This window comes from Psittacula echo, assembly GCF_963264785.1.
Source record: "Psittacula echo genome assembly, chromosome: Z".
Lineage (NCBI taxonomy): Eukaryota > Metazoa > Chordata > Aves > Psittaciformes > Psittacidae > Psittacula > Psittacula echo.
This window is the reverse complement of record NC_137742.1, coordinates 90,809,623-90,881,711: the sequence shown is the minus strand read 5'-3', so window position 1 is coordinate 90,881,711 and position 72,089 is coordinate 90,809,623. Positions and strand designations below refer to the sequence as shown.

The following is a 72,089-nucleotide window of genomic DNA, read 5'->3' as shown; positions in this document are numbered from 1 at the left end:
TAGATTTGTGTGTTTAATACTCTGGTTTTACACATTTGATATGTATGTATCATTGTATATGTGTATATCATTGCTGGACTTTTTTCTAAGCAAGAGCTTGAAAATAATAATGCTTCCTTGTCTATGAAGAACACGCTCACAGAAGACAGAGGCAGATAAAACCCTAGGGATGCTGCATTCTAATTTGGACAACATAATTTCAGATGGACGTTTGATAAAGTGCTACATTTTCACAAAATCAGACATTTGCAGCTACCACATACACATAGGAAACTGGTTTTAGATCAATCTGTAGGTTCAAAAAGATAGGCTATTAAAATGACAGATTAAGTGCCATCACTTCTTCTTACCCAGGAGAGAACCTTACACTTGGGCAGTCGCATTGAGCATGGCTTCCAGCAATGTCGGAGCTCTCCAGCAAGGGGTAGTAGCATCTGCGTTGTGAAAAACAGCCCTGACTCTACTTCAGCTGCACGGCAGTCGAGACAAAAATTAGCACCAGAAAAACAAAAGGGGAAGTCTATACATAGCATGTGCCAATTAAATGGATCTCCACATTTTGCTTTTTTCTTTTTATATCCATTTTCCTAAAACTGTCATAATAATTACCAGTAGTTTAAGAGTAATCTGCACAACAGTGTACATAGAGCACTTGGAGTGTTTTGGAACTGCTGCCATTAAAAATCCCTACAATGTCAGTTTCATTGAATCATGCAGGAATTTTAGATCTTACTCTGGGATAGCAAATATTTGTGGGTATACAGAAATGATGTTAAGCAATCTGTGTACTCAGAAGGTCCACAAAATTTTGATGAAGTAGTAAATGGAGTCCATCTGTTCTGAAATGACTCCATTTATGATCTCAGCAGAACAATGCATTTTCCATTTCCTGCAGTTATTAAATCTTGTTATCTAATCCAACTTTCAGTGAAGACAAGGAATTCTTTTAACAATCATTTTACTGAACAATCCTTTTTCTCTTCTTCTCTAAGAAATAGTCTGAATATCCTATGCACTGCTTCCATCTGAATGCTCCAATAATTTCCTAGTTCTTTTCAGATACACAATGTGCAAAACAGGCATGGCAAGACCCAGGTAACATTAAGTAACATGCTCAGGACTGTGCATGAAATGTGTCACAGGACAAGGAACAGAGGAGCAGAGTCCAGATCACTTGCTGCCCCGTCCCGTACCTCAGGTATGTAACTGCTTCTTCTTTGTTTTCCTCATATACTTGTCCCAAAGTGCTGAGACTGGACTGAAATTCCTTTTCAAGATTCCTATTCCTAACAGCCCAAGAGCATTCTAGTGGCTGGGCAGTCTCAGTATGTTTCCTATTTGCCCACTGTATTTAAACAGGAGCTTAGAGTCAAAGCTGTTGTGCTTGTGGTGCGTGCACTGAAGTGCAGCTCCCTCCAAGAGGGTCAATTCAAGCACATAGCTCTGCCTTAGAGTGTGGAAAACACCAGCTGGCTAGCAGTGCACAGATAAAAATGGTTGTATTTAGTTACTAACCTGTGATTGCAGCCATGGTAGAGCCATGGATGACAAACACGTGGTTGTAGCTGCAGGAAGCCAGCACACGCCTGCCTGCCACGGGCTGTGTATGGTCACTAGTGACTAACACCCCCCAGATAAACTTGATCCAAAACGCCACAGAAACCAGCGCTTCTACTGCCTACAGTGAGCTTTGTGTAGGACTTAAATGTGGTGGAGCTGGGCTTGGTCTGCATTAGTGGCCAGATGTTCAAGGCTCAATACACTGAGGAATCATTGCTGCATCTGGGAAACTTACCCAAAGCATACCGAGAGGGTGAAAAAGCACTAAGTAAATGGAGGGATGGGAAGCTGGTGCCATGGGATGGCCTGTGAGGGTCGGGTCCCTCCTCAGCAGGTGCAACTTTCCTGAGGGAAGGTCGGAGCCATGCCAAAAGCACCACAACAGTGGCTGGGTTTTTGATAGCTGGCTGTAAACCTTTGTATTTCTTAATAAACCCTTTATTTCTTAAACTTATTCCTAAATTTTCAGTAAGAAGTTTGTTTCCGCAGCTTTACAGCGTGGATGCCGATGGTTAGCTATTCTACTCGTATGAACTGGATGGGGAGACGGGGACACTCTCATAAGCTGTGAGGGACCGGGTGCTGCAGACACTGCCCGGGGGCTCTCCAGCAGCAGGGGGAGCACAGCAGAGAGGTTCCCGTTCACGTGTTGCTGCTAAAATCCATCGTCGGAGGCGAGGCTGAGGCGATACCGGCAGCTTGTGTGCGCGGCGGTGTCCCCCGTCCCTCATGGCCGCCTCTGAGGGGGGCCGGCGGCCGTCCCGCCACCCGCCAGGGGGCAGGAGGGGCGGTGCCGCCTCGCGCGCGTCCCGCCCTCACTGCGCCGGGGAGGCTCGGCGGGCCCCAGAGACACCTCAAGAGGAGGCGGGATTAGGCGGAGCGGCCGGCCCCGGCCCTCGGCCGCTGCCCCTCCGATGCCGCTGTTTTTCGCGGGCTGCAGGTGAGAGATGGCGGCGGAAGGGGTTCCGGGGATGGTGAGGCTTGGGGATCGGAGTTCGCTGTCGCGGAGGGGGACCGTCGGGGAGTCCGCGGGTACCGAACAGCCGAACGGCCCCGAACGGCCATCCGCGGACTCCCCTCCCAACGGGCCCACTCCGCGAAGCACTGAGTACTTCTTTTGTGATATAACGCTTAAAATTGTTCGAAGAAGTGATTAACTATCAGGGGAAAACTTTAAATACTTGTAGTTTGTGTCTTTTTGAGTGCTGAATGGGTAGGTCGCTCCTCGGCAGGACGTGTTACGGCATTTCTGGAACACGTGAGTGCACTGTGTTAATGAAGGGATTAAAATGCTTTAATACACAGTGCAGCATTACTGCTTGCATCTTACGTTTGTTGGTGATAAGTAAAGTGTATAATAGAGTAGGGGTATATCAGCAGCAGCTGTCCAGGACCATGCTAAAGTCCATTGAACGTGAGGTTTCTTTTATGGCCATTAAAGATGTGGTCAGCAGAAGTGCCGAAGGCCGGCAAAGACACATTCAAAGCGTTTTCTGGACATGGAAAGTATATGTGTAGTGTAAACTTTGAAACTGGTTCAGCATAGAAGTCTGCTGTGCTCCTGTCAGATATGTTACGTTTTATGTCTACTGTCGCATGCCTTGGTTGTGGCCCAGGACCACGTTGTGCAAAGGGCTGGGCAAATACAAGGTGGGGAAATCCACACGAATGCATCTGAAAACTGTGGCTTTGATTTTGAGGTGGTTGAGATTTACTATAGGAAATAAAATGTCCTGTGCTGCAAGATGCAAAGTTCTTCATCGTGTGTATTTTGATGTAACAGTACTTGTGTTAATGACTGTACGTGGGGGTCTTTTTTTTATTTAAAGTAAAAAGACATCCAGGATTAAAAAAAAAAAAAAAAAAGAAGAAGAGAGAGATAGGAATTTGTCTGTGTCTAATAAGGAAAAGTACCACAAAGAAACTCCAAAGCTACTATGTATTTTGAGGGTAAATAAGATTTTTTTTTTTTTTTTTTTTAAATACAGTTGTTAAGCAAAAAGCATGATTCCAGGAGAGAAAGAGAACGTGCCTAGGAGGGTTTAATGATTGTGTCTAGGTCAGTAATAAACAAACAGCAGGTGGTGTGGTTTTGTGCTTGTTGGGGGGTTTGTTCGTTTGGGTATCCTGACCTTGCCAATGTTGAAGTCCTGATCTGGAAGCTTTTAAACACTCCCCTCTAGGTGGAAGAGGAATGTGTTGCAGGTTTGTGTTAAGACCTGTGATAGAGTGCACTCATGGAAAGTTTATGTGTATAGTGAATTAAGTACTTTAAAAAAGAAAAAAAATCTTTGCAGTGATTGACACAAAAACCAGTATTTGCCAAAGTCACCAACACTTTGACAGTTTCCTCCTATCCAGAAGTGTAGAATGGAAAATGAGGAGTATGTGGTATAACATGCTGAGAACAATAAGACAATACTGATTTCTAATGGCCATTGTAGCTTGTTATTTATGCTTCCAGGAGTCATTACTCACAGCAATTAGGGTCACTGGAGGCTCTTGTAAGGCAGCCATTAAACTCCTTAATTTTTTTCTTAATGAAGGTAATGTCAACACCATTAAGAGTAAGCAAGGAAGATACTTCACTCCCTAGTGTATGTGGATATTTATGTTCTCATGGTTTGTGCTAAGTGACAGAGCAGCTCCTGGGTGGGAGCTAATTAGTTTAGGTGTTAGCCTGGAGATAGATGACCATTGTCTTCTGTTAATGTGGGTCATTCTGTAATTGCCAGTTGCTCTTAGATTAAAAAAAAGAAAAAGACAACATCTGCTGTGGAATTAAAAAAAGAAAACCAACAAACCCCAAAACCCACAACAGCAGCATCCCCCTCCCCCCTCCAAAAAAAAAAAAAAAACCAAACCCAAAACCAACCAAACAAAACAAAAAAAAACCTCTAATTTGAGTTGTTCGAGTTATTCTTGGGTTACTTCTTTGACTTTGATTTAACATTATAGGATTTATCAAAATGAGTCAATCTGATTTTGATTCATTCTGAAGGCTGTAAAATGTAGGCTGAAATACTTCACCCAGCGACAGCTCCCTCAACCTCCCTCAATCTTGTGTCGAAGCTACGTTTTATCTTTCTGCAACAGGACCCAGTCTACCTGGATTTGCTTGGAGTTTTAGGTTAATAAAATGTGATGGTCAACTGCACGAAGCATCTGTAGAACTTTTTGTATTGCAAGTGTCATTTAAGGCTTTGCATATGTAGAAATACTGTTTTGTGTAAATCAGAGGGGGTTTTATCATCATCTGAAATCAACCCGGGATAATTATCTGTACGAGCAGATAGCCAATGAAATTAGTGTTGTCCTCTTATGTTACAAAGAGTTGTCTGACTCGGCGCTGTTTTTGCCCTACCAAGGTGTGAGGATCCGTATTCACGAGTAGTGAGCATGCGTTGGCCGCTGTCTGAGCTACTCACTTGTTGCTGCTGTTCTTTCGGGCTGGATTTGACGCTCTGTGTGAGAACCGTCTGTGTTCATAAGCAGTTCCAAAGATTATTAAAATGGAGTTACAGACCTTATTTAAGGTCTTTTTACTTTTTACTTAAACCGAAAACGTTATTCAGATGAAAACTGGGACGTGTCTGAGCCGAAAATCGCTCTTTTCCTCTCTAATTAGAGCACAGACAGTATTCAAATTCTTAAATGCAGTCTCTTTAAAGCACCTTTTGAGGAGCTAATCGGTTCTTTCAAAGACTGAGTACTGCATAAATAGGGAGACAAGCTATTAAACTAGCATCTGCAAAGTTTCAAGATGATTATTTGCTAAGTTGACAGGATGTTACAGTGCGAAATAGTTTGTAACCACTGTGCAGTTAGATCATCTGTTATTAAAATAAGGAAGTGCAGCTTCTTCCTTTGATCATTATGGTGTACTTCATGAATAGCCAATTTCTTGAGTTTGCTGAAAATGTATTTTATATTTTACATTTTGAAAACACTAAAGACATTGATGTTTGATTTCCTCTTATTTAAAAACCACCATCATTTTCACCTGCAAAAAAATGCTGTCTTCAAAAAATTGGGAGTTTTATAACAATTTAATCTCATGATAAAAATCATTATCATTGTTATCTCCAGAGACTTGCAAATCACTTTAAATAACTATTGCTGTTTGCCTTTTCTCACTTACACCATCCTATCTTCCTGAGTCACCTCAAGTAGGATCCAGGCTCTGTCTTGCAGTGCCAAGCAGCAAGGATGCTCCATGTATGCAGGCAGAGGAGCAAGCAATACATTTGATCTTTCCTTTGGAAGTGTTTTTCTTTGCTTAATAAGCATAACATACAATAGTGTAAATATGCTGTGGTAGTATTTCCTGCACATCAGGTAGAAGTTTCTACTGCAGAGTATTACCTCTTCAGAGTTAGTAAAATTAAGATGTAAAGGGTGAAATAATTTTGTCTATGTTAGAAAAATGACAAAGATAAATGGCAAAATCTAAGTAGAACGTGGGGCTGCTGTTACTTTTTTGAGGAATCGCTTTATCTCAGTAGCTTGGAGTTATAACATGAGTTTGTGTCAAAATGCGTCCTTCAAACTTACTTGTTTGCAGTAGCATTTTTTATAATTATCAAATAAACCTTGTCTTCTGTGGCAGCCAGGCTACTGTTTTGACTTTACAGAACCCACAGTTCAGAGGCTTCAGTACTGTTGGTGCTTTAAAGACAAAACAAGGTCGAAGCTGGCTCTCATGTGACGTGGGGCCACACATACTTCTCCTAAGAGCTTCTTTCACAGCTAATGGCCAAAATGTTCTTCTCTCTAACAGCTGTTCTGTAATCCTCATCTCAGCATTAAAAGTAGCTTCTGGTCTGTAATTAGAGAGAAGGAACAAACAGGGTGTGTTTAACTTTGTTTCTGGGCATAAAACTAGGAGAATAAGTAAACCATAAATAACAAAGACTGCCAAGGGGCAAGTCGGAGAAAGGTGACAAGTTTCTTTGAATAGGGCTGTCTCTTTCTGGCAACTTCTCCCTGAAAGTCCCCGGTGCTGTGCGTATGTCTGCATTGGCCATAGTGTGTATCTGTTTGCTCTGCTCAGGGAGCTTTGAGGGACTTGCTGGTCAAGATAATTGAACAAGATAATTTTCAGACTCCTTTTCCTGTGTTCTGTATCAGTTTGCTGAAGAATAGTGACAGGGCTTTGTACCATCTTCTCTTCTGTGTGATGCAGAAACAAGTACTGTTTCACATGCGAGTGGTCACTCACCCATAACAAAAGGTGTGTGTTTCTCTGGGGTGCTCAGCAAGTATAGCAATAAATTCTTTCTTTTATTTATTTATTTTTTTTAATGCTGCCTTGTAAATGGCTGGTTATAAAGCTGCAAGCAAACTCATGTAATACAATCAATATGGAAATGTTTTAAAAGGACTTTGATTAAGTTGTGAGGTCTTAAGGGTGCATGCTTTATTTCAACAGAGGAGACAATATAAGAAGTGTTTTGTAGGTAGATAAATGTAGAAATAGTTTACGTGTGACTCTATAACTTTGTTTTTTAGTTTGTTACTTTGTGAAGTTTTGTTATAACTAATAATGATTAGTTAGCATTTCGATGAGTTGAATATTTCAGTAAGATGCTTTTCATTGCAACACAGCCTGTGCTTTAGTGTTATTTACTATTTACTTAATGTACAATCTGTGATGTTAAGTTTATTGATATAAAAATATAATACATTCATACTAGGGGGTTCTTTTAAAGAACTAGCTGATGATCAAACTAGCTAGCTGTGACTAATTCTTCCTCATATACTGTTTTCCATCCACATAACCAAAATGGTGAGGAAACAAGGATGCTAATAAAATGCCAAAGCACGTGGAAGGGCTGGGTAATGAATACAGCTGGGAAGGAGCTGTCAAAGGTGGATTCAAGCAGACTGAGCTCACTGAAGTTTATTCAAAGTCAGCTGAAATTAATGGAAAAGGGCAATAAACCCCTGATCATTTAAATGTCAAATAATCTTAACACCTGGCTCATGTCAACCCCAGTCCATCTGTTACGGTATTTAAGGCAGGAGTTGCTTGGTGAAACAAGCTCAGACTTAGGCTGTGTGTGGGGGGGAAAAACAGATTGGGTCAAGTTGAGAGAGGATGAACTTTGTACTGGGGCTTTTCTTTTCCTTTGTTATTGCTACTGAGCTTATGTGGGACTAAATCAAAAAACAAACTGCAGTAGCAGAACAGAATGTTGGTTTCAGTTTCCTCCTTTGAAAGGAAGCTGGGGTATGGCTATCAAAATTTCTCACTTCCTGATACTTTCTGCCTGATCTTCTGCTGCTCTTTTGCTGGCAGTTTCAGCCTGCAGCCATGAAGTGGCTATCCTTTCAATGCCAAGGAAACAAACATTTATATGTTTGTGACATACTCATTTATTGGGATATTGACAGAAGATGTGAGAAATATATGTAGTCATTACTAGTACATTTTAATCAGGAACCGGGTTTTGAGGTGAAAATGCTTTAAAAATTCTTACCACAGATAAGCCAATAAATCATTCTGATTTTTAGTTAATTGTGCAAGTCCTTACTTCACAATGAGAAGAGCCCAGAAGGTCTCTCCTCTGGTGTGAAGCCTCTGGCAGTGGACTTCTAGTCTTTTTTCTTCCTCTAGAATTGACATAGACTGCCAGGCATTTTGCAGTCTTGTGATCTGATTGAGGTTTGGTTTTTTGGGCCGGATTTTGCTCTGTTGTGAGGTATCCATGTAGCTCATGAAATTCACATTTTTTTTATTTTTTTTTCAGTAAGGGCTGGTATATGTACATGAGGACAAAGCTTTTGGAAATGTCCTGAGAACTTAAACTTCCTTTTGCTAACTAGTTATGTAAAAATGACTAGTGATGGTTGATAATATTTTTTTTTTTTTTCCCCTACAAATATTCTTATATGACTTAGACTATAACTGCAGGAGTAAGAGCAATGGAGGATGTGATTTTTGTGGTATCGCTGAGCTAGCTCCACTACCAGCTCTTACTAAAAGCAGGTAGTGCCTGTGCTACAACCCTCCCTGAAGTCAGCAGTGGTGCTCATCTAACCTGCTGGTGAGCTGATTCAAGGAACTAAATGGACAAAAGCTATTTTTTTTTATAGGATAAGCATTTTTTTCAATCTGACTTCTCTCCTCCACCCCCTCCCCAACTGCACCACACATCCTTCCCTCACTGTAGGAACAGAACCTCCTCCTCCCTGGCAGAGCATGAGACTCACAAAGTCCTTGGTCAGTCTAAACATCAGTGTTATCAGCTTTGTTCCCAGGCCAAAAGTCAAAAACACAGCGCTGCAACAGCTACTAAGAAGGAGAAAAACTGACAGCTACTGCTGAACCCAGGACAAGTGGCAAGAATATGTTGAACTTCTGGAGATGCAGGCAAGGACAGTTCCCTTGTTTTCTGCAGTGGCTGTACTGTAAACTATGCTACAAGTTATCTAACTACTTGTTATCCAAGTAGTAAGTTATGCTTCTACAGATACATTGGAAAAGTAATCTGGATCATGTTTTGGTTTGAGGTACTGCCACTGGAATTGTTAATTCAGTATCAGTATTTCTTAAGAAGGAACTCTGCTCCTCTGCTTTACTTGTACAGCAGGAAATGAGTGTGAAAATACTTCACTGTAGTACCTTTAAAAAATCACCTATAGTTTTTTACAAGTTCCTGAAGAGTATGCTGTTTTGGATTTAGTAGTTTTTACTTTTTATTTTCAGTTTGCTACTTGTAATACAGTAACAGTTACAAGTCCCCCATTCCCTTTTTCCTCAGGATGCTGCACTGAATAAGGCAGAAAATGCATTGCAGCACTATAGCAACAGTGCACTGTTTTTGCACCTAACATAATAATACCAAAGTCACAGCTGCTGGAAGCTAGTCAAAGCTAGGAGTTGCTCTGAGAAAGTGAGAATTTAATTTGATAAGACCATAAGCACCATGTTTAGCTTTCAAAGAAACAGGGGAAAAAAAACCAACCCTGTGTCTAGTTACTTTGTAAAAAACAATTTGACGCAGTTCTTAGTGCCAGAATAGGCAAAATTCCACACAGATACTTTTATTTTCCCTGACGAGCTGACTTGTTGATTACTTGCATGTTCAGAGCACACTTGCGGAGTTGTAAAACATGATTTAGTGACATGGGTTGTCAGTGTGAGCAGAACTGCATGTGGGTGTTAATTGGTCAGGTGCAGACCAATAAATTACAATGCTGCTAGATAAAGGAGATTAAATTGCAATTCATGAATAATATATTGGAAGAATAAAGGGGAGAAATCTGTGTTTCAAGATTCTGTTTCAAGATTTAGGCAAGAACTAAGAGTTGTTCTTATATTGGCTGTGTTCCATAACTGTTTATCAAACGTGTTCACACAAGGAATTTGGATCTAGTTGTAGCTAAACTGGTTTACCAAAGTAGCATTAAACACTTGTTTTACATGTTGAACTAATTTTTTCCTACATTTATGCAGGCTGCTGTATTTAGAAATGCATTCTGCTGTGCCTGTTTTGAACTGTGTTGAAATGTAAATCCTTAATCAGTGATGGTTAGGCTTTTCTTGGAGTTGTCTCTGCTGTGAATAGAATTATGTGTATATAAGGTACATATAAATTATATGTATAAATAAAGAAAACTAAAGTATCATTTCTGGATGCTACACAATCTTTCTGGATGGCTTCTCATAATGTGCTGTGTATTGGTATCCCAGGCATCATTCTTTGGGTTTGTATATTTACAAATGGATAACAAATGTTTTGAGAAGCACTTGCTAAAAAAAAAACCCCAAACCAGCCAAACTGATTATTTGCTTCTAAGTCTGAGGAGTGTTGGCTGTAAAAAGTATGGGAAATCTGGGAATCAGTTAATTTGCTTCTCATTCAAACTAAGGCAAGGAGTGAGGCAGCACTTCTCCAGTGCAGTGTATTCAGCATAACTTCTGGCACACTGAATAACACAGTGTTTAGTTGGAGGAATTGGAAAGAGGGTAAGGTGTTGCAGTTCTTACATGCTATAAAAACATTTTCACTAGAAATAAAAGGGCTTTCAAGAGGGAGAGAGAGAAATGAAGTGGGAAGGGGAAGGATTTCTTTAGCTGTGGCACTGCCCTCACAGAAATTGGGTAACTTGTAGATTGCAGGCAGAGGAGACCTAATTATATTGTATAATAATACTGTAGTGGACCTGGGAAAAACTTGTCCTGATCCAGAGTCAGACTGGGTTAGTGATAATGTTGAAATGCCAACTTTATAGATGCTGAAATTGGAAAGGCAGCTTATGTCTTCTGGAAACCTGGTGTGTTTTAAAACCACTCGTGCATTGCTGCTACGTAGCACATTGGAGATCATATAGTCCAGAAATATTTTTTAGTTGCTGTGACCTGAGCGCTGGTCTCAGAGCAGTGGCCTAGGAGTGGGTGGGGGAAGTGTGCAGACAATGAATGGGGAACAACTCCATCCTTCTTTTCACTGTTGTGGTCGAATTTTAGTAAGGTCTCTTGTATGCTAGTTAGTGGTGTTAGCCTGATTCATGCCTTTTCTGCGAGATACTGGCTAGCTCTATGTGTGTCTAAGCCATATGTGAGTGCTTTAAGCACCTTGGGGTTCTGGGTGCTGCCTGTCTGGACTTGCTCATTGAGCCTGTACCTTGGAACCAGCTGCTCTGGACCTTAAAATCACTGCTTCTGCATCTGTTTTGAAGTAAACTTCTCTGAAGTCCCATCTGCTAGAAACACTTAACTTCTGGAGGCATGTGAGAGCTGACAGTCACAAAGACACATAGCTAGTTGTGGGGGGAATTTTTAAAACAATTTTCCAGGTGAGGCTGGAGATTGCTGGTCAATGCAAAACAAACTAAACTGCATGCTGTTTGTTCCCTGAATCTCCCTTCTTTGAAGTGTTCCTTGGGATTTGATTGATGCTTTCCAGAGTTCCCATGTCCCCATTCCTGTACTTGACACTCCCAGCACAGGGTTTTCTTTGCTTTGTGGGAAGGTTCTGAGCAGACTTTGATTCTTTTGTCGTTCCCTCTGCTGCTGTGTGACCCTCTGGTGAGTCGCAAACCCTTGGGTGGTCTGTTGCGTGGTTACCGCACATTTTGAGTTCAGACCTGAAAAACTGGTTTTTGTAGGCACTAACTGCTTGTTCTGCTAGGGAATGGCCCAGGTAATTGTGGATGGTCTTTAATGATGTCTTGTTCAGCAGCGGAGGCTGAGCGCTGCTCCTCACTCTGTGCAGTGCCATACAACCAACCCTTCTTAACCGTGTTCCCCTTCTCGAACAAAAGAACCTTATGTTTAAAAGAACATTAGTAATGTCCAACCGAATTTCATAATATGTATTTGGGTTCTGCTACAGTCATAGGAATTTGTGATTGCAGAGCTGCTTATGCTGACATTGTTTCCTCACTCGTTCCAGAAGTGTATGCAGCCTGGCTGATACAGTTTTCTTAGCAGAAACTTGTATTCTTACATCGGGGGAGCAGATTGGTCGTTACAGCCACACAAGTTTTTAGACCGTAATTGGGCAAGTAGCTGCATTCTACCCTAAGAGGATGACTGTACAAAATGTTGCCAGGGAACAAATTAAATGCTTTAGTTATTACCTGTGTATAATGTTATCCTGCATGAGGTAAATGTGAGACAGGTTGTTCTACTTTCTTTTATAAGAGGTTATGAGTTTGTATGTTGGGAGTTACTATGGGAGACTTTACATGCAATGAATCCTCATGTATTAATCATAGAATCACAGAATGTTTGGGTTAGAAGGGACTCAAGGGATCATGTAGTTCTAGCCTCTCTGCCGTGGTGATGATGATCTAGTAATAATTTATTTGTGTAACTAGGTAGGCAGTTTTCTTTACCATGGTAGCCTTAAAAAAAAAAACCAGAAAAACCCCCAGAAAATCTTTAAAATCTGGTCAATTCGATAACTTGGACAGACCCTTTGTAGAACACAAAGTATTGTATGCCTTTTGATTGGAAAGAACACCTGCGTCAGGATGGTCCCAAGATGTAGTTTTATGTAGTTGTAAGCTGCTGGGGATGTTTGCCTGTATTCCCATAAACTATTATTGCTAAATCTTATCTATGTTGATCTGTAGCTAACAAAAGGAGAAGTCAAGCAACAGTTATTTTTACCTACCTGTGCTTTCTTTGTTTTTTAAAAATCCCCCAAAACCCCAATACTTTTCTTTCAAGATAGTAACCTAGGGGAGCCCCTTCCTTGCAATATTGACAAGCAGCTTTTGATTATGAGTCATTAAAAAGAAGAAAGGCATTTCAAAGCTGCGAGGCTGTTCTTTCATTTGCCTTATGAATTTTAATCTATTTTTGGCCTAAGTTGAGGTTTTCTTTGCTGTCAAGTGCTAAAAGCTTTGTCTGAAACACAATTTTGTGATTTAGCCTCCACTAAAAATGTCTGTTATCATTAATATTCCGATAAAGCACCAGCCTTGTGAGCCAGTGGGCTAAATCATTCTTATAACTTCCTTCCTGTCTTAATGAAGAAGTCAGCAAACTTTTAAGCACTTTCTTTGGGCCTATGACTTACATTTTTACATATATTTCTCTATAATGAAATACTAATCTTAGATTTCAGGCACACTAAATGAAGGAATATATGGCTAGGATTATATGCTATGCTTTTGGAATATGCCATAGGGTTTGGTATTGATGCAGTTACCTTGGCTTTGTACATTTTTATAGCTTGTTTGTGCAAGAGACTAATTTCTGAACAAGAACTAGACGTACAGCCTTCTCGAAGTAGGAGTGCTGACACAAACATCTAGTTTTATTGATGAGCATCCTGGCTTTTCTTGTGTTTCACTTCTGCCAGAATGAGAATATGCCTTCTTATCTGGGATTTCTTGATGCATTTACCATGCAGTCCGAGTTCCTTGATGCATGTTTCACTGTTCCTTAGGCTGACCTGATCTGTTCTGCCAGAAACCAGGGGCAAAATGAGAAAGTTGCTCAAGTGCTTGGAGGAAGAGCAGTCATAACTCCGTGTCTGTCAGGGGGGAGGATCAGACCTCTGCTCTGGTCTTTAACAGCTCTGTGGAGGTCACATCACAGGGTTGTGATCAGAGTTACTGGGGAATGGGTAGCGCTGCGCTCCAGTACTGCAACTGGCCTTCACAATATGAACTGCAGGAAGAAACATTAGAATTACACAGTATGTAGCAGTACTTTATTCAGGACTTTTTTTCTCGCACTTGCATTTTTTATGTATTGCTTTTTGTTTAAATGCTGGGTTTCTAAACATATCCTTGTGCTAGGTCCTAGGCTTCATCTCACCCAAGAGAGGAAACTTCAGGGGAAATGTTGTTATGAATATAGTTTTCTGTAAGTCTTAATATCTGTTTATTATGGGTGACTTGAATCCTTCCTTTATGTTCACAGTATTATTTCCAGCCCTGCTGCTGATAAAGCAGGGAACTAGTATTTATACGACATGTAAAATCTCTCTTGTACTTGGGATGCTTGATTTGCAGCTCTGATTTTACTTTATTTTACTTCTTTTGTTGTGTCATCCTGTGTAAGAATTCAGGGTTTCATAAATCAGTGTTTTGAATGAAGAGTTCAGTGAAAGTTGGTTTCAATTTTCATTGGCCCTAGCTATTGTCTAAATATAAAACCTTTTTCTGAACACTTTCTTAATTTGTGCTTCATATCTGCTACCAACGATGTGCAATTTGTTTCCCAATGGGGTGCTTTCCCAATGGGGTGCTTTTTTCTTTTACCTCACTGATTTGTTTGGAACATCATTTGAACTGTTCACACCTTTCTTGCAGATCTGCCTGTTCCCTCCACCCTACTCCCCTTTTTTTTAAAGTCTATCTAAAACTGAGTTTGTGCGAACAAGTCTTTTCCTACACTTGTCTCTGAGCATGTTCAAGCATTTCTGCCTTTTTGAAAAAACTGTGGAACAATTAAAATGTTTTGAAACTCAAGTTTTGACTGTTGCCTTGTATTTAATTTCAACTTATTTTCTCATCTGATTTTTGTGCTTGTATATGTTTATGTGGTTTATGTTTATGTGTATATGTAACAAAGAGATGGTGATGGAATTGTTGCTGTAGTCCAAGTTATATGTGCCTGAATGCATATATGATCAAACAGTAACTGCTTACAGCCATTTTAAGGAGTTGATTAGAATTTTTAAACAGAAGTACATACCAGACATTTTCACTTAGATTTTGTACTTTCCCTTCCTCATTTCTGACTTCTTGTAGTGTCTGTATGCCTAGGCTTAATATGGTGATGAAGTGCTAAAAGTCTGGATGTAAACCAGTGTTTCATGATTTAAATACATGTTGCAGGGTTTTTTTTGTCTGTGTGTAATACGTAGAGTAGCTAAAAATGTAGATGTGCGTGTTTTATGCATGGTTCAGGTCACTGAAGGGTTGCATATGGTTTATGTTTTTCCTTATCCTGAAACATTTGGCTGTTAGCTCCTGGATGAACCGGGCTGACTCAGTGACAGATATGAATACAGAATTTGTCATATGGTGCATTGTTGTATTTCAGTGGTTTCTGCCTCATTTGTTACATTTTTGCCTTTGAGACATTTTCTTTTTCAAGCCTTATGGTATTTCATAGTGAAAGTTTGTGAAAGTCAGTTAAATGCCTTAATTTAAAGCCAACAGAAAGGTGTAAGGGAAGTCTTAGTGTAAAAGTGGTTTTTGGATTTGTAGGTGTATTGGGAGTGTCACTTCAGAAACACTCTACACACATATGAATGTTTGTGGCTTTTTCTTATGGGAACTTGTATGTCTTTCTAGACTGATAATTAAATGCAAAAATACTTGGTTGTGAGGTTTGCTTATGGGAGGTGTGTAAGATAAAAAAAAAGGGTTTATTATGAACTGCAAAATGGTCCCAAAATGACTGGTATTTTCTCAGTGTGTGTGCTTGACTCCCTTCTGACTAGAAGCTAAGGTTTTTAATTTAAGGTTTTTAGTTCTCTTTATCTTGAAACTCCCTTGATTAATCCTCACCCATTTCCTGCATTTAAATACAGATACATTTGGTGTACACCTTGCCAAGCAACAATTCCAAGTTGGGAGTAAAGAGCACTTTTGTTTTTCGTTTACCATATGAAATTACTGGGGTATCTAAGGCAGCAATCTTGAGTGTGATTTAGTGGTGGAGGCATAAACCTAGCAGTAAAATAGTGTTCACAGGGTGATTCTAGCAAGTCAGACTTTTTTCTGGCTTTTACTTTCTGGAAAAAAGAAAGTAAGAGTACATGAGGTTTTATTTACTCATCTTGGAAGCCTCCAGACAAAAGTGGAAGCATTCTGGACATTAACAGTAATTTGGCTGCTGGAAGTTGCCCAAAGTACTGGCAGTATGTTCTTGCTGTTACTGAAAAATAAAGTAGCAGTTCTCTTTTTTTTCTTAATAAGCGTAAGTCAGCTTGGATCCTGCTCAGCAGCTGGTTGTGAAAGTCATCACTTCTAATAGCACAGTGCCTCAGGGACCATCGTAGGGCATTGACTGCCTCAGTACTGACTCACAGCCTAAATTGTTGACACTGCTCCTCTAGAAAAATGATGCAATTATGACTCTCCTCCCTAGTCTGGGAAAAGCATCTTGGATCTCCTCATTCACAGCTCCAGCTTCTAGAGCCAGTCTGACTGGGTGAGTCTTCTCTGCTTGTGTATATTTATTGATCCCTATTCTTCAAATTCTTGAATGTCTCCTTGAGTCGTGGACTGGATATAGCCAAACTGTTAATAGCTTTATCAGGTGTTAAAATAGAGAATTACAGGCCACCCTAACCATTTGTTTAGCAAAGGCTTTAAGAGATCTGTTTTCCCCCAGAGAAGTTGATCTTTTCTGTTGCTGGTGCTTGTCTAGCTTGTCTCCGGGCTGTCCCTTGCTTTGGGGCACTTGTGGGAGCACAGTTCCTTTGATGGCTGCAGCAGCCTTTTCAAGTTAAGGAACACCCTCCTGCTCTCATCTTGTCCTGCCTCTGTTCTGCAGCCCACCACTCCCAGCTGTGCTGGCCATGCTGCCCACAAAACTGTGCTGCAATCACTGACCATTGTTTGCCTTGTAGGCGAAAAGGAACAAAAACTAGGAGACACAAATGGTTATACTTGAGTTGATCTGTGTGTGGACCTAGAAAGAGTGACATCCACGTAACTAAAGAATGATGTGGTGTTGTGATGAGATAGGAGCTAGTGGTCGGAGGAAGAGGAGGAGAAACTTGTTGAGCAAATATTACTTCAGATACCCCTGTTGCAGAGCCATAGGCAAGACCTTTGAGTTTAGTTGTTGAAAACGAGCAACAAAAGTTTCCTCTCTATATTTCTGTTCATTAAACTAATTCAAACTATATGTAGGGAGGGTGCTGGTTTATGAATATTTGCTGCAGTAGATATTTGTATTTGAATACATCCCTGATAGTGATACCTCTCACTTCACATGTAGGCCCTTCTCCCATTTCGTTTGGGTTTGTTTGCTCGAACAGTGAGTTGTACTTTAGAAATAGGAAGTGATGGTAATAATGCATGTGCCGGCTTGCACTGCATGTAAAAAAAACAGTGTTCGTGTTACCACCGTGTGAAAGGAATGAAAGAAACTTCATGATTTCATCCACTGTTCTGCATTGCCATTGCTCAGAGATACTGATTGCTTTTGCCACTAAAAAATGCGGTGTTAAATGAATGATTCCCCTTACTTCTGTAACCGAATTTGCAGCACTGATTTGCTGTGTTGGTTTTGTAACTGCTGTGTCTATCAGTGGGAGCAGCAGAATGTCAGTCCTTCAGTCTTTAACATAATGCATTCTTATTTAATTATATATTTATTTTAAGCATAATAATATTACACAATAACTTAATTATTATTTTGTGTGATATTTAAAGCCCAGTATTATGCTTCCTGCCACAGCTGAACAGACATTCTCCTTCAGGGTTTGTATCAGTTTCTGGAAGTATGAGATTGAAGTCCAGCAAAAGATTTAAGTGCTAATGAATGTGTTTACTGTAATGCATTGTTATAGTCCGAATTTGTGTCTTACAAGCTTTGGGACTACCATTTTTCTAAAATGTCTTGTGAGTTATTTTGCTGGCACCTTTTGTGGGTGAATGATGGTATTAGGTCAGCTTCTCTGGGAGAGAAGAGAGAGATACCACACACTCAGACCAGTCCAGCCAGCAGGACATTTCTGGGAGAGCCAAAAGCTAGAAAATGGGGTTTGAGTTCTTTGCTTTAATCACAGTGGTCATCCTTCTCATACAGAGGTGAAGGGCTTCAGAAGGTTTTGAGAATTTGTATGTGCACAGAAAAGAAGGCTAGGATTACAGGCGAGAAAAATACCTCTGGAATTTATTATGCTTTAACCACAGGATGTGGTTTATGAAATAACGTTCTTGGGTTTTTGGCAGTGTTTGAATCTCAGGCCTGCTCTTAAACTGTGCTGAACAACTCAATGAAAGTTAAAAGTAATCAGAATTTTAAAAAACAGGGAAATGGCTATGACACTAATCAAATGGGAAATTTGTGCTTCTGCAGGACCTCCCTGATATACTGAGTAGGATTTGACTGGTATCAAGCTACCAAGCTTGGGTTCTCTTCCCAGATCTGGTCCTGAGGTGCTTCATAGCATGGGATTTGGTTAAGCGCTTTCCCCTTAGTGTAACTGCTTGCTTTTCCCTGCTGTTTCTATGTAGAATGTAAAGCTTTTGAATCATGGGTTTTCTTTTAGGAAGCCATCAGCAGGTCATATCTTAGGCATATGGTTTAAGTCCATTGTTAGCTTGTGTTTTGTTGGGGTGTAGTGTTCATGAAAACTTATTTCCTCCCTCAACATCAAAAGATAAACTCAGGTACTTTTTTGGATAGTTCTGTTACATTTTCATGAAAGGATACTACTTATTCTCTGTTTTGAATGGTTACTTCCTGGATTGTAATTTCTGAGTTTCCAGCACTTTTAATTTTGTATCTCATTGTGCCTTTTGACCTGCTTGCAGGTGAATAGTTAAAGTCCACTGTTGTCTTATTAGTTTGGCACATTTTCTGTCTCCTTTGGTCGATCCTGTAGGGTTTCAACTCTCTAGTGCTTTTCACTCAGGCTAGGTTTGATGTCAGTCCCTGTCACTATCAACCCTGTCAAGGTACATGTGTAAACCAGACGACAGTATGGATGTGCTGAAAGGGAATGCTTCAGACTGACCCATGCTGAGTTTTGCCAAATGGCTTCCACTGAAGCTGGAGAGCTGCAGCTGCAAGAACAACAATGTATTCTTTGAAAATGCTTTGTAGTAATGACATTTCTGTTGTTGCATTTATTTTGAAAAAAAGGTTGCAGGTTTAGGTGTGAAATAGTTTAAATATGAACTACTGCTTCCAGAGTTCTTAATTAACTTCTTGTACCAGGTAGAAAAGCCCTAATTACTAAAACTGAAAACCACTCTGGCAGTGCTACGTAACCTTTAGACCTGTCAGAGCAAGAAAGATTGTGCCAGAAACTCTCGGAAACCTCTTTAGCAGTACTTTCAAGATTGGCTCTGCCTGTGTGTGTTCTTACTTCAGACTTCCCACATTCAGGAAGTAGTTCCTGCATTAATGAAATATTATTCCCAAGAGACCAGGAATCAGTCTTTGTGTACAAATGCAGTTTTCTAGATATATCCAGAGGAGGATCTTATTTCGTGTAAGTTTATATGATAGTGGTAGCCACGTTCAAATGCAACAAGAGGTAAAATGAAGGGAACTGAAAGCTGTTCAGTGAGTTGCAACAGGTACAGTCAGCATGCTCCTTCGTGTTGTAGTTTAGGAATTTCAAAATCCCTTTTATGGGAGAAATCAGTGGACTGTCAACTCTTGTGGTTTTCAATATAATTTAGAAGGTGTAGGTATAGGAAAGGAAGTAGTGCTAGTTTGTCTAATTTGAAGGTATAGGTATAGGAGAGGAAGTAGTGCCAATTTATCTAAGTAGTGTTTGCTTTGTTCTGACCTTCTTTTTCATTCCTGAGCATTTATAGTATTTCTACAATAAATAGTCTTGGATGCCTCTGAATAAAGTAAACTTTATGCTAAGCATCAGTTCAATTTGTATTTCCTTACACTACCATTTAGGATAAGATGGAAGTGATCTTTAAAAGATCTGTGAGTATCAGCCAGGCACTAAAACAGGAAGAAGTATCTTGGTATTTGCAAGAGTATTTGTTTGATTCATTAATGATTGTTTATTTTTAAGAAGATAATATGAAACATATTTTAAACACTTCTGAAAAATACTGAGAGTTCTTCAAATAAGGACTATTATGTAGCAGAGGGGGAAATAACTTCAGCAGCATTATAAAATGGTGTCTAAATGATCTGCCTGTTAAGATATAGTTGAAGTAGAGCATGGTATTTTAATAATACAGTGACAGTTTTGTTTTAAACTACTTTTGTTCAGTTAAAATTATTGTAATAAAATGATTTTTTTACAGATCTGAAAAATACTTCCAAACCTCTATTGGGTACACATTATGCAACTGTATTTTGCCCTGAAAGACATAAATGAATGTCAGTACTTCACTTCAGAATATTTATTAGAGAAGTTCTTAAAATAATGATATGAGAGATTTCCTGTAGAACAGTTCACTTCTCAGTGTAAATGTGATTAATTTGAACTAAAATAAAGTATTTGCATAATTGTGGCAATTCAGGATGAGCATACATATGAAGGTTTCAGCAGTGTTGGTGTTGCTGTTTTGCCTAGTAGCAGGGTAAACTCTTGAGACTCATGGCAACTTTGTACTTTAAAGTTAATAAATAAACTAAGTAGATAACTCAAACCTTGGTGCACTGCAGTGTTTCTTGACAGAGGTTTGTGGATGTGTCCACTAAACCAGTCAGAAACTCTGAGTGAGAACAGTGGGAACACTTTTTGAAATTAGTAGTCAAAGCTGTTATCATCAGTAACTTATGCTTAAAAAATGGAGCTACTGGTCAGAATACAAAGTGCATCTCATAACTGGATCAAAAGAAGAAAGAGAAGGGGGTTGCTGTTTCAAGAAAGGGAGTCAAACAAACCCAGTATTTTTTAACTTCCATGTAATTTCCAGAACCACAGTGAAATCTGGATTTCCACAGTTTATTAAATATTCTGTTGAACGATCAGTGAACAGATGTCTTGAATAAAACTAGGAAGAATCAAACAATTTTGCAAGTCTTTGCTCTAAACAAGTGTTACATTTGATAAAGTATGCAAGTCTGGGATTTCATAATATAAAAGTAATCCGTTCTTCCATTCTGAATTTGTTATGTGAAATTTGTTGTTTCTTGAAGCTACTGAAGTCTTCCTAAAATTAATCAAGAACTGTTGTCATGTGTGTTGTCCTCTACTGTGTGTTCCAATACTCCAAACCTAACTCAAAAATAGTCATAGACAGAGGTGTTCTATGGAGCAAACTGAAGACTTTTTTTTTTTTTTTTTTTTTTTTTTTTTAATACTGTAGAGTTTTTTTCACCTTTGACCAATTCTAATAAAGTTTAGATACTTTTTAAAAAAACATGATAAGCAGATCTGTGCTGCAGGTGCAGCATTGATCCACCAGCTCAATGCTACACAAATAACAATTTGGTAGGTGTGAAAAGCAGCTGCTGTTAGAGCAGCAAGGTGCAGTGCTTATAATGTAACTGGTTAAATGTTCTTCAGTCAAAATGAAAATGACCTCCAAGCTGTTGCTAGGGAAATAGGTGTCTGTGGTTAGTGTTGAATGTGGAGGTGTTTGTCTGTATTGCAGATCAAAAAATGGCTCAAAGTACTCAGTCTGTGTATCGCTTCCGGAAGCGTTGCTGCTGATCAGCAGATGGTGCCCCTGAGGAGCTTCAGTTACAAATATAGAGTATCTTCTTTTGTTTTTTCTCTTCCCTCCCCGCTGTCCTTACATTTTGATGTAGTCTTTCTCTCACTGTCTTTGCTCATGTCTGTGTGTGAGCTCATGTCTGTGTGTGATAGGAAGTAGACTCTCCTCAGGACCTTATTCTGAGAACACTGCTGGGGGAGTAGCAGCTTGATCCCTCTGCAACAGTGATTCTTGTGTACAACTGCGTATCATGGGCTCTGGTGAAAGTTCTGCTTTTAGACACATCTTTAAAATATTGGTGAAATGTGAACTTGGCACAGTCCTGGTCGTTCAATTAGTTCTCTAAAAGCTAACTTGGTACACTGCAGGTTACACTTGTTACACTAAAGTACCTTCATAAACATTGACAACAACAATTCTAGGTCCTTTAGCTCCTCTTCTAAAAAACTCTGAAGAGTGTTGTTTCAGGGATGACTTTTAAAATCTGTCATAGTATATTTTTTTAAAAGGCATTGTGAAATTCCTAGGACACTCTAACTATTTGGGCAACCTAATTTTCCCAACTGAATACCAATAAACTGCTGCCCAGTATTGCTCTACACACAGCACTGGTCCATTTCAAAGGAAAATGATACCTCTCTCTGCTGATTACCTGGGATTCATCCTTAACACTGGATGCATAATAAGGCGAAAGCAAAGCAGCAGCTTATTTGGGCATTCCAGATTGAACATGTAACAGATTAAACAAAGTCTTCTTTTTGTCTGCTTTTACACACACACACAGAGTACATTTGTATCTGCCTTTTCAGATGAATTCTGCAAGATGTCTTTTTTTCCCCCTTATCTATATCCAAGGCTGCCGGAAGACTTTGTCAAGTTCTTGACCTTTTTCTTAAGAATCAGCTCCAGTTGCTGACTAACCTTTATAAATACTGATGCTCATTTGGGTTGGCTAGGTGGAGATAACTCCTGCCCAAAAGGTAAGGGGACTTGGTCACAACTGTCCCAGGGCTTAGGTATGAACTGGACATTTAACCCACTGCAATAGAATAGGGTACCCTATTTTGAGTGGTGATTAAAGTAATCTGTGTGTCCTAGCAAAAATTTGTCTGAAAATAAGTACGGGTTTACTTGAGTTCTTTTACAGTAAAGTACTTTGCATCCACTCTGATTTTATGCCTCATTATGGGGCAGTTTCACTTGCCTTTTGGTTTCCAAAGGAAGTCTCTATTGACGGAGCTTTGGGGTGAACAGCAAAGTAGATGCTGATATGTTCCCTTTCCAGCACAGCTATTTAACTTGTATCAGGTTTCCCACTGACATTGTAATTCTGGTTTCCTGCTCTGGGCCTCTTGTCTTTTGGGTGGTTGTTTCAACACTGCATATAACTATTTACTCCCTTGCTTGGTTCCTTTCCTTGGTGAAAGTGTACTGGACTCCAACAATGAATAGTGAGCAACCATGCCTCCTGTTGGTGCCTGGTACTTCGAGGTATTGAACTTCTCTGGCATCTTGTCACATCTAAACAGTTGTTCCTGTACTGCATGTGAAGACAATAAAGTAGGAAGAGAGGAAGGCAAAGCTGAGAGCTGCTACCTATGATACAGATTCCTCTATGGGAGGGTTGGGGTGATAAGTTAAAGGATGATAACCCAACTATGGCTTCTGATCATTCACATCAATTCATGACATCCTAGGAATGTGTCTTTCTGCCTTTCTCATACTCTAAGACAAGCAAACCAAGAGGGCAGAATCTTTCCATTTCCACGCTAGCAGTGGAAAAGTCTTTATCCAGAGCTGCAAGATGCAGGGAGGGAATATTTTATTGGTTCTTTTTTTTTTAGCTGCTTTTCCTGCCATACTGTCGTATTTGCTATGATCCAGAATACCAAACAATATTTTATGCTGTTTTGAACTATATATACATTGTTTTATTAAAATTTTACTTCTTGGGGTATTTTTTTTATTTTATATTTATTGCTGATTTATTTTATTGCTGATATTGCTGATGTGTAATAAAACTCATGGGAAAAATCTTAAGGCCTTCATTATCAAGAAGGCTGTAAAAGTTAGTAAAACATTCTTTTTAGCAGAGTATCCTTAGCTGTCACACCACCTTGGTTGAAAAGCATTGGGATCAGTTAACATAAAGGTGATATCTTTCATCAGTCTTCAGTCCTCTGCTCAGACATTTCCATCTATCATTTAGTATTTCTGTCAAGTTACATTAATGTTGCAGCTTGCCACAGTGTAGTTAAGTACTTATTCTTTTACTGATTGTCTGGTTAAGAGGTTCATAGTGTGTGGAGATGGAGATTGACTAGTTTCTAATTCCTAAGGGGGAAGATACAGAAGCATTGTTAATGTGGTCCTTGAAGTAAAGATTCTCTGTGTTGTTGGAGGTTGATGTGTGTGATATGTCAAGATATTGGTGGCAAGGATCATACCTAAGTGGGCTTCACTTGCTCAACTGCAGGAATTTCAAAATGATGGAACAGACCACAGTGGAGTGAAGAAATATGACTTTTGCCAATGAACCCTGTGGCCTGTAATGGTAAGCAAACAACAAGCAAGTGGTCTCAGTGAGATTGAGGACCATAAACTACTGGAGTACTGTGCTGTACACAGGTCAGCATTACATTACAGGGGAAACATGCTTTCTCAATGGCTGTGCACAGCCCTGGAGATTGGCTAGTACTGGTCAGTGATAACCCTCGTTAGGATAGTGGCTGTGTACTTTGCTATTTTGGAAAGTTCTTCTGTGGACTTCATGTTGCTCTGAGCAGTAATTACATAGCTTTTTAGAAAAGTGGCTTTTGCCATATTCTGAAGTTTTGCCATGACTATTCTATTATTTCAGGATTTTGATGTTAACTAATTCTGTTTTAATACTAGTTAACTGGACTTAGTATCAGCAAATTGAAAGGATAAAGCTGTTTAAGGAGAATTAATTAAATTTCAAAGTGTCTTTTTAATTTTGGCTGTTGTCAGGTGAGATACCTAGGTTTTCCTTGGCGACTCAGTGGTCACCAGGTGGTCTTTACATGGTACAGATTTCCAATATCCAGGTGGAGTTGGGAACAGTAGGACTGGCTGGCAAACAAAGCTCTGAAAGTGGTAAGATGAAAGATAGGACAAAATAAGAATGAAAGTGGTTGGATATGGACATTCCATTATCTTAGTAGACCATCAAAACTTAGTGTGGAAAAAAAAAATATCCCATGAGGCATGTTGGTTGTCTGTGTAAAGCTGTCACTGCTTCTACATGGCCTGGCTGTTTCTGTGATCGGAGAGCTTATCCAGGCACTCATGAGTGCTTGGATTGTGTGGCATATTGCCTGTACCAGTGAAAATATGTAGATGACTCCTCACAATTTTGAAGCATGTGCTACTGTCAAGTCGCACTGAAAATACAAGATTGCAGAGGCTTGCATCCCATTACTGTTGGTTTTTTTTCCAGAATGGGTTTGCAAAGGACTTTTCCTAAACCCTAAATGTTACTTTTTGGAAAACTTCTTAAAAAGAATTGTGGTTGGCTGCTGTTGCAGGGCATGACTGCAGAAACAACTTTTCTTTTAGAAGTGTAAGTATGTCTCCTTGGCGGTGTTCTGAATACTTAACCTCCAAGGGAGGGAACTTCCTCATTGCAAATGTTAGTTTTCAGTTTAGTTTTTTTGGCTGTGAAGTACGGATGTGGTGGTGTAACAAATGTTGCTTGATTGACATGTGAAGAAGTTTGGGGAACATTAAAGTTCCCCTGTAATAAATAGGATCTAGAAAGGAGATTTTAAAAACTATCTACTTGGTAAGACTTACTCTTGACGTACTAGCTGTTAAGTAAAGGGGGGATTGGATTTAATCTGTCTCCTTCCCTTCCCCCTTGCCTCATAAATAGTATGAAGGCTTTGCATTCCTAAAGAGCATTTTATACCTTAACAAAAATATTTGTACTTTAATATCATCCTGCAATTTATTGGTCCAAGAACTGATGCACAACTATGTTCTTTCAATTGTCCACCTCTTGGCCTTGGGCTGAAGTTTATTTCCAAAGCAAGGTTGCCAGTTGTCCTGGGTTCAGCAGCAGCAGTCACTTGCCGACTGGCTTAAACCACAACACCAGTGTGGCTGCTTCAGGAGGAGTACTAGTCTGAAGGACGATACAGATGAGACTGTTGAGTAAACAAATATAGAAACAACCAGTTTGGCCTTCGGCAGCAAACACAAGTGATATTGTTCTTACATTATGATTTACTCTCGCTAATTGGTCATGATGTTTGGCAAAATCACTTAAAATACTTGGTTCTGTATTAGAACTCTGTACTGATAATGGAGTATAGCAGGAATACAGTGCTGATTTGTGCTTCAACCAGCCTTAATGGTCTGTCACCTACTATTCAGTGACACATTTTCAGCGCATGTGTCCCTGTTCATGCAAAAAATTAGAGACTTGGGAGAAAAAAAAAATAGCCAAAGAAATGAAGCTGTTGTTGATGTCAGCACAGTAGTTGTATTTCAGCTGCCTTTGTATATTTCTACTCCAGCAGTGTGGAAGTGCTGTAGATAGGACAGAGGTTTTTATCTTTGAGCCTTCTTCTCTGTTTTATTGGTTTCAGTTGGACTGAACCTAAATAGCAAGTGTTTTCTTACCTTGCTCAGGTCAGGTTTTATCTTCTTTCCACTCATAGCATGGCCCTTATCCCTTGCCATGATTGCACCTGTTCTGTGCAAATACCCTGTTTACCCTACAGGTGGGAAAGATGCATTTCTGTGCTGAGCTGTAACACTCCCCCTAAATAACTGAGACAAGGAAAAAATAAGAGTAATGTGTGGTGCCCCTTACACTCCTGTTCACAGTGTGTGTGTGGTTGGATGTTTTTTAACTTCTGAATATCTGTTGGCATATCCAACCATAGTTAGAAAAGTAATGTTGCAACCTCATGCTCTGGCTCCATCACACCATTACCCTGTGCTTCTTGATTGCTTTAGTGAGCAGAAAAGCTGAGGCATATTCAGAATATTGCTATAGATATGAGATTTTTTTTTTTCTAGATGTAATTAAGTAATTATATATTGAGCTTAGAAAGTCTGTCAGCTTGAGCAGTTTTGTTTACCTTATGATTATAATTCTGTATCCTAAATGATAATGTCAAAAAAAAAAAAACCTCTTGACAGTTTAAACATACCTTTCCTGAAGTATTTTTTTGTTTCTTATCACAAATTTCAATATAGTCTTATGCAGAAACTCTGTTTTTCCTCACAGTGTTCAAGTTAAATATTCTATGTTTCAGTGTTGCTTTGTTTTTATATTTTCCTGCATCTTATATAGCTTAACGTTGCAGGGTTTATTATTACAAATAACTGCACAAGCATTCTGCTTGTGATATAATGAAATTGAAATTACACAATGAAAAGCTATCCTGACTTCTGAGGCCACAGTGTTCAAATACATGAATTTTAAATAGGTCACTGAAAACTTAAAGTGTGAGTATTGACTTTTGTAATAGTAAGTTCAGTTTTAAACCTACTAAAGTCAGAAAATCTATCTGTGAGATGTGACAGGGAGTCTGGGAATCATGAAATAATCACACACCTTGGAGTTTGAAAGATGCAAAGCACAGCTCAGTTCCTTTCTGGTGCGATGTATCTTTTTACACCCTGCAGTTCACTGCTTATGAAAACCAGTATTATAAAAAGACTACTTTCCCTCCCCTCCCTCCCCTACTGAGCTAGACCCAGCAGTTAATTATAAGGCCTAATAGATTTGTTGGTTGAACCATCATGTGTTTGCACAATAAACTACCTTAGAACAGTAGTAAACCCTCTCATATAATTAAGTTGCACCAATCTGATTATATGGATTCTTTCCTTTTCACTAAATTAGTTTGTGAGCTGGTCTTAAATTACGAATCTTCAGTGTCCTGAACCATCTTCTGCCATCATTTTTCTGTCATCTTTTCTCTGTCCTGCCTGGATCGGTAGAGATTTCTTTCTGTGACTAATCTCTCCTCAAAGTGCATCCTGTCCTAATAGAGGTATTTAAAAATGAGCAACAACCCCCCCAGGTCTAGAAGTTAAATTCTTGGTATTCTTAGGCTGTGGATCTGTGAGATATGATGACTCAATTTAACAGCTCACTGTTACCCTTGCTTTCCTACTTGGGGTTTGCCTTTCCACTCACTGGGCCAGCTCCAGAGCTCATCAGTACCTCTGCTAGCTGTTGCACCTCACCACCCTGACAGAGAAGTGACCTGCCAAAAATAGCTCTCTGTAGTTGTAGTTGGTGAACAAGCTCTGAAGAGAGCCCAGCGGGTGCAGGAGCTGAGTGCCGGGACAGGCAGGCCCTGTAGCTGTGCAGGATGGGTGGTCCCAGTGGGTGAGACCTCCTTCTTTAAGTGCTCTGAGCCAGCGTTTGTGAAACCACAGACTCTGATGTTTTACATCTTCCATTTTTACTGGTGACCAAAAACTGTTTTCAGATTACACAATTTGTGTAGGAATAACAGGTTATTTCTATTTTAAAGGCTATTCTAGAAGAAATGTCATGAGAAGAAGCAATCTACTGAAATAAGATGGCGAATAAAGTTCCGTCTTAATGCTTGCTTTTCAGTGTGTTCAGCACTGTCATTGTTGTGGCTCTCAGTGTTCAAGGGCACAGCCTAAGTAATGTAATGTCATATTTTACTCCAGTCTTTCTGACATGTGGTGGGATTTCTTATGCCTCCTGATTTATTAATTTATTTATTTCCTTCCAAAATGACAGGCTACTTTTTTGCATCGACTTGGCTTTTTTATGTAAATACAGTTTTGATTCATGGTGTGCTAACGTGGGTATGCTCACTTTTTGTAAGAAAATAGTCTGTAAATATAAGTATTGCAGAAGGAGCTCTTCAGAAATTAGATGTAATTAAGGTGAAATTTCACAGGAAAACCTTAATTTTATATATATATATATACGCACACAAAAGATTTACCTTTGTAAAGAAACTTACCTGCGCAAGTAATATTCACCACTGTTAGCAGATAGATCATTAAAACCCCATCTGTTTGCCATGTAATATTCTTGTATGAGCAGAAAAAGCTGAGGTGACTGCAGGCTAGCATTTGAAAGCAAAGTCTAAAAGGAAGAAGTGTTGTCTTTAACATGAATGGTATTTCCTGTGGTGTATGTTTGGATTGCTAATGTTCATTTCCTAGACTGAATTAGTCGTGGTGTCCACTAGACTGGAGATTATTTTTGCCTGGGATTCATAATTCATCTACTGATCTCCTTCAATTATTCTACTGGATGTTTATAGATCCTTGATTCTCTTTTAATATCTGCAAATGGGTAATTACGGTCAGCAATCATTCCTGTCATGGAAATTGCTAAAGTAATTTCAGAAATGCTGTTGTCATTTGTGTGAAACAAAAGATGTAATGGAAATCAAAACTGCACCTTCTGTCTCTGGTGTTGTAATAGTTAAAGACGGAAAAACTGGTTCAGCTTGCTTTTGTGCAGCAGTACAAGGCAATATATATCACTTGGTTCTTGCTTCATTAGGGTTTCCTTTAATATTTCATGGGTGAGACTGCTTTTTAGTAAACAGACATCTTTAGGTGAGCAAGACTTGAGTCCTTGGCAAACAAAGAGCTAAGTGAAAAAATACTTCAGAAATTGTCCAGGTAGATGTGGATGTGTTTGTGAACACATCAGTAATGTTGAAATGAAGAAGTGACCTGCAACATAACTCTGATCCCATTTGGAAAAGCATTAACTTGGTCGGTAGCTGCTGTGAATGACTATCCCAAGAGAAGGAGGGAAGGACATGATCACTAGCCATTTGTGCGTCCTGTTTGTGTGAGTGAGAAAGTGGGGAGGAGGGTGCAGGTTTACCAGATCCGCTCCCCAGCCAGCAACAGAGCTAGCACCTGAAAACTGTTCATGCTCTGCAAAAACAGAGACAAAGAGGGCCATCCCAAGAACTGTGGTGTCTGATTTTTGTATTGGGTAACACATGATTCTTCCTGTTGTTACGCTTTGCATTGCTGGAGGAAGCATGCTTTTTGTGCCACGGTTTGCGATAAGTCACTGCTCTCTTGGTGCCTTCAGTGTTCTTCTGTTTTCTCCCTCCACTGTCTGCCCTTGTATTGCTCCTTGTGGACAGTTGCTGGGAAGGAAAATGCTGAAGTTGCATCAACACTCTTGTGCTGATGTGTGACCTGCAGTGATTTGAATACGGAAAAAGAAAGTAAAAAAAGGGCCCAGCGCAGTGTGCCTGAAACAAATGCATCCACATGCTGTAGGGGGCAAACTGATTGGCCTCTGCTGCTTACTTGGGCTGTAGGTGGGATGGCTGTGTGCAGCAAAGTAACACCTACCTTTAGCTCCAAGCAGGCAGTGAGGATGGGGGACTTTCTGGAGGCAAGGCAGTTGTCCAGACAGCAGAAAAGGTCACTGGAACTGAAAAAGAGCTGTTGCACACTGGTGACTAACTACTGCTGATCAAAAGAGCTGGGGCCTAGGGGCAAGACTTTTTAGTTATTATCAGGACAAAGACTCAAGCCAAACTTTTAATCCCAATCTATTTTGAGAGGCATCTCAAGAAGCCTGGAGCTTTATGGCATTTGCCTATTTACTGTTGTTCCAGAAAAATAAAACCTTAGCAGCCAAACTTCAAGGGGCTTCTGAAATGCAAGAATTCTATGTGATTCTATTTCAAGTTGATAGAAAAATCAACTTGGATTTTCCTAGCTATGTAGTGCTGCTGTGCAGGCAGGGATGAACGAATCACTGGAAGGCAAAGATCATCTCCATTTCACAAACTTTTACATTATTTTAGAGATGGTCACCTCACCAGAGTATGAAATTTGAGGTGCTAACATATTTGTTTGCATGACAGTTTGCCATTAGAATGGAAAATACATTGTTGATGTGCCTTGGAAAGTAATAATAGCCTATTTAGAAAATAGGAGGAAGAATGATCTGTTTAGTGACTAGCCATATTATGAAAATGAATTATAAAAATGTATTATGAAAATATGCCTGCAGTGCAGATGTGTGAGTGAAGGCTTTTACCTGGAGGTACACTACATATTATTTATGACAAGACTGGAGACAGGAAATGAGGGAAGTCCTTGCTGCTTTGGAGGCACAAGGAATTGTGTTCTTACCCCATCAGCTGATTTGCCTCGTCTGCCCTGAATTTTCTTCTTTGCCTCGTAAAACGTTGGTCTGTGTGATGCATGTTCCCAGATTAGTTTTCCCTGTGAAGAGACTTGATTCTTTTCTAGCTACTTACCTTAAGCAAACTGCCAAAGAAAGAGGCTTCTCTGATTTTTGTAACATGATTGTTAGTGTAGCCCATGATACCATGTTTCAGCTAGTTTTATGTAAAACAGTTGGTCTCTGTAGGCTTTGTAGCAGCCTCTATAGGCTTTGTAGTGTGGTCATGTCTGTTCTGCAGTGGTTTAGTCCAGGCCAGTTCCTAAGAAAGCGTTGTGTATTGACGCAAAGCACTTTGGAGAGTTTTAACTAGCCCAGGAGAACAAAAGAGCTTCAGTCCAAGCCTAGTAGCCTAATGTAATATTGGCTTTCATATGTTTTGTGAAGTCTTACGGCTTTTCAGTAGGATATCAAGAGAGCTTGAAAATTCCTGTCTGTGGGGAGGACAGCACAGAGCAGTCAGAAATACCCAGGCTTGTGGAAGATTGTTGTATTTTTTGCTTGCAGATGAAAAATGGCTGTGCATGTGCACTAGGTCTTCCCCTAGTACATACCTAGTTAAGATTCTTTTGCGAAATCTGAGCACAGCCTTGTTCCCAGTGGCTTGAAACAGAGTAGATTTGGAAGGCTGTAGCTGTCCTGACTGATTTTCTGGAAGGAATCCTATTGTACAGGTTTTTTTATGCCTATCGCATGTCCCGTGTTTGTTCTCACATATTCATTAGGCAAATTTCTTCAGGTGACCAAACATTTTTCATGTTAATTGGCATGCAGATGGCTTTGGAACTTGCCCAGATCTGACTAAATGATATTTCTTTGTTTGGTGGACATTTCTGTAGGTTCTTAGTGCAGTTTCCAACCCCTGTGTTGGGGTTGTTTCTTATATATATCGATCTGGTTGACAAATTGTTCCTTCTCCTTTCTTATTCTTCATAACAAAATGAAGGCTTCTAAAGAAATTAGGTTGGTGTTTGTTTTTTTTTTGTTTTTTTTTTTTATTAAACAGATGATCAGATCTCCATGGTTTTATGGCAGCAGCCTAGATCCAGTCTCCACTTGGCTTGGTATGTTGCCACTGGTACTTCTTGGGAGTGCTTCTTGGCTTTTGTGGCTTGTTGCCATTTCAGGGTTACACCTCTCTAGTGGTGTGGGAACAGCAGACCTCCAAGAAACAATGACCAAAAAAAAAAGCAAAAATGGTGCTGTGATGCACAGGGCTCATGTGAGCCTTAAATATAGGAGCAGGAGTATATTACATTGATGATTTTAGTAGGGTGTAATGCCGTATCTGAGGTAGAAGCTTTTTTTCTCTCTCAAGGCTGTCTTCTATATTTTCAGAAGCTTGCTTGAAAAATTATCAGAGAAGAAGGGGGAAGGACACAAAAAGCGGTGACTTCCAACCTAGTCTGTGAAAGTTTCTTAAACAAAAGATTGTCTCCTACATGAATGGAAAGTTATGCCAGTAGTGTTTAAAAAAAAAAAAACAAACCCAACAACAAGCTGTTAAGTGTTTGTAGTGGTTTTGGAGCCAAAATACAATTCCTATGCTGATATACATGTATGTGTATTTCCGGTTTTGATTGTAAGGTGATGATTAAGAGATCATTATGTTTGTCACATGGAAAAATGTGTTTGTTTAACTAATGCATAATTGCATGATTCTCAACTAGCCAATTTTGTATGCTGAAAGTAATTTGCAATCTAAATAAATATTTAACTTGTACTGAAGGAGCACAAGTTGCTCTGGTACTTCTTAAGGGGTGTGGTAGCAGCAGCGGGACATGAGATACAAATCAGAACTAGTTCAGAGTTGAATTATTCATTTCAAAGTAGCATTTATGCAGTGTATTATAGATTCTTGATAAATCCGTACAGTACTGTTTGGAGCTTTCTTTACCTAACAGAGTTTTGAGAAGCAAGCCTATGACATTCATAATTACTTGCATATCCACAAAGATCAGCGGAAAAATGAACAAATTGATAAGGCAGCAATCTCTTTTTCATTAAAATGGATTAAACCATTGAAGAGACATGTCTCTTCAACTTGGTATCCTGTAAAACTGTTAAATATTGAGAGATAGTTCCAAGCTAACATTTGACACCTTTTTCATCTTTTGAACATTAAATAGCTGAATCACAGACACACAGTATAGTTCTGTAGAATAGAGATTGTTCTTGGTATTGTCTTTTTCGTTGACATAGAAGCATAAATTACAGAAAGCGGGCTGTGAAGTAATTTTTCTTGAATTTCAGTATAAAGTAGCCCAAGACAGGATTGCTTGTCTCTCATAATTGTGAATGTATTACTGCTTAGCAATGAACAGTTATTTTTAGAAAATGGATTTGGTTCTGCTAACTGAAAAAATAATGCTGCCTCTCACAATACCCATTATCATAAAAATTACCCTCAAAATCATATTTTTGCAAGTTTGAAGTATATTAAAGAACCTTTTTCATTGTTTTCAGTCTGAAAATACACTTTTAAAAGGGAACTGGGACAGCAAACCTATAATCTCTTCTGTATATAGTAGATCACATCAGGCAGAGTGCATACCTGCACTTACGCTCCCATGGTAAAGGATTCTTCAGGCTGTTCAGTGAGTTGTTGGCCTCTTCAGTGCATCACAGTCGTACCCTTCCCACTGTCTATAGTGTGTTGTCTTTGTTACTGAAAGAGACTGAGTAAAATACTTGCCACTGATAGTCTCGCCTTCAGAAAAAACTGGCCTATACTCAAGTAATTCTGCAGACACCTGTATGACTTGGAAAATGCATTAGGGCATGATCTGAATGTTTCCGTTTGTTCTTGGCATCTCCTTTACTTTACGTGTCAGTCATTTCCACGTTGCATTTGCACATCTTTGCAAGAGCATTACTATGCACAGCAGATGTATGAGTACCAGAAGAATTTTTTTTTTTTTTCAGGTGAGAAATGGGAGGCCTTTTATTATGAAGAAAAGCTCAGTAATGACCAGTATAGGTGAGATATTAGGTGTACCATTAACTATACACAGGAAAGAAGTATTGAAAGATGTCTTATTTCAGTTTTTAATACGTATGGGAGTTTACTTTGAATAAAAATAATAAAATAATCTTTTCTGGTTTTGTGATTAGTCCAAGTTTGTGATAAACTCTGGGCATTAGGTTGTAGTTACTCATTTTGCTGCAAAGTTAACTTTTTTGTCCAGTCTCACTATTGGCATATCTGATTTTATCTGCTCGGCCATTAGTAATTAGGTAGTATGCTGATGTTTGGCTCTATTTACATAGGCTAAATCACTCAGTATGGCTTGTGAAACTTTTTCCTTTACACCACTTCTGGTTGTAGAGTGAATGCAGTCTCAACACGTGTGTCTGGTTAAATGTTTTGCCTTTTGAGAGTAAGGATTTGCCTTTTCTGCAAGTCTTTTAGTGGGTTCTTTTTCCCCAAAGCAATAACCTTGGGCACCATGGTGATGGCAGTGAAGTGGCAAAAAAGCTGTTGTGCTGCTATCAAGTTTTATTAAAACTTCTTCTGAAATCCTGTTTTTCATGCTTCCCTCCATCCCATCCCCCTGCTTTCTTTTTGTTTTACATGTCTTGGCATTGAGTGAACTGTATTCGTGAATCTATTTGAAAGACATTGGTCATTAGTAATTAACAATACAGTTCATTCCTTAATGTTCATTGTTAATAGAACACACTTATTGCCTTGGAAACACTATTAATTAGAGTTGAATGAAGTATACAGAACTAGATGTTAACTATCTTTTTTCATTTAAAAAAGAGTTTAGTGAATCTTGTTGTGAACAGCTGTATTCTTTTCTCTTTTTCTATGCCTTTTAATTAAAGTGTGAAACAAAAAGTATTTCTTAATTTTTAAGATGTACTGAAGAAGAATACAATATAATGTGATTAAACTTCCATATATATACACATGTGGAGGCATGCGGATCACTTCAGAAGAGTTAGTTATACAACACGCTCATGGAAACTCAGTCATTTGCTCAAAAGGCAGCAAAACAGAGCTAGTATGGTTTTGATATGAAAATGTTTCAGCTGTTAGAGCAGGGCAAAGTTAGTGTGTGCAGGGCAGGCACTGGTGAGCACTACCTGAGCCCTGCTCCTGTATCTGCCAGGCACCATTGCCCACTGATAGGGCTGTTGGGCTCCCACCCTGCCAGCAAGAGACTGGTTGCTCACTGGCTAGAGCTTTTGAATAGGAAGTTTAAGGAATGTAGTTTGCCTTTTTTTCAGTTGATGATGCTGTGTCTCAGCAGAGTTCATCCTGGGAAGTGAGATTCAAGCTTATGGAAAGGAGTTATAGACTTGCAAAATTATAATTAAAAAAAACACACACCAAAACCTCTTTTCTTCACAAATACAGGTTGGTGATGATTTGCCTGTGGTTGTGGGGAGGCTAACTCTACTGCTTCTTCTTGCATTGGAAATCTGAAGTTAATGCTCCTGAGAAGTAGAACCAGAGAACGTGAGTTACTCAGCGTGCCTGAAAACTCCGGAGGCAGCAGCTAAAAGGCAAACCTTCTCTTTGAAGCACTGGCTTCAGCTGTGTCTTACTCTGTGCACTGGTAACTGAGAGCAATAGCAGCTAACCTGGGAAAAAATGCCAGCTAAAGGTAAATACTTCTTCAATGAAACTGATGACTGTAGGATGTCAGACCCACTCTGTGAGAAGTACCGCTATACGAGCCAGCAGCATCCACTCCTCCTACTGCTGCTTTTCATTGCAATCATCTTCTGGACTACTCTAATTATAATCTTTTTTACCACTGAGGTGAGTATACCTTTTTCTTTGTGTTTGATATTTACAAAGATGATAAGTCACTATAAAGGCACACGAAACACTTAGCTAAATAATTTTTTGAACTGCATGGTATCAAAGTTGCAGTGTTGAAAGAAATCAAGTAATTATGTATATAATGTTGTGTATGTTTTGAAGGGACAGGGAAGAGAGGAGACTGTGTTTATAGGCACATGCAGTTACTATAAGTATTGTTCTTGTCTTCCTGTATGTTATGAAAAAATCATAATCTATGCTAAATGGTAGCTATGATAGTAAATTAGTAATAAAGGGACCAAGGAAGGAACAAGAACATAAGTTAAAATGTATTTAATTTCTCATATTTTGTTTTTTAGAGTCAGCTAAGAAATGTGAAATAATATAGTGATTCATTGGTTATGAATTCTTGAGGTGATTTTTTTTTTTTTTTTGTTTTTATTTAAGCATTTGTAGATATTAATTCAAACACAACGGGGATCTCCCAGTACAATGGGTGACCCATTGAATCAATAATTAGTAAAGAATAGGGATCCTGTAGGCACAGAAAAGATGCAGCTTAAAGAATTCGTTGTGGCATAGTATAAACTTTCTGTAAAGAAATTTAGCGTCCAAGCCAGTCCATTTGACAGCTGTTGAAAAGAGGAATTGATTTAAAGATAATATTATAAAAGGTAATAAGGAAGCTGTTCTAATCCTTCACTGTCTTCTAAAACTGCTCTCCAAATACTGTGCTTCATGATAAAGTGCCTTTAAGTCTCTCTTTAGCAATGAATCTAATCTTACTGATTGCACTTGTATCCCTTTTAGCTTTTGTTATCTTAAAAAAGGAAAAAAAAAGTAGCAATACTATTTCTATGTAAGAAGTCATCTCTTGTAAAACTTTGGAAAAAAGCTGTTGAACAACTTTTTAGGAAAGCTTGAACTCCTCAAATGCTTTAATGTGGGTACACCTGCATTGTACAATATAGTATAGTTAGACGTTAGCTTAAAAGACAAACCCGCTAATTTTGGAAATAATAATGATGGAACTGGGGTAGACTGGGTATCTAATAATAGTATTTGTTATATTATCTCTGTGTGTGTGAATATGAGGAAGTGCTAATGCTGCTACAGTTAGACTACTTAGGAACTCAGGTTAGCATATTCTAAAGCTATCTAAGCTGTTTCCAGGACAGTACAGTATAGCTTTTTTTTTTTTTTTTTCTGAAGGGGACATTTAGACAAATTATAACACTTTGTTTTCCTTTTGCAGGAAGCACATAATCATCCTGCCTTCATTATTGCAGTATGTGCTGCTCTTGTCATATTTGCAGTCATGTACCTACTTTTATGTATTGAATCCCTGTTTCAGAGGTGGCTGACGCTATTTGGAGTTATGATTTGGGTTTGCTTCTTAATTGTAGGATATGTATCACTTTTTGAAAGAGAAAATGATTACCAACTGTGGGAACAGGTGTGTATATTTTGTTTACTCAGGTACTTACCTGAAACTTCCAGTCAGTATATATGAATGTGTTTTGTGGGCTTTATTTTTTCTGAATATTATAATTGCATAATAATTTTTTGTGAGATTTAGATTCATGTTCCTAAATTGGTTTTATTAGTTTATTTTAGTAAATTTTAGTTTGCATTCTTTATTATAATGAAATACAGTTCAGCTGAGAAAATTGGATCACTGCATAAATTCGTGTAGGATTTGCATCTTTAAGTTATAATTAAATTGTATTTTTATTGAAGTATTTTTCTGAATCTTAATTACTCTGAATTAATCTTTGAGAGAATTTTTTGTGAATAATACTTGTTTTGTTAATTTATAGGGTCGAAGTGGTGTTCAAGAAATGTATAAAGGAGTCTAGAGCTGGGTGTGCCCTAGGGAGCCTGTTTTCAAATCAGTGGGAGAGGTGAACAATGAGAATTAGTGACACATCCTGGCATAGCTGGGTGTGGCTAAAGGCCATTGCTCAGTATCTCTGATCAGAAGACAGGCGATATCATGATGCCAAAAATACCATAATCTGTAGGAAACTCCTCCTAAGATCGCATAATGTAAACAGAAGAGTTTTTAATGAAATAAAAATTAGTTTTTATCTTGTTTTACTGACTCTTCGCCTTTTTATTGCAAGTAGCGAAAGATATAACTTATCAGTTAAAACAACCAAAATCTGATTTGTATTATGGCCTAGAGCCAGCACTGTGTATTTACAGTTGCTGTTCAGTATTTTTTAACTTAAAGAAGAACCTATTACTTTAGGAAAAAAATAAAATTCAGTGTTCTTAACAAACACATAATGAAGCAAGATTTGGTTTTGCTGCTTTCAGTACTGCAAGCCAATGTCTTGTGTTGTTGTCATGTGGTAATAATCCATTAGTATTGATGTAAAGTTTAAAATATAAGGAGACGTTAGATTAGAAAGTAGAACTAAGCAGGGGCACTTCAGACTTTTATCTTAAGTTATGAATTTATCACTAATTAAAGCTATTACTTAAAAGCAGGTATGACCTTTGCTTGTCCATGCTTATAAAACTGTTACACAGTGTTTAGAACATTGTGTGATAGGGCTTGTACATATGGCAGAAAAGGTATTTTTCAGTCCAGCTAAAATAGTAAAGATCATAGAATCATGGAATGGTTTGGATTGGAATGAACATGAAAAGATAACTTTGGTTGAATGAAAACTCTTACTTTCTTGTTTGCCTGTTTATTGTTGTCCCAATAAAGCTATAAATTCTGGCAAAACTTTTAAATGCAAACTGGGCCTTGAAACTTCCTTAAAAAAAGCTCATGTCTGGAATGACACAAGTTGAGTCACAGTGATGAGATGGAGCTGAGCCAGGAAGGCTGCAATATTCTGATTGGGGTTGTTAATTTCAGTATATATGGGCTAAACACTATAGCAAAGCTCTAAGTATGGATTTAAGTTTTATAGAACCTTCCATCTGTTCCCTACCAGTTTAGCAGACCTTTGTGCATTTTGTAAAATCTGTGCAGCTAAATATGTAGTTAGTGGCAATAGCGATTATTGTGTCAGCAATGGGAAGTATTGGTTGGATTTTTTGATTTTTATCAAATACGGAGTAAATATATATGTGTGATTGGGTGGTATTAACATTAGAATAATAACTTGGAGAAGGTAAGAAGTCTGATTCTATTCAATATTGCTATCCTTGCAACACACTGTTCCTGGTATGGGATGTACAAAATGCATCTTCAGCTGTAATGAATAAATTAAGGATGGAAGGGCAAGGACAACTGAAAAACTTAAAGGTGATATGTCATGTTAAACTGTCTTACCTATGAATCTATAGCTGCTAATTCTCTCCAAGCTTTTAGGACTACCACTGTACTTACGGTTTTAATTGTGCTTTTGGAAATGTCAATATTTAATTGTTCATTAATTGTTTCATTTAATGAGCAAGAATCCTGCTACTTTCCTCCTTGTTCTGTAGTGATTTTTGTCAGGCTCCTCATATCATGTATGTGTGATTATTTTCCTTTTTGTTTCTTTTTTTTCTTTCTTTCTGTCTTTCTTTCCAAAGGTGCCATTTTTTCTATTCATAATCTTCACAGTTTATACCATGCTACCCTTTGGGATGCGAGGTGCTGTCATAATTAGCGTTCTTTCTGCTCTTTCCCATATTATTGTTCTGAGCATTATGGTAAGCATGACTTCTCAAGAAAATAAGGAATCCATTCTATTTCAGGTAAGGAAATATTCCTTGTTAAGTAATTAAAAACCCTAGTCTTATTACTATTTGATATTGGCATAACTATCCTGTTTAAATAAGTTCCAAGCTTCCACATGGATCTTTCAGATTCATGCATTTGGAGGTTGGGCCCAATATGGTTTTCAAGCTTTTCATAAAATTGCAGTTATTTTAATCTAGAATGAATTTTGGTTTTCTGACCTAAGTGGAAGAAGAAGAATTATTATTTTAATTTCTTTATTAAGTTACTCAAAATATGTCAGACTTTGTCACAACCATTCTTCCAAGTCTGTGCTGTTTCAAATGGGTCTATCTAATTTCACCTGGCACTGCCTGCTGGGTGGATCAAAAGGGCTTTTCTGCCCTGGGGGGTCAGTAGGACCTGGAAGTGCCACTCTGTGATTTTTTAATAAGTTTCACCAACACATATTAGTATGGTGTGTTGAAAGGAGCACTCCAGCTCTTTTGATGCAAGTGTGTGTCAGGCTTCACGCAGCACACTGATGCATGAGTGTGTTTGATGCAGGTTTCTGCCTGTATCAAACACTCGTGCCTGCAAATAAATGCTAACTGATACAGCAGAATTTTCTGTTTCATTATACTACTGTATGTTTGGACAGGAATGTCTGTGACTGTGCAAATTAGCTGATATCCCCTGGTGCATCTTGGCTAATTGCAACACTGTGTTTTGGTGTGTGACAGGGTAAATTGCATGCGGCTTGGGGTAGATAGTTTTTCAGGGACTATCATATATGTTAGTGAAGTATCAATGACTGTTCTGCAGTAGATAAATATTTTTCTTCTTGTGCAGCTATTTGCCAATGCCGTCATTTTCCTTTGTGGTAACTTGATGGGTGCATTTCACAAACGCCAAATGCAGGTTGCTTCGTGGGATTTGTATAGATACACCTTAAAGTGCATTCAGGTCCGAATGAAACTGAAGATTGAAAAGAGGCAACAAGTGAGTGAACTAATTCATATTATGAATTGTTTGTTTTAATTTCTAAGGTCTGTATAATTTTATAACGTTGGTGACTAATGCATGTTGAAAGGGTTGGTCCAATCTTTGGGATACCCACCTAGTGTCAAAAACAAAAGTTGTGCCATTTGTAACAAAAGAAGGAAGTTAAAGGGAGGAAGCTGTTCTCTGTGGCTTGGCTATATGAAAATCACCATATTTGTAACAGGAATGTAATTTCCAGTTATTTTAAGTACTTTTTTCGGAGTGTAAAATGTTACTGGGACTGGCCCAAGGTAACTTAAAAGAACATGCCCTTAATGCCCTGAAAAATACTTGTAATTTCAACAGTTAATTTCATGGTTCCCTTGGTCACATTTTTTTTGTTTTATTTGTTCTTGTATTTTCTTGTCTCACAAACTATTTTTCTTTTACTAGAAGAAAATTGGAGCCTAAGGCAGAAAAAGAACTGTGTAATACATTACTGCATTTGAGTATGAAATTGTTTATTTCCGTAAACTCCAGTGGTTTTTAAAGAATGAGCAAGGAACATAATTTTCTTACCAAGGAAGGATTGTAAAGAAGAATCAAAGCTGAAACTAAGGGTGCCTTTCCTCTTTTATCCTGGTATAAATAGGGTTAAGAACAGCAGCCCTAGAAGGCTGATATGTACTGAGTTCTCTACCCACAAGTTATTAGATAAAAGGAAGGGGCTGAAAAGTGACTGACAGGATCAAATTGAAAGGAAGAAAATGCCGCAGTGCTAATGGGATCTGTCCTCTGATGCTAATCTTGTGAGATGAGAGGACAAATCTGCATGAAAGTCCTGGCAGAATATCTCCAAACAGCAGCCAGGGAAGCATCTGATCAGCTTATACAAGCACCGTGCTCTCATTCTTTGGGTGATGTGGTAACTTGCATGTTTTTTATGATTGCTTGTTTGAAGTGTAGATATGGTTACTTGGATAGCTTGCTTTCATCTGTGTTGTACTTTGTCAGACAATTTTGAGTCTCCTTATTGTCACTCAGTTTTTCTCTGTGAAGTTGATGTGAGAAATGCAGTTCAGTGTTCACCAGCACTTCCTTGAAAACTGTGTAATGTGTGAGCCTCAAATGGCCCTGTTGCAGTCATTGAGCTGTGCTGTCAGTTTAAATTGCACCCCAGGGTTGACTCTCCTAGTATTAAAATGCTAGAGGAAGAGAAGGAGGTGTTTCTGTTTCTGGGGGCGGTATCAAACTGAATTGTCGTGTATATGTAGTGTAGGGCAGTACCTGATGCTCAAGGGCTCCCACTGTGATCCTAAGGCATTTCATTTTAGTGGCAGGCACTGGTTAAGTAATGTGGGCAGCTTACTGCCCTCTGAATGCTGCTGTATTGGGTATTCAAGAAAAGGGGACAGAAAAAGGAAAAGATTTGGTCCAAGAGGATAGCATTTTACTCAGTTACACAATGTGTTGACCTTGCTGGCGATGTGGTCTGAAAAAGTTCCTGCTTGTAGCTACTCCATGTAACATTTCCTCTTCTTTGGTGACTGTCTCTGAGGCAGAGCCCTTCCTGAGTTGAAAGTACTCTCTTTTTGTCTTCCTCTTCTGCCCAGCAGCTTAGTAGGGTTGTCTTTTGAAGAAAATACTTTTAAGCCAAAGCCAGTGTAAAACAGTGCACTGGACAGTCAAACAATGTAAGTGGGTTTTGAAGAGTTTGTATTGTCACTTAGTTCAAAAGACTTTCTTTCAGTGGCTTCAGTTCCTTTAAGCCATAGCATGTTGTCGACACTTTGATATCTGTTGCTGCTTTTCCAGCATTTGAGAATTCACCAGGGTTTTTAATACTGCATAGTTTTCATTACAAATTATAAGCTTTTACCAGAAGCTTTATCTGACAATGCTAACATAACACTGAGATTGGTGGGCAAAATAAGTGTTCATTTATCCTGAGATTGTAGTACTGAATACTGAATTTTTGTGTGTGTCGTGGTTACAGAGATATGTCATATCTAGGTTACAAGGAACAAAAGAAAAAATAAAAAGGCAACAACCTTACTCAACTGTAGGATCTGTGATTTTTACAACAGAAATGTGAAAGTCTTTTCCGGGAACCCTGACATACATTACTCAAAAGCTATTTGAAAGGCATCTCTTTTTTTCTATTCCTCCTTGCAGTCACTGAAATCCTGCAGTTTCGAATTTACTGTATTGAGAATTTTGCATCATTAATTTTTATTTTTTTTTCCTCTCTTCTCCTTTTAGGAAAATTTGCTTTTATCCATACTGCCGGCTCATATCTCTATGGAAATGAAGCTAGCGATCATAGAGCGGCTAAAGGAAACTAACGATAATAGGCAAATGCATGACAATAACTTCCATAGTCTATACGTGAAAAGGCACCAAAATGTTAGGTAAGTACAAAGTCTAGAAGTAATTGTATTAAGCTGCCGATTCTTAACAATGTATATGGTCCAGTCAAATTAAAATTTGGAAGTAGGCTTTATGGCTGAATATGCTTTTTTTTCTGTTGTGGGAAGGTAACATGTAGTGAACTGATGTGCTGTCTTCTAATCAGTTGAGATACTTGAATCCTTTTTTCTGGAGTTGTTTTCCAAGGAGAGAGATGCTTTCTATTAAATGCACTGTAATATTTAAGCTGATTGTGGAATAGACATATCTTCATTTTTCTATTATACTGATTTTCCCTTTTGTTCCTGTCTAGCATTCTTTATGCAGACATTGTAGGATTTACTCGCCTTGCCAGTGACTGCTCTCCTAAGGAACTAGTAGTGATGCTCAATGAACTTTTTGGAAAGTTTGATCAGATTGCAAAGGTAGGTGTTGCAGTTTGTTGTGCAGCAGGGATAAAGGACACCATTGAGAAAAATTGTCTTTTCCACAAGACAGAAGGCAATTGATGTTAGTGCTTCTGAAGTTGGGAAGGGAAGACTGTTTTAGCTTTAAAGCTAACTAGCAAAATCACATTACAGCAAAATTTTTATCAGAATTAGGAGATTTAGCAATCTGTTATTGTAATTCTAATTCTGGAGGTTTATTTGTGTTGTTCAGGGAATTGTGTGATCGCAAGAAATAATTGTAACAGGTCTGGAAGAGGTACTGTACAGAAGCTCTATTGAGGAGCTTTGCTGTATTCAGTTAGAAGGATTGTTGGCAGTATAAATGGAGAACTCTTAGACACACATTTACATTCATAAATTCAGTTATACTGCATCAGACCAAGGAGTTCTTTACTCAGGAGTAATAATTAGTAATGGGCGCTTACAGGAAAATATAAGAATGGGAAGTCGATTAAAATGGCCCCTATGAAGAGATACCCCTACTACTGACCCTTTAGGCTGGCAATAGTTCTTCCAAGTGCTGCTTGAAGTTAACTTCTTTGCAGCTGTAATTGCAAACTTTGTTTTTGAGTTCTCACATTACAGGGACTGTATCATATACTTGTTTACATGATTTGACTCTGTGTGATGATTTCTGTTATTCCCTAAATCTGATCCTAATCCTAGGTGTATGTTCCATCATAGCCATTGATTTTTTTATTAGTATTATGAGGCAAATATGGCTTTAGGAAAATAAACACTGTGTTTTGTTGTGTTTTGTGTGAAAAAAAAAAAAAAGAAACCCAAACCAACCCAAATTATGCTTCTAGAAATCTAACATTGGTAAAGCATAAGTCGAGACTGAGTTACTAGCTATCAAAATTTCCCATGGTTTAAAGATGTTGCTTTGATTTAATAATTTACTGTATTTGTATATACTCAGTGTAAATTAGAAAACTAATGGACTCGAAAAATCTTGAGTTTGTGAAATTCTAGAAATTCTTCAGAAAAAGTGGAAAAATTCCAAAAACATTAATGTAGTGGAGGAGTGAAATAGCTTTAATTAAACCTTTGTGGATGTCATTGAATAAATTCTTAAATATATCACTGATTGAAACCTGCCTAAAAACCTAGTTAACAGTTTTGACTAAGTGACATTGCTAAACTTTGTATGTATATGAATTTGGTGGTTGTTAAAACTACTGTAAACAGTTACTGTAACAAAAGTACTGGCTAATTAGAGAGTCATACTAAATATTGTATTGTTGTGAAGCAGCTATTCAGAACACACAGAATAGGCCATGTCATCTAATTCACCACAAGCTTTATATGTCAGAGTAGAAGTAGAGGTTACACATATTTGGTAATTTTTTGCAGCTGTTTTTCAGACATAAAAATATAAAAGATTCTAGATTTTGAGTGATGCGATTCATTTTCTCCTGTCAGCAAATTGTAGTTTTAAAAAGGTCTGGATTTAATGAGTCAAGGTCTTTTGCAGCTCTGTGGTTGAATGTAAGAATATATTCCTGCTTTTTGAGCTATTTTTGTTCCGCTGGGGAGTGTTCTCAGTCATCTTTTCCATACTGTAAAAATGTTGTGGGCTCTGGCTTACCTAGTAAAAGTTGATGGCTAACCTGGACACCAAGCCGAATGCTGAAGTCTAACAGTTCTAATCTAGGGCTGGGTTCCCTTGCTGATTATGTAAGCTTGTTGCTTGCTGCAATGCTCAGAACCTACTGGAGGGTGTAAGACTGTGCAGAATGATGGACATTCTCTTAGGGCTTTGACTGATGAGGGAGAACAGCTGTTTGGTGATTTGTCAGTGATTTGGGCAGATTTTTGAGTTGATTGAAGAGTTGCTGGGCCAGTCCTACAGCAGGAGGAGTTGGGCAGCTGAAGGTGTGAGCTGGCTCAAATGAAACCATCTCTACTCATCAGTCAAACACTATATAACCTTGCAGAATTAGCCCTGGCTTGCTTGCAACTTTTGTAGTTAAAATTCTTCAAAAGTGTTTTAGCAAACGACAGTATGAGGAGCTCTTTGCTCTTCCCCTTTTCTCTCTCCAGCCAGTCATAGGCAGCAGTATCTTCTGTTGCAGGGTTAGGAAAAAGTTTTCTGCTGCCAGATAGTAATGCATGTTTTTCATATTAGCGATAGCAAAGTGTAGTGTGTGCTTCCTCTTCAGTCATATTTGAAACAACAAGTTGCATTTTGCTTCTGCAAAGCCACCAGGTTGGGCAGCTTAATTCATCACTTCTCTCTAAATTCTGTATGGGTTTTATGTGATGCACAATGTTACGTATGAGGCTGCTATGCAAAACTTGAGGGAAAGGTGAACAAACTGCCTCTAGTTCAGGTGCTAATAAAGGCAGAGTTTAAAAAATAGGAAGATTTCACCCTTTGGATGGTAAATTCTGTGACAGTTTTATTTTTATTTACAATTTCTCAGTTGCAGACAGTTCCAAGAATAAAGTGAGAAACTAGTAAGATGATTTTATTTCAGAAGTGCTTGAAGTGGTTGTTCCTCTTACTGTCCGCTGAACAACATCCAGACATTTGGATGTGGGAAAAGAGAAACAAGTTTTGCTTTAACAAGGATTGAATGAAGCCTGACTTTCTCAGAATGATAGAGACAAGTCCTAGTTTTGGTGTCATTAGCCTACTTGTTTTTTCCTGTTATATATGTTTACTGTAATTTCACAGGAGAATGAATGCATGAGAATAAAAATCCTGGGAGACTGTTACTACTGTGTCTCAGGCCTACCTGTGTCCTTACCGGTTCATGCCAGGAACTGTGTTAAAATGGGACTTGACATGTGTGAAGCAATAAAGTAAGTATAGCACAGAAGACTTTTTAACGTATTGAGGCTATGAAGATACTGAATAAAGTATTTTTTGTCAACATTCAAAATAGCTGTAGTTGAATCGTTACACATTGGGTCATAAATCTCTTGTCTTCTGCACTAAGTGTACAATGAGACTAAATATTAATGTATCTCCAGGATGTGGGGAGAAAAATCACAGGTGTAACTTATTCTCTAATACTCCCCTCCCGCCATAGGCAGGTGAGAGAAGCCACGGGAGTGGATATCAACATGAGGGTTGGCATCCATTCTGGGAATGTGCTGTGTGGTGTCATCGGCCTCCGGAAGTGGCAGTATGATGTCTGGTCACACGATGTGTCCTTAGCAAACCGCATGGAATCCGCTGGTGTACCTGGGTGAGGATCTTCCCTGTCAGTGCTAATGCACTCTGTCATTATGGTTTTTGTAATCCTGGTTTATGAGTCTGGAATTGTAACTGTGCCATGACACAGATCTTCATAATGAGATGATGACAATAGGACAAATGTGTACTCACCAGAGCTGTAAAATGTTAATGTTTTCCGATTCTGTTTTCAGTGGGCTATAAAATTCTATTCTTAGGCAAGTGACTGTTTCTTGACCTTCTCTTCATTGGGGAAACCTGTGTGTCCTCAGCAGTGCATTACGTTAATTTAGTTAACTCATGGGCACAGATATAACACTACATTTGTAAATTTACCTAAAGAACACATATGCTACTTAGGTTGACAAGGCAAAGTTGCATATTTAACTAGTGTTTCTGTTAACATATTGATGGATACAACTCTATATTCACCACCAGCAGCGCCCCCCACAAATGTGAACAACTCAAAAATTAAAATGCAGTCTGATGAGGAGCATCCAAGCCAGGAGAGTTTGGGGCTGTTGATTGGTGCATTTCTGTCTGTATTTGTCATGGGCAGAACAGAAACTAAAGTGAGTGGTCCTGAGTGGAAAAGCTTGAGGCAAAGCAGTAATGTAACTTGCCATGTGCTGCTCAGCAGTGCAGAGGATTGGGTCTGAGGCTAGTATTCATGCTGCTATTTTTAAGATGCTCATTGAAAAGGACAAATACAACTGCTTTTTAAAATCACCAGCATTTAGAAAAGTATGCTATTTCCCAAGTTGAACTAGGGGATTACAACTAAGCTAAGAAACTTAACCTTCTTTCCTCCCCCATATTGTTTCTCATTTTTCATTACCAAATAAGCCAGTGATTTTGTAGGTTTTTGGTAGTGTGTGCAAATTTGTACTTATTAATTGAATAGCATTCATGTGGGTGTATGTTTAATCATTAAAGTGTTGGCTTCTTTTAGAAAGTGATTCTAACCAGGCACATAAAAGGGTTTCTTATTGTTTCTATGCTTCAGTCAGCTTTTAGATATATGCTTGTAACTTAAAAGTTAGTTTCTGCAAAGCAATAAGGGGATATGAATACAAAGTTATTTTCTTGCATTGGTGCTCAAAACAAAAAACAAATTGTTGCTTGGTTAAGAGTTGCAATACCATCCATGCTGAGTGTTTTAGTGTGTTGACTCAGCATGATTAAACACAAATAGAGTTGTAAATTTTCTTTTGTTGGTAAAGCAAACAACATGACCGAATATGGCATGCAAATGTCATTTTCTTAGTCATGTTTAGGACCATTACATAATCTTGGAAACTTTGATTATTCCATTACATTCTGCATGCTTATGTTTGATCTGTTAAAGATTAAAGCTGGTTGGCATGCTGATTCAGAAACATTACACTTACTGCTTCCTATATCTATACATGTCTAGAACTCACTTATCATGTGGTTCAAAATTAGCCAAAGGAAACCTTCAACTTCTGGAAGACTGAGCCTCACAGGGAGGAAGGGTTTCTATTCATTATGCAAATGTTATATTTGTTTCCTGCTCTGCAGAAAAAAAGATGTGTCTGGGATTCCTCATTCCAATGTTAGCTAGACTTGCTCCTTTTGGAAGCACAAATTTTGTCATTAGGAGCAGTTCCAGGTTTTTATTTAAAATAGGAAATATGTATATTTTGGGTTTTTATAAATGAAGGAATTCTGAAGACTTTTGAAAGGCTGCACGAAAACTTTTAACTTCATAAATATTTTCTTTCCATTGACAGAGTATTCTTGTTCATCTTCCCAATTTTATCATTTGAATTCCTAAAAATGTAATACATTAGCAAAACAGAAAGGACTAGCATAAAACCAAGCTTAAAAATGCATTTATGACCCATTCTCTCTAATATCTGTATATCCAAAAGATCAGAACATGGTATTCTCAGGCCTGTAAGCATAGGAAATTGAATGCAGTAGGGTAGGTATTCTGCACTAGCATGGGAAGTGCCATGGTGTATGCTACAGCTTGCCTTTGAGAGGCAGCTTTAGCAATTTTGGGTATGTACTGATCCCAGAATCCAATAAGTGTTAGTAACTGCTGAGAAATCATTGGCATGGTAATTTAAAGACAAGAAGTTTGCAGTGAGATCTGAAATGTCCCACAATGGTGTGTGATTTGGGGAAAAAGGGAGAGAAAGCTTGGTAAAATGGAACATGGGAATAGTGAACAAATGTATTACCTTTTGAGGTAGGTGGAAAAGCACAGAAAAATTGCTGCAGTACATGAGTGTTACATGGCTCAGTTAATAAAGACATCACCCAGGCTCTATGGGAGAAAGTGATGCTTTAGAGCAAGCTTTAAAATTGCGGGTGTGAAGGTTCACCTTGACTGCAAAACTGCATAATCAGGGTAACAATTAAAGACTACTTTTTTTGTTGTTGTTTTTAGGCAATTAGCAGTAAACAAATAAAACCATGCATCCGGTATATTCCAGAACTCATACCTTTTGGCTTTAAAAGTATTGAGGAATTTTTCGTCTTCCTTGTGAGAAGCCACAGGCAGTGGTCTCCAGGTCTTGGCTAAACTATCTCCAGGCAAACCTTCATGGAGCATAAGGAAGCAGAGGCAGATGAGATAGTGATCCCCTTGCTTTCTGTAGTTAGGTGGGAGTGCTGCACACTGTCAGCTTCCATTCTGGGAATGTTCCTCCCCAGCTCTGTGCTGATGGATGTAGGACCGGCAGCAGCGTTTAACCCCTCCGTGCCAAAGAAGAGTGAGAAAAGCTGTGGGAAGATAACAAAGAAAAAGTAGAATTTTAGAAAAGAAATGCTATTTAATGAACACACTCAGGTCTCTTGTTGAGAAATTCTATGGGAAGATATTACTCATAAAACTATGCGAGTCAGGATACTGAACTAAGTAGTGTTAAAGGGAAAGTGTGAATGGGTACAGAAAAATACTAGCTGCTCCCCTTAGAAGCAAGCTGCTGTTCTTGCTGTGCTGTGCTCTCTTCTGATTGTTTCAGACAAGACAGGCTTCCAGAATTATGCTCCTAGCTGACAAAATACCTTTTCCATTTTTTCCTCCAGACATCTCCTCCCTTCCTCATGTATTTCTCGCATGAGACAGCCCTCCCTTGTGCTTTGTTTTTGAGCTTTCCCTGCAGCTCTTGCCATCTGAAACAACCTGCCTTCAAGTTTGTCTTGTCAGCCATCAGATCTCCTTTGATCACATTTATTCTTGTTTCTTATATATCTCTGCTTATTTCAATTTAATTTTATACTGATGCTATCTCATTCTGGAAGTGTTTCTCAGCATTCTATGAAAGATGCCCTGTGAAGAACTGCAGTAAAGGATTGCAAATATGGTTTCAAGCACTGGCAGGATTTTGCAGTTGGCTGCCAAAGCACAGGATGGCTGAAAAGGAGAAATGTCAGCAGTGGCCATTGAAATGTAAATGAAATGCTTAATGTGACCTTTCTGTAAGTGTTTGGGTCTCTTGTTTTTTCTCCCCTTCTCAGCCGTGTACACATCACTGAAGCAACATTGAATCACCTAGGCAAAGCATACGAAGTAGAAGAAGGGAATGGCCACCTGAGGGATCCTTACCTTGAATCTATGAATATCAAAACCTACTTAGTGGTTGATCCAAGGGTATGTGGTTGTTTTTAAATGTGTATTTATTCAAATATATACATACATTTTAAGGACATAGGTGACTGTAGTACATATACCTTTTAAATTCAGCAGCAGAATTGAAACATGGTATGAGCCATCTGAGTAGTTCAGATTTGGGACTTCAGATCTGAAAGCACATACTACTGTTTTATGTCTTTAGTTTGAAGGTAGTAAGTGTTATGATGAAACCTCTTATGTGGTCCACTCAGAGTAAAAATATGTATTTAACTGTATTTACTTTGAAGTGTGTCTCTCACAAATACAGGTCAAAGGGTGGAATGAAGTCATGAAAGAATACCTGTACTGTGTGACCACCTTCAGAAAGATATTCCCTGTAAAATAGCTTCTGACATCATCTTCCTCACTGTCTTGGATGTGAGAGTCACCTTCTTTTCAGAGTATAAAGTTAGCAACTATTGGTTGTCCCTTTAAAGCCTGGTAACCACAGACACCTGGCGTATTGCAGGTTTGAATCAGCTTGTGGTTGATGAGTAGAATATTTCAAAATGAAAAAGAATGAAAATGACAAAGTTATTTCTTTCAGGATTTTTACAGGAAGGAACAGCATACAGCCACTTTTAATTAGCAAGAACACAATCTTATCTTTATTGCATGTTTTATGTACTCAATGCTGCAACCCTCCCTACCTGTACACAGCACATATTTTCAGAATAAGGATCTAAGTCTATTAAAATGGTACCTGCTTACCTGAAGATACCTGTGAAATGTTAGAGGATAACCAGTAATTGACATAATGGTTTATTCTGCAGTTTTAGTTTCCTTGTAGACCTACAAAGGTATTGCTGTATGCCCTGTATATATTGTCTAACTCATTACCTGTGACGCAGGGATATAATCTAATGTTGAGTCTGTAATTTGTGGGATCTTCTCCTAACCACTGTTTTGATACACCCCAGCTCAGAAACTGGGAATCTTTTCCCCTGATGAGGTGCTGACTGCAAGGAATTTTTATCTATTCATAAGATCCTGCAGTCTCTCACATTGTAAACAAAAAAAGGAAGTTTGAATGTTGCAATGTCACAAGTGAAGGCTTGTAAAGGCAGATGGAGCAAATTAATTATAGCATGATCTGGTTTAGCTCACATTAATTAAATGAGATAAAGGAGTTGAGGCTGACTGACACGTTGCTGGTATGTGTTTAGAGTCCTACTAAATAGATTAAACTACTAAAGTACACAGAGCTTCATTTGTTTGTAATTTGTGTAATTTTCTTGTTTTTAAATGTGTGTGTTTTCTTTTAGTCCAAACAAAGCGTAGCAAATAATCATCTCCCTAAAACGAGAGTTAATGATGGGCTGAAGATGCGAGCATCTGTTCGGATGACACGTTATTTAGAGTCCTGGGGAGCAGCCAGGCCCTTTGCTCACTTGAACCACAGAGAAAGTGTGAGCAGTGACTCTTCAAGTTCACAAGGAAAGCAAAGAAAGGTGAGGTTTAAAGTAGTAATTGTCATCTTGCAATTACAAACTGCTCCTTGTGTCTATGGTGTGAAACTCGAAATCTGACATGAATTTTGTGGCTGAAATTCTGCTCTTACTCATGGTGTTTAAATGTGTACACGGAACTAAGACAGTATCTCTGAAACAACTGCTTCTGTCAGAATTTAACAGTATTCAAACTTAGCCAATCTCTAGAATGCTATACTCATAGTAAACCTTCAAAGTAAAACTTTGAAATTATCTTCCTTCCTCCACCTCCCACTCCCCAATATTTTTTCTGTCTACGGGTCCTGCTCACATGTGGTTTTGGAAAAAAGATAATTTATCCCAGCCTCCAGTTGCACACGACATTTACTTAAAATGTACAGAGAATTAACAGTGCATCCATGGGTTCTGCCTGCAATAGGATTGTGCCAGTAAAAGATTTCTAAGATAATGAATTCTTAAGATTTTTAAGATTTTAAATTATAAGAAAACTGATTTTTCTTCCTGAGAGCAGAAATGAGATGCGCATGCTTTCCAGTGTGCTTCTGGAGATGCAGCAAGGCTGTACTACTCTCTGTGGACAGATAGCTGTAGTAAATGTTAAATTTATTGATCCATTCAGGTTTGTGGAAGTGGTTTTCAGTCTACTTGCTTCTGCTGATGTTAATTACTTCTGTCTGTGGAGAAAAATAAGACGGAATATCTGTTCAATTATTTTTGAATGATTTCTTTGTCAGAAAACAGTTGTTAAAGCAGAAAACATTGCTGGAAGGATTGATTTTTTTGATAAGCTTTTCTACTTGAGAAGAGTTCCTGATTTTTATTTTTGAATAAAAATGGTTTTGGCAGCTTCCTGAAGTTTATTTTCAGCAGTTGTTTGCCATTTACTGAGTGTGTAACTTATTCTTAATTCCTCATTTGATTTAGGAAATACCTTTGAGTTCCACTGGGCGCCAGAGAAACTCTGATAGGTTTGTCAAGTACTTTCTTCTTTTAAAATATGTGATCCTGTGCTCCTCTTGAAGTTCAGGGTACTGACAGCATGCGATCTTTTGGCTGATTAATCACTGTGTATGCAGTTATGCCTGCATTAGAAGGGTTAAGCTAAGTCTTTGGCCTTTAAAAGATCTCTCAATTGATGTTTGTTACTATTAGACTGTAACAGGAGGGCGTCCCCCCACCTTTTTTATCTCACTGGCCCCTCAGTCATTCATCTTGCATTTTACTTTATGGCCTGTAGTAGGATGAAAGGGAGTAGGGAAGTAAGAGACCTATAGAGCATTGGAAAACAAATCAAGACACCTCATACATGGTATACATGTTTATACGGTAACTGCTTGTGCTACCTCAGCTTTTAGTTTTCTTACTCTTAGATGCTAGTTTTGTTCATAAGCATTATAGTACCAAATAAATAAATTTTATCACAGAATGTCACGGAATATTAGGAATTGGAAGGGACCTCAAAAGATCATCTAGTCCAATCCCCCTGCCAGAGCAGGAACACCTAGATAAGGTTACACAGGAATGTGTCCAGGCGGGTCTTGAGTGTCTCCAGAGAAGGAGACTCCACAGCCTCCCTGGGCAGCCTGTTCCAGTGCTCTGTCACCCTCCCTGAGAAGAAGTTTCTTCTCAAATTTAAGTGGAACCTCTTGTGTTCCAGTTTGAGCCCACTACCCCTTGTCTTACCATTGGTTGTCACCGAGAAGAGCCTGGCTCCATCCTCGGGACACTCACCCTTTATATATTTATAAACGTTAATGAGGTCACCCCTCAGTGTCCTCTTTTCCAAACTAAAAAAACTATAATTGTATTATAAATAAATACATCTTATGTTTTACAAGATAATGCCTTTGGTTAGTAATGTTAATGTATGCCATCATATTGTAATAAAAAATTGGCCGCTATATGTAGAAAAGCTTACAATGGTACCTGTACCACTGAGTTAACCAAGTAAGTGGTTTTTCACTTGTCAAGCATTCTTGTAGTTAATAAAAATATTGTCTCAAAAAGTGCATGGTTTGAGTAACTAGAGTAATGCTTAGTAAAGTGCTTATGGATGCATGTTTATCAGTTTGGAGCATTCTTGTTTAATGTCTCTGTGGTAGCTTCCCCCACTTGTGTCATTTGGAATTGTGGCCTCCTGTAGCCATTAGCTGTTTCTGAATAGCATTTGTGACATGGACTTCATTTCTTTCCCAGAAATTCATCTCAGAAGGGGAGGATAGAGGAAGATATTTATGATGAAATGATGTCAACCATTGAGGGCCTCAGTTCAACAAAGTATGCAGTATCTTATTGTTTTCTTTATCTTTTCTTTGAGAATAATCTTCGCTCTCAATTTTAAGCTCATATAAAAAATTTACTTCTCAAAAATTAATAGTTACCAGAATTCTTGTCTTGCCTCTCTTTTGGTTTTTGTTTGTTTTTCAGTTATTTTAGATCCTTTTTGGTTTTAATTTGAATATCAAAGAGTATTACTGCATTATTATGGCAAAAAGCCAGTGGTTACTATAGCTGTTCAATGTGGGGTGGTATGAAATAGCAAAATGATTGCTTTGTTTCTTAGGACTGTCCAAAGTAATGAGCTGAACTGCAGTGTGGATGGTATAGGAAGTTAATGTTTGTGTTCTGCTTATTAAAATAAGAAATATAAGGAAATCAGGTGCAGTACTGAACAAAACCTGTGTATAAAGTCAAACCACACTTTTGGAGGTGGTAACATAATTGCCATAGTGCCTAGTTCAGGGAAGGTAAATGGTGTGTCAGTAGCAGGTGGTGCATTTGGCACTATATTTGCATTTAAAAGCAAACAAACTCAGGCAATGCTCTTTGTGGTTGGTTTTTGTTTTGTTTTTATTTTAAAACATTATTTAGATTGCTATCAAATGTAAAACAGTGCATTCAAGAAGAAAAAGAATTCTTTCTTTCATCTAAATTATAGCATGGCTGTTAACACTGTACCTCAGCTATTCCTAATGGAGGCCTGATATTATTTAGAGGAAGTTTTTGGAGGCTGTGAGCCATCTCTAAAATCTGCTATTATACTTTGGTGTTTGTAAACCTTTGGCAAGGCCTGGGGTTATATTTTGCATGTAACTGGCAGGCGCTGGAGCCTGTGAGAGAGTTCTGAATCTGCCTGTCAGCTACATAACAGCATAACTGCTCTTGTGCTATGAAACATAAAGAGCTCGCAGAACTGTCAAATGTGTGTAAAACAGTGGCACTCTCACCCTGTATACTGTGGTGTCTCAAGTACAATGATGATTTTGCATAATCTCCTTGGCCTGTTCGCATACGTTTCGTAATATGCGTCTCTCTAAATGCAGCCCATGGTGTGGCAGATCGGATGACTTCTGTGGGTTTTCACTGATTTTTGCAGAACCCAGTCTTGAAAAAGAGGTTGGTAAGATCAAAATAATCCTTTTCAGTCTTTGATTTACACTTCAGAGCAGCATAAGAATATATTTGAAACTGTTTTTGTTCTGAAACTGGATTCTGAAGGGGACTGCAAATCCAAAGAGATTTTTGGTAACTAATGGAAAGCACATCTTATGATTTGTTTGAGTTGGTCATTCTTTCATGAGAATGCTAATTCTGTAGATTAAAGGAGATTGTCCCTAATCTGTGGTTAAATTCTTGCCATAAATGAGTAAGTAGGAGTTTGGCTTCTCTCAGAAGCAATAAGATTTAAAAAATAAAAAAAAAAAAAAAATTTCTACATCCATAATGAAAGTATTTTGAAAATACTTTGCTTTCTGTGGTTGTTTCATTGCAAGTATAATGGTATTTGTTAGGTACAGGGTACTTTTCCTGTTTTAATACCTATTCTTTAGTTTAATGTGCTGTGGTACACTGTATGTAGTTATTGGGGGGGTGGTGGGATAGATATACACTTTAGGTTTACTTCTGTGTATATCCTTTTCTTATAACAATTTTGGCTCTGCATCTGTGAAGCACTGATTTATGTACTTGCTGGATTTCCCTCTTGGTCTGAAATGATCTTTTGGACTAGGTGCTTTTTCTTGACAGATGTTTGAGTGAATTTTATTTGGTTTTCTTTTGTTCCTTTTAGTTGTATGTATATTTTTAATGATGCAGCATAAATTTGGATATGTGTATCATCACAAAAATGTAATAGAATTTTAAAACAGCCTGGAATTATCTTTAAGATTTATTATGATTTGTGTTTCAGTATCGCACCATTCCAATTCTAAAACTGAAGAGTTACTTTGCATGTGCCAGTTTCGTGTTCCTTTGTATATTTCTGGTACAGATGTTCGTAATGCCAAAGTAAGTCTCAGTATTTTAATAATTTATAATTCAAGTTAACCAATAGCTAAAGTGAAACTCATGTGCATGAAACTTTTTACAGTCTTTTGGAGTTCCTGATGGTTTACATTTGAGGAATATATACCTTTTAGGACTAATTCACATCTTAATAAAGGAGTGCAGTCATGATGTTGGCATAACTGTCTAGATATCAGGATGAAAATAAAATAAAAATGTTTCTTTAATATTATTTTTACTCACTACACACAGGGAGGTATTCAGTTAAATGAGAAATCCTATTTTACAAGAATAGTTGGCTGTGAGCATATTAAAATACAAGTGAGCAATGAAAAATTGGATTACCTGGTTAAATATGTTCAGTGATCCTTTTGTCTGTAGAAATACAAGGAGGCAATTTTGAGCTGTTTCTCATAGTCTGAGAAAGCAGATGTTTGATAATTCTGAAGTTTATGGTGTATTTGTTTTGCATGGCTGTTGCAGTGCAATTTCCATGTGGTTTATGCAAGGGGTGGTGGTTCAGGCCGTCAGTGAGCAATAGAATATCTTAAAGTAGTATTTGAGCAACAGAGCAACAACAACCTGTGCAATGGTATGGTCATCCAGTGCTATTAGAAGAAAAATTCTATTTCAATTTAGCAAAACAGCGTTAGCAAACGTTAATCTAAGTTCTGGTTTGATTCTCCCCTTCCCTCCCTATTTAACACTGGTTTGTTTTACGTTTTCTTTTCTGTTTAGAACTGCAAAACTGGGAATTTCCTTTGGCATTGTTGCAGTCATCATTGTACTCATTTTGTTTGTATGCTTTGCTGAGAAATGTATGGTAAGTTTATTTAAAACAAAAAAAAAAAAATTCCTTTTTTCAGAAGCACATGTAGGTAATTCAGCACCTTGGTCTACCTTTTAGGATTATGAATTAAGCTGTTAATTCCAATAGGAGTTACAAGAGCCTTGAGCCTTGGCTTACCAGAAGATTTTATTGCCTGAAACAGATTTTCATGTCTGAAAATTCTCACTGTAATTCAGAATTATATGGATGGCAGAATAGATGGGTAGGAGGAAGATATTAATGCCTGCTGAGTGGGGCTGGGGGTTTTAAACTTATTTTTATTTGTATGTTTGTCCCTAATAGTAGTTTTGCTTTTAAACTTTGATATTTTCTATACTGAAAAAAATATTAAAATAAAAATAAGTTTGAATGAAGGTTTTGATAATAATACATAAGGTCCCATGAAAATTACAAACATGAATAATTTATTGGCAACAATTTCACAGCTGTTAGAATTCCAAACTCACCATTACATCAATTAGGCCCCTTTGCATTTGTAGTTCCTTTTTCTTTGCATAATCAAATATGTATGCAATTACTGTATAAAAAAATGCATAGTGACATAGAGACAGCCCATAGTGACACGGGCCCATAGTGACATAGGACATGTTTAATGATACAAAATAAAGAAAATCCTTCTCCAGTCCAAGAACTATCTGGAGGCAGTGGTGGGAAAGGGAAGGAATTTTAGGGAGCTCCTTACACTTGTCAAATCCATGTTGTGCTAAGCCAAGGGTGGGAGGGAATTCTGAAGTTCTGTTGAGAACATGCCACCATCATCCTGCAGCCCAGTGGTGGTGGTGCTTTTGCAGGGAAACTGGCACAGAAAGACACTGTTCCTTACAGAGCCATGATTGAGTTGTGTAAAAAGGGAAAAAAAACCCCGATATGATTACACTCTGTACATAAGGTAAAGTTTTATGATTAATTTAAAAGTACAGTGAGATAGTATGTATAGATTTTATGTATATATAGTGTTCATATATATATGTATATGTACGGATGGGTTTTATATGTATGTCTATGTATGTATGTCTATGTATATATGTCTATGGAGAGAAAGAGGGAAAGGTGTGTGTATATGTGTGCATAGGTGTTTTCTACATATGAAAAAACATATGGAGAAAAGAAAAAAATAGAATTCCAAGACTAATTGCATCGGGCTTGAGTTTTAGACTGGGAGTGTTTTGGTATAGCACCTTGAATAATCCTTGCAATCATGAAAAGCATGTGCTTTACTAGATGTTTTTCTATATAGCAACAAGTGGAGGATATAAAGATGGCAAGAAAGGGGACCATCTATGATGGGTTTTGATTCAGTCATCTGGCAATGTAGTTCCAGGTACAATATTACAGCTCAATAATAAAAAAACCAAAAAAAACCCCAAAAACCCAACATAGGTTATAACCATATTTTTAGTAACATTTCTCTAGAGCTGTCAATCAGATTATAATTTTGCATTTTTAAAGCAGAAATTATGAAAAGTTTGGCACCCAGCCTCTTTGAAATAAGGAAGCATTATCTCTGTTTTCAGATGTGAAAAAGCATTAGGCATTTCATCTGAATGACTAGCTTCAGGGTTCTAAACTAGGATTCCAGTGAAGACTCTTGACAGTCTCCTGCAAGAAAAAAGCGTTTTATATTTAAAACTCTTTTTGCCCATGTATCAAAGTGTTACCCATGCCACTAAAACAACCTAATTTTGTTTACAGAAGCGCTGCTCAGAACATTGGCCTTTCCTGCACCACCTTTGTGCTGTCTCTGAAAAGGTGGAAACAATGCCTTTACTCAGGCTTCCCTTAGCAGTCATCACTATTGGTGTCTTGCTGATTATAGCGGTTTTTAATTTCGTAAGTAATCACTTTATGCTGTGAATTTATTGTAACATCCACTGTTAAGTAACTTCCTGTATTCTTTTCATCAAGTACTGTGCTTTTTGCTGCTTTTTCTAATGTCTGATTTGCAGTGTGAGTTGATGTACACAAGGATAACCCATGATGGCATGTAAAAGCATTAGAAGTAGAATCTCCCAGTTTGTAGAACTAAAAGTGCATGTGATAGACTTGAATTCTAGTTTACACCACCTTTTCTCGCTTTTAAGATGGAATTTATAATTACTATTGGTTGTAATCGTCATCACTAAGATGGTCTTCCATTTTTCTCAATGTGGGTTTAAATATTTGGCTGTAGCTGGTAGAAGTGTTAAGTAGTTTACTGTGCTACTTGCTAACTCAATATTAATGCCGATGAGGGAGGGAAGAATATAGCTTGGCTCTCTTAAGACTGAAGATATTGTGGGTAGTTACTGCTAGATTATGATGCAAATAGCATTGGTCTTTTACCTGTAGTTTGAGTATTGTATTGTACCTGGGATATATGCATTTGAAAAACAACCCTTTGGAGTTACCTCATGCTCAAGACCACTCTGCTGTGTTATTTTATTTGAACAAGCTGTATGTACACATCATGTTAAGAGTTAAACCTACTATCTGACCAATTTGGTGGCCTTCTATGATGGGGCTACAGAACTGATGGACAGGGGTAGAGCAGTTGATGTCATCTAGCTAGACTTGTGCAAGGCGTTCAACACTGTCCTGCATGACAGGAGGAAGTTCTTTATTGTAAGGATGGTGAGGCATTGGAATGGGTTGCCCAAGGAAGTTGTGAATGCTCCATCCCTGGTGGTGTTCAAGGCCAGGTTGGACAGAGCCTTTGGTGACATGGTTTAGTGTGAGGTGTCACTGCCCATGGCAGGGGGATTGGAGCTGGATGATCTTAAGGTCTTTTCCAACCCTAACTATTCTATGATTCTCTCTGATAGCCAGCTACTGAAAGTGATGTCCCTCTGATCCCTCGTGCTTTGTCTGCCGTTCTTCTGATTCCATGGGGAGTTTCTTTTGAAACTCTGCAGGAAATGCGTAATTTTTTTTTTGTAGGATTGTTTTTTTGCTGGCTTTGGTCCTTGAATTGTCTCAGTGGTGTCCTTTGAACACCACCTGTTCTGGGTTCAGCAGTAGCAGTCATTTTTCTCCTTCTTAGCAGCTGGTGCAGTGCTGTGTTTTCAGCTTCAGTCTGAGAACAATGCTGATAACAAACCAATGTTTTTAGTTGTTGCTCAGTAGCGCTTACTCTAACCAAGGACTTTTCTGTCTCATGCTCTCCCAGTGAGGAGGGGCACAAGAATACAGGAGGGAGCAGAGACAGGACACCTGACCCCAACTAGCCAAAAGGGCATTCTATACCACAGCATGTCATGCCCAATAAATAAACTGGGGGGAGTCACCCAGAAGGCCCAGGTTGCTGCTCAGGTTGGGCTGGGTATTGGTCAGCAGGTGGTGACAATTGTATTGTGCATCACCTGTGTTTATTGTTTTATTTTCTTCTTTTAGTTTCCTATTCTCTCCGCTTTTTATTTCCCTTATTATTATTGGTGGTAGCAGTAGTAGTTTTGTATTGTAGCTTAGCTACAGGACTGTTCTTATCTCAACTGATGGAATTTACATTCTTTTGATTCTTTTCCTCATCTGAGCGTGGTCATAATATGAAACTGCATCCTAAATGAAAAAATCAGTAACTACTCAGCAACTTTAACCTTCTTGCACCTTGTGTGTTCATGTATGTTTACTACTGCTATATGGAATATCACTGTATTTCAACACATATCGCAGTAGCACTGAGAGGGCAACCGGATCAGGACTCATTGTATAACATATGGAGAAAAACTTAACATTAGTGACTACCTGCTAACAAGTTTCTAAGGTGGCTTTGTTATTGTTCTTTTTTCCTCAATAAATCAAGACCACTGAAGGGAACAAACCTGCAAACTTTACGGAATCAAATGACCTGGGTGCTGCCACCTATGTGAGTATTGTCTTCATTTCTAAGATTAAAATAAAATCAGTTTTGGATGGTGTGTATAATATAGATGGATGGCAGCATTCTGATATCCTTAATCTTTTCATAAAGGTAGAATTTTTAAATCACTGAACACAAAGACTTATTCCTGCTACAAGGTAGTCCTAGGGTTATTTTCTATTTTTAGCTATGGCTTTACTGTGCATCTTTCGGATTTTTCAGAAGTCTGGAGTACTCATGTGTAAAGCTGGAATCTTGGCTTATTTTGGTTACTCAGCACCTTTGAAAGGTGTTCTTGAGCATTTCAATAAAGATAGATTCATCACTTGCTAGTGACACAAAAGGGTTATTTCTGGGGGTTTCATTTTTTTACCTCTTTAATTCCAAAGTAGCAATCTATTTTCAGATTGTCCAAATGTTGGGGATGCTCTTAGATACTTTTTAGATGCTGGACATTTCTGTGAACAAAGTGCAGCAGGTTGTGTGAGGGCCCTTTCATTCAAGTCCTTGCGGTAAAAGATGTTACGTGTACATAATGCACATTGTGCTTATCTGGTAATTTCTGTTCTTGCATGTCTGTAAATCAGCCTTTTGGAAACACAACTCAGTCCTGCGTTGAGGAAACTGTAAGTAGTGAATACATGTTACTTTAAAACCCAGATCTTTGAATATTGTATATATTGCTGACAGCTGGCAGCTTCTGTTGCTGTATAAACCAGCTTTTTAGGTATGAGACAACAGAAAAGTTCTTCATGAAATCAAGATGTCTCAGCTGCTGTTGCTTTGCTGAATAAAGTATGGGTTTGCAATTTTTGAAATTTCAGACTTAAAAGTAGATCTAAAACTTTGAGGAAAAGCATTCTCTAGGTAGTAGTTTCTTTTTCAGAGGTTTTATAGTGGTTTCTTTTTCAGGGTTATAAGTTTTGAGTGTTCATTACCTTTTGGAAGGTAGACTCAATGCCTTTAGGGTGACAGAGTTGGTATAATACAATACTATATGGGCTCTGATCCTAAATTGCTCTATAAATTGTCCTGGTTTCATTCACTTCGGTAGAAGTGAGAACTGTTTAGCCAAGAACCTCCCAGATCTGTGGTAGATCTGTGCTGTTGTGGGTGAAAATCTGTGCTTTTCACATAAAGAGAAATAAACTCTTAAGGAGCAGAAGCTGAGGTAATTTTGAAGTTGTTTGTAGACTAAAGAATGCTAACTCAGTGTCCTATATCTGTGCCTGTGACTGCAGGGAGCAATCTTGTCTGCACAGCACACTTTGTAGCACCTAACAGTTTCAGTGCTCCTGGCTGCATGGTGACCTCAGACAGCACACTTGAACTGAGATTCTCTAGGATATTTTGCAGTAATTCCCTTGGATAATGGCTCCAACTTGATAATGCCTATGAGCATCAAAATTCTGATGAAGAATCTGTGTCTTAAGGTTGGGTAACAGGTCAAGGTCTTCCCATGGTATAGGTGTGAGAGATGGGAATGTGATATCTGCTTAATGTTACAAAGGGGGAGCACTGTCAAGAATAGAGCTGGAATGCTGGAGTCTGTTCACTGAACTATGAGCCTGCTTTAGCTTGAACTTTAAACAAACAATTGCTTAAATTAATAGTCTTCAGAAGATAAATTCTCAGCGTTCTTCAATTTTTATCTGATGCTGCTTATGTTGGAGTGATGCTTTTTCTTTAAAGCTTTTTGTTTGCCTTAATTAAAAAAAAACACTTAAAAAAGAAAGTATTAAGTTCAGCCTTTAGTGTAATTAAAAAAAAAAAGCTGTAAGTGTATTTAGCAAGTGACTGTAATTTCTTCTACCTAAATTGTATTGATCATAAATTTAGAACATTTGTTTGGAGGCCTCTTAGGCATATAAACCCTGAATAATTCAAATGCTCTTTCAATTCTTGTTTTACAGTATTACGCTTACTGCTGCGTATTGGCGTTCATTGCTTGCTCAGTATTTCTCCAAATAAGCTTCGAACTCAAAGTTCTCCTCCTGTCCATTGCTGTGACCGTGTACCTCGTAATTTTCAATACCCTTCAGCACAGAAACTTGAGCTTTTATGGCAACAGTACCAGGTGCAGTGTGAGGTTTTTTATAATTGACAATAATGTTTCATTAAAGGTGTTAGATTTTTCTACACTTAGAGGAATATTGAAATATCAAAATCATGTAAGCTGGACATTAAAAGCTTTTTTGTAAAGTTAATGACATGGATTTTTAATTTTTTAATTTTTTATTTTTTTTTTTTAGGCGGTGTGTTTTCTGAAAAATTCTGTAATATGGCTTCTGAGAGCTCTGTAAGCTCACCTTAAGTTAAAGGCTAGGAGGTAGAATATTAATCTCATAATAAGGTTGATCTTTTGTTAAACTATGAAGAAAAGCCTTGCTAAGATGCTCCAGCTGTACTTACGAGACCTCGCTAGTCAGTAGGATAGTGAACTCTTTGTTTACTTTACTAATTGCATGTATTTTGAAAAGTAACAGCAATTTACCAAACTAATTGAAAAAACCATAAAAACACTTAAGAGAAATCTTATTAAAGGGTTTTATTGTTCATTTGTAAATCTGTCTCAGATTCTCAGCATAGTCTCATAGCTGAAGATTAGGAAGAATTTATTTTGCAGAGGCTATGAGCTGTCAGCATAGCTTAAAAAGCCTAAGTGAGGTCATAATTTAGCCCAGGCTATTCATATAATGAGAATTTTGTTTGGTGCATTTGTGAAAGTTAATAGATGTGATAAGGCAGACTAATCTTACTGTGAAATACGAGTGGCCTCTCAGATTTGTATGGAACTATGTACAGGTGTGATTTCTAATGGCTGTCTTTGTTTTAGCAATTCACGGGTTTTTTGTTATCATCTTTCCTTCCATGTATGTGAAATTTTCTTTTCCTACTTCCAGGTTGTGTTGGCTGTGTTTTTGTGGGGCTGTGTTTTTGTGGGGCAGTGTGGCGTGGAAAGCTGCATCTTGGTGCAGTGGAAAGGAAGATGGCTCCATTATGATAAAGCCATGTTTACTTGAGCAGATTGCTATAATAGCTACTAAACGAGGTTTCAGCACCCATTTTGTTGTTATGGGAAATGCAGTTCATGTGCTTAATTGAGTGATAATCCTTTCTCATTGTTAGGATAGGGCCTATAACCAGATAGCCACTGACACAAATGAGCAATGGCATTAGTGGTGGATGTCTGAACAAGGACACCCTTGTCTTCTGTGCTCTTCTTCCTCTCCTCTTCCCCTGTCCCTCAACCCTTAATCATGTGGATTTTCTTAAAGGATACAGATGACTTTGTATTGCTTTCTTATTTTCAGGCTTTTCATCAAAGAGCCAAGGATAATGACTAATTTATATCTGGTTCTGTTTTACATAACCCTGATTTTACTTGCAAAACAGGTATGTATTTAAAAAGCAATAGGTTAGTTCTACTTGCAGCAAATTGATTTAAATAAAATGCAAAAGTGTTGTTTATTGAAATTGTGCTCTAAATGACTACATATTTGAATCTTTTTACTATATTGTACTTGGTTGTAGATAATGAGCTCACTTGTACTTACAGATAATGTAAAACTTTTTACTGTGAAGGGGTGGGATCATTCTTATATTTTTCAACAGTGTTTGCATTACTGAAGTCACAGCTTTAAAATTCTTCCACTTTGAAACTATCTTTATTTTTATGTCAATATTAGTTATAAATATAGGCAACAATTCAAGATAAAAATGATCACCATATTATTAAAATGTCATTTTGGTAAATACACCTGGTATATTTATAATGACTGCTTCATAGTTTTCTGACCTTCATTCTCAAAGCATGTTTTTCGTAACTACATGGGCTCAAAAGGAAGGCCTGGAAGAAACTTTATTGTTACTACACTTTTGAACTAAATTGATTAATATTTATCAGCAAGATATTATATGGCTTTAATTTATCATACTTTGTCCCTTTGCAGATTGACTATTACTGTCGATTGGATTGTCTGTGGAAGAGTAAGTTTAAAAAAGAACATGAACAGTTTGAAACAATGGAGAATGTTAACAGGCTTTTGCTGGAAAATGTGCTTCCAGCACATGTTGCTGCGTATTTCATTGGTGAAAAACGAAATGAGGTGTGTTTATTCTCTGCTGTGTCAAGGACAGTAAATTGGACTTATGTGACATAGAATGCCATGTTAACAAGCACACCGAAGTCTGTAAGGGTCTGCACTGTTTGTTTCTTCTTTGTATCCCAAGACCTTTGTCAACCCAAGAATCTGCTGTCCAGGTGGCCTCAAAAAAAATGCCAGCATTTAGTGTTGGCCTCTGAAATCTGTTTTCAGAATTGGTAGTCCAGCTTCAGGACACAGTTTGAGTTTGGCAAATATTTGAACAGTATTTACTGCTTTCCAAAGACCATATTTTACCACAGAAGATAGCTTTCCTTTTAAAAAAATTATTTGAGGAACAGATAGTATCGCCTTGGTAACAACCCAGTGAGAAGTTCATTGATAATGTTTTTCTATTTTGAAGACATCTGTCTTATTCTGCCAGCATGCCATTAGAATAAATATTGCTGATTTCAGAGCCATGATGAGTGTCAGAAGACTGGTACTGTGGAGAGTAGATGAGAATCTTTAAGATACACAGATATCTCAGCTTTTCTTTAGGCAAGTCATTTTTGTTGATGTTTCTGATAAAATGTAATATGTCCACTGTAAAGTACTGGAGATGACTTCATGGAATACTGTAATTTAGATTAGTGGTTACAAACAGTAATCATAGTTTTGGATATCTGTGGTGGAAAGTGACTGCTGACAACGTGAATATATTGTTTTCCTGTAGGACTGGTACCATCAATCTTACGACTGTGTCTGTGTCATGTTTGCATCAGTACCAGATTTTAAGGTGTTTTATACCGAATGTGATGTCAATAAAGAAGGCCTGGAATGCTTGCGGCTGTTAAATGAAATCATTGCTGATTTTGATGAGGTAATTAAGCTTCTGGCAAAAATGGCCTGGACTACACATTTACTGCAAAATACAGTGTTTCACTACATCTGTGAGCACTGGGGTGGAGGAAAGGCTGTTATGCTGAACTAAATTCTGACTTCAGCCTTGCTATCTTGGAAGATACATTCCCATCTGATGGCTTTTTTCAGTTACACCACCTAATGCGTCTGCGATATGGTTTGAAAGTCCTGAATTTCAGGACTTTCAGTACTTCAGTGCTTTTATTTCTCCTGTGAGTGGGTAGAGCAAAACTGTGAAACTAATGCTCAGTACTTTTTCTGACCTTCATATGATTGATAGTATTCCTAGAGATCTTTAATGCTTATTGTAGACAGTAAAAGATTTCTGGCTAAATCCCACATTGAAATATGGTATTAAAGTCACAAGTTTCTGTTTTCCTTCCCTTCAAAACCAGCTCTTGTTAAAACCTAAGTTCAGTGGAGTTGAAAAAATAAAGACCATTGGAAGCACTTACATGGCAGCAGCTGGCCTCAGTGTTACACCCGGCCAAGAGAACAGTCAGGTGCGTTGTTGCTGAAATCTGCCCTTGGTATTCTCTGTGTACCAGGGTGCATTTCAAGGTAACAAAACGTAATGTGATATCAAAAAGAAAATAAATCTCCAAGAGTGACTTTCTGAAATGTGGAAAAATATTATAAAAGTGCACTGTCTGCTGTTGAACTCACTATTTGTCTCCTAGTTCCATCTTTTTTTTTTTTCCTAAGAGGGTATTAAACCTATAACCCCAGCATACTTTTTACATCTTTAATCTTTTTTTCCAGTAGCTTAACATTTCTGGATGCATAATAGGATAGCTGTCATAATAGTGAGGCCAAAGAATGGCTGCCAAAGACAAGGCCATCTCAGAACTGGACAGTAAGCTTTTTGTCACACCTCTTAACTGCACATAAAGGGAATCCTCAAGTGCCACATTAGATCTGAATCTGAAACTGCCTCCCAGAAGAATAAAAACCAATTTCTGTACTCAGGCTTACTTTCACAATCACAGGTTTGCGTGTGACATTAGGATGCATGTACGTAATATCTACAAAACGTGTAAAATGAAACCTGAAATCCCAAAGGCCAGTCAGAAATTCATTATAAAATTAAATCATACCATGCTTATTGCCTCACAGCCATTCTGGTTCAATTTATGTAGTTTTTAAAATCCATTCTGAATGTTTGTTGAATGTGCAATTCTGCACAGTGACAAGAGTGAGTGCTGTCATCCTTATAAATACATACTTTATGTGCTGATAGTACTGTTTTGGAATAGTGGCCTGACACAACCTTCTGTGTCATGATTTGATCATTAATATGCATTATGAACTGCGCAGGATAAGGAGAGACAGCATGCTCACATTGGGATTATGGTGGAATATGGGATTGCCTTGATGAGTAAACTGGATGGCATCAACCGACATTCCTTTAACAATTTCCGCCTTCGTATTGGTAAGTTCAGATTGTGAAGAACATGAACTCTGCAGTAAAAGTTTAAAATGGGGGTAGGGTAACACAGGTAAATTGCTGAGTGCTGGGGAGCTCTTCTTACCACTGAACAGAGTCTTTGGATTGTTATAAAATGATGAATAGCTGAAGGCAGTGCTGTCTAGTCTAGCTTTTTAAATGTGCCAAGTTCCTTCATGGATGGGCTGTTCTAATCATTGGAGGGAGCAGTATGAAGGCTGCAGCTGGATGAGTTTGGAGAACATTAAAGGTACAGATGAAGAGTGAAATACCCTCTTTTTAACTGTTAACTAGAGACAGAATTGTCATTATACAAATGTTCATTTCTGTATATTCCAAGGAGGAATTTTGCTTTGGCATGAACTGTGCCCTAGCTCTTTCTCGGACTTCCCGTTTTACACCGAATGAGTCATTTCACATCTCCTGAGCGACAGTGCTAGTATTTATAGACCAGTGGCAACACCACATGCTAGAAACATGTGTAGGGTAAAGGGGTTGTTTTGGTTTTGTTTTGTTTCTTTTCCCCTGAAACTCATGACTTACAGCTAATACTGAAGGTAGAGATCACATCACTTTCTGCTTAAGTAATTACACCCGCTCTTGTTTATGCAGGGATAAATCATGGCCCTGTGATTGCTGGTGTGATTGGTGCTCGGAAACCTCAATATGACATCTGGGGGAATACTGTCAATGTTGCCAGCCGCATGGAGAGTACGGGGGAGCTTGGGAAAATCCAGGTAAACATATGAGCCCAGAATGTCTAAGACATTATTTCTGATTGTTTATTGTGAATAATCAGAAGAATTTCACAAGTTTCTCATTCTTTTCCGCACAAAGGTCACAGAAGAAACAAGTAAAATACTTCAGGAGTTGGGATATTCATGTGAATGTAGGGGACTCATTAACGTGAAAGGCAAGGGAGAACTGACGACTTACTTTGTTTGCACGGAGATGGCCAAATTCCAAGGTATGGGACTGAACTGAGGCTATGATGAACTTGATCAAAATAGACTTAGAACTGCCTTCCTTCTGTGAAGACTTAGAATTTCTCTTCTTATGTGAAGGACTTACTCTAAAACCATACATATACTATTCCTGTTTCCTCTACATCTCAAGATAAGAGAATGATTTACTATTTTGTTTTTTTTTTCAAGAGGAGAAGTTCTGAATAGTTCCTGGAAGGCTCACAGCCACCAGCCTGAAACAGGCTACCTTTTCCTGTATCGATTTGGGGATTTACCTGGAATTATCATGAAGCATTTTCAGTTAGTTCCTTTCCTTACCTGCACTGTGGGAGTTTAACAGCTCCAGTACCAAGAGCTGTGGATGCACAGTAGAACTCGTTACTAGGTTGGAATGTTCCACCGCTTGGTTCTGCCCCACACCTGCTTACTACAGTATTGCATTTGTCACAAACAGTGATGTGACACTGTAGGTGCTGCGGATCCTGCTTTTAGTGCAAACTAGAGTGCACAGCAGAAGACGATGAATAACCGGAAGAGGATCGCAAGTAAATATATCCTGTGACAATTGTGCTGAGCTGCTTCAGGAAAAAAGAATTGCACATCATGGAATCCCTGTTTCCTTGTCTTTGCCTTCTCCACAGTAGTACCCTGTACTGAACAAATGTTTTCGTGACCAGAGCTCTTCAGAGCTAAATTTCACTCAGTTTGGCATGTTTACATTACATATCCTCCGTTGTGTTTCTGTGTGTCTGTACTGGTATCTGCATACACATTCTGTATGGTCACCTAAGCGAGCGTTAAGGCTTTTGATGTAAAAACATAGACTTGACTTCAAGGAGCACTGGCTTCCTGCGGTTTGTCCTGGTGCTTTATTAGACAGGATCTGAGGGCAGCTTGTGTTGCTGGTGCCAGTGGTAGCTCTGTGTGCTGGCTGCACTGAGAGCACTTATGGGATCAAAAATAATCCGGTTTGAATTGTTTGGACATAGAAGAACAGACTTGTAAGGTCAGATTAGCAGCAGTAGCAGATACTATAGAAACAGAACAGTGTTAGAGGTGGCTTTTATTTTTTTTTTTTTCTGTTCTTATTTCCTCAATTTGACTAGCCTCTGGCTGGCTTATGTACCTTTTAAAGGCAATGCAGTTTATGAAACAGATTGGGCTTGAAGGCTTCAAAAGGATGTGGGGAAAAAATGTATTCATAATGGAAATGTTTCAGCAGAGCCTCAATTCTGGAAGTACATGCAGAGTGTTAGTAAGATCATCGTGGAAGTGGACTTGCTGACATTGGTTTTGTTTGTTAACTTTTACACTGTTAATGGCTTTTGCTGTTTTCTAAATTGCATTATTTTACTTACTGCAGTCACTTAGTCTGTTTTCTGTTGGTGGAGATGGTAGTATTTTGTAAGGCTAACAGCTTGTGCCGAATTACAGGTATTAAGTAAAGATGGATCCCCACTCCCAGATACGCGACATGTAGTATGACTATGCAGCATGGTGGTTAAGTTCAACATCTATTTTGTTAAGCCTTACTCTTAGTGTTTACTAATCTTTCTGGGTTTAGTACTAACTAGTACCAGAAAAGTGTTTCACAAGCAGTTCTACGCATCACTGCCACTTTCCAATTACTGTGTGATTTCTTTAGAAGATGAAGTGACTGTTTCAAGACAGGCAGAAATCTAAGTACTGCCCAGCTGTGGATTAAACATTGTGCTTCTAGCCTTTGTCAATTTGGTAGGTCAAACCTGTGCCTGTAGCAAGTCTCTAACAAGAAACGGCAGGTTAGAAAACTTTGAGGTTGACTGGGTTACACATGGACTCACTGAAGGACATTTTGTACTTTTCGTGTTAGCATAAGGTCAGTGTTGTAGTTGAATAAACTTTAAAGTGGCTTTTGCTACTCCTGTATGTTGTATGTTTGTAGTTACAGATGCTCAGCAAGTGCTTGTTTTGAGATATTTATTTATTGTTTTCTAAGGACCATTTATGCCTCAAAGCCTCCTTTTTGTCATTCATATTGTATGCTAGGTGAAGTGGCTATTTGCCTTATGAATGTTTCACCAACTGCATTGTGCCTGAGGCTGGAGCTAGCTTTTAAGTGTCCCTGGTCACAGACCTGGTAGGATGTAGATGTATGTTATCTGTGAAAGAAAATTCCCTGTAACAGCATTTTGAAATGCTTTTATTTACACTGTACTACCAACCTGCTTGGGCATAACTTCAACTGAAGCTCACTTCCAGAAGGGATGTAGAGAGCTGCAGCTTCCAAATGGGAAGAACTTGGGAGTGTTGCATGTTTAAGAGGACACAATGCCACTTGCACTGCTCACCCAGTGTCTGTGTGCTATACAAGGCATACCTGGGACATGAGATGGCCTGTCACAAAGGAGCTGGATCTTGGGATGACAGAGGACTGATTTCTTATCAGAGCTGGAACTGTGTAACATGAGAGCTACATTCAATAACCGAAAAAGTTCAATTTAAGCAGCAGCTGTGTTTAAATAATTGTTTTCAACAGTCCTTGTGAGAGCAAACTGTGAAATTTAAGATCAAGGAATAACCTTGTCAGCAAAATCTTTCTTTACAGCATTATTGTTTCCTTAAACTGAAAAACCGGCACTATGTCTCACTTGAAGAGCTAGTAACGTCTTGAACTAGCAGTCTATTTTAAAGAACAAACTTTTGGTTTTACTATTAAATAAAAAACTTCCAGAAACTTGTTTGGGTTTGCAGTGATTCTGATGAAGATCCCCATGGAAAGGAAGTACGTTTCTTATACCCCTGTAGAGTTAATGAGATTGCTTTTACTTGTAAAGTCAGCATTGATATTTTTTGTTTTTTTTAAGTGTGCAAGTGGAAAATATGCTGTAAAATCTCATGTCAACAGCTACAGAATAGTTTCAATATTTGGTTTTGTGTCCTGTGTCTACCTGCTCCACTATCTGCAATGTGAAAGATGGGAAGGGAGATGCAGTGTGTTGGTGCCTTTGGTCTTCTCTTATAGCATGGAAATGACCTAAAATACCCATGGAAAAAATCATGCCCTGGAATGTATCTCAGCTGCAATTACGAAGACTGACTTGTGAAAAAATTCCAGTGGTTTTAAAGTTTTACTTTTGTTAAGAAATTATGTGGGACAACTGGAACTACTGGAGCAAAACGCAGGGTGAGAGTTTAGTCCTTCTGGGATGAATTTTAATTGTAGAACTTTCAAAACAATTGAACATTCCTGTGGCTGTTTTTAGAGAGGTGAAGGGAGGGAGTGTAAGGATGATGCTGGACTGGGGGAAGGGGTGGAGTTCACCATGATACTTTGCTTCTGTGTTACCTAGTAGTCCAGTTCCATGCCCCTGCATGTTCTGTGGTTGCTGAGCAGAGGGACTGGCACGCTGCACATCATTCCTGGCCACATCCAGGGTTATACTGGGAACACAATGCAAAAGAAGCAGTATCTACAAATGCTTCAGGATGCCTATAGTAAGCTCATATGTAACACTGTGGGAGACTGATGAGCACACGGCACAGCCTGCTTGTGCAGTGACATGGAGGTGCCTAACTTCTCCTCCATGCCCAAAAGCTGTACGGTCAGTCTGCTTTGGCAGTGGTTTGGTGACAAGGAACTCAACTTTTAATGCTAGGTGTTTTTCAACTAGATGGTCCTTTCTGACAAGCCAGCTTAAAATCATCATGCAGGTAATGTTTAGTAGTACCTCCCAGTAATATTGCCTGTGTGTGATTCTCAGAGCTGACTATCCTGTAGCAGTGTAGTACTTCATCTGCTGGCAGCAAGCGGGTGGGTCTGCCTCCGCTCACCAGCATGGTATGTAGCCTCGGCTTGCCCTCAAGCTTTAAAAACCCTGTGAGCAGATGGTGGTGCTTCTCTGAGATGAGATGGCTTCACATTCAGAGTCTCCCACAGCTGATCTGCTGTTAAGACAGGGTCTGTTAGTTGTAGTTAAAAAGTTTATTTCTTAAAAAGGTTTATTTCTTAAAAAGTTTATTTCTCTTCCTCGTGATCATTGGAGTCGCACAGTAATTTTAAAAAGGGACACTTGCCTGTTCAGATACTAACGATTTCTGCCCCAACGATTCAGACTGAGACGCAGTCTATAGATTGCTTTTCGAAACTGCTGGTTGAGTCCCTGACCCATATACAGGTACATTTTCACTTATGCTGTGACTTTTCCAGACATTTAACAATCCAGGAAAACTTAAACGCATCAGAGGCACCAAGGAATGCCAAAACAATAATTTAGTGCATTTATATAGCAGACTTAACTCTAGTACAAACCATTCAATTTCAAGTGTCACCAGTCCCCAGAATTCATAAACAAAAGTAATTTAACACACAAAGTACACGTGCCAGGTGAATGCACCTGAAGGAGGTTCATTTAGACGGCTGTAAACTGGACCAGAGCCTCAGACTGTGACTGGGCCACACTCTCTTTCCAGGATGGTGACAGTCTTCTTCGGTTCTTGAAAGTCTGAAAGGTTACAGCAGGTACCAGGTCAGTTAGCACAGGAAATGCCTAATGCAACACATATTCCCTAGAGTTCTCCTCCTGGC

The 72,089-nt window shown here is 38.4% G+C and overlaps 2 protein-coding genes across 3 annotated transcripts in view; one reads left to right on the top strand and one right to left on the bottom strand.

Moving 5' to 3' along the window:
- Positions 1–35,165: 35,165 nt before the first annotated feature.
- ADCY7 (adenylate cyclase 7) lies at positions 35,166–69,433 on the top strand (the record flags this gene model as incomplete). The annotated part of the gene is made up of 26 exons (XM_080637099.1): positions 35,166–35,336; positions 36,595–36,795; positions 38,880–39,044; positions 39,859–40,008; positions 42,253–42,401; positions 42,713–42,824; positions 45,532–45,659; positions 45,890–46,048; positions 49,528–49,660; positions 50,947–51,132; positions 52,057–52,100; positions 53,329–53,409; positions 54,456–54,528; positions 55,322–55,419; positions 56,155–56,239; positions 57,959–58,096; positions 60,045–60,107; positions 60,689–60,727; positions 62,015–62,178; positions 63,416–63,497; positions 64,055–64,210; positions 64,923–65,069; positions 65,506–65,613; positions 66,428–66,542; positions 67,170–67,294; positions 67,395–69,433. The coding sequence occupies 26 exons, from the start codon at positions 35,166–35,168 to the stop codon at positions 67,539–67,541; spliced, it is 3,219 nt and encodes a 1,072-aa protein (XP_080493225.1). The 3' UTR covers positions 67,542–69,433.
- Positions 69,434–70,860: 1,427 nt separating this feature from the next.
- Positions 70,861–72,089, bottom strand: part of BRD7 (bromodomain containing 7) — a 16,628-nt gene continuing 15,399 nt past the window's right edge. For both annotated transcript variants that reach the window (XM_080637958.1, XM_080637959.1), the window contains one exon: positions 70,861–72,006. In XM_080637958.1, the coding sequence (XP_080494084.1) occupies positions 71,942–72,006 (65 nt within the window). In that variant the 3' untranslated portion in view covers positions 70,861–71,941. The remainder of the gene's footprint in view (positions 72,007–72,089) is intronic.